Here is a 72,089-nt window from a genome sequence, read left to right on the forward strand (position 1 = left end):
GGAAGTAAATTTCGAGAGATCATATCCAGATGAAAGCACCTGTTCATATGCTCGGGGGCTACTCTGATCAGAACTATTGCATATAATTCTGATAAGATGACGTGATGATGATAAAAATATAGAGTTGATTAAATAATAGAAGCTGAGCCTACAACCAACTGCAAATACTCGGCTGTAGCCTGGAGGGCTACTCCCATCGGCAGCGCTGGTCGCGCACCCGATGAAATATAGAGGGAAAAGAAGGAGAAGCAAAATAACATGTCAATATAAAGTTGAAGTCAAAGAACTTTTTCGTACATCTTTTAGTTACATATAACTCGTCATGTACTCCCATCGGGAGTTCAGGATATTTTTTAACATGACGACTTAGAAAAATAAAAAATTCCAGCAGCCGCACAAAGGCACTCGACAATATATTCTCAGAGCGTGTCTACCGCGAAAAAAACTCTAAATGTCGTGACTCAAAAAAAGAGTACGCGAAGGTAAGACCCCAGGATCCATCCTGTGTGGCGTGGTATCGTACATGAATGTGCTCTCCCACTTTATCCACATCAGCAGATGTGAAGAAGAATCTCGACGGACGCAATGGGTACTCGATAAAGTGAGACTGGAATTCGGTTCGCGATAAGTCCTGAAGCAGCACATGTCGAATTATGCCAGTATTCCGGGTTCGAGTCCAGGGACTTGAGCTTGAAGTAGGTTTATGCGGGTTTGGCACGAGAGCAATTAACTGGTACCTGGTCCGTCAGATGAACCAGCCTCATTTTTCCCTGTACAAAAGAGACATTAAGTAAAAAAATTCAGTATGACTCGAAAGTTTTATTAAATGGACATATGGTGAAGATTTTACTCGACTCTACGATGGAGATTTTACTCGACTCTACAATTCAAGCAATATCTCGGGGGCTACTGACATAGGTATGCCTAACAGGCATGCCGAATAAAGTACCATAGATCTATAAGAAAGCATGGAGCCCATGGACCCGAAGCTTTGGAGGCCCAGAAAGTCAAGGTTCTTCGAGTTAGGAAAGTAGAGTTATAGTAGGCAACTTGTATCAATATAGGAAAGGTCGAACATGGCTCGGATAGTTTGTAACTTGTACGGCACGGAAAGCCTCGGCTTCAGCTCCTATATAAAGGAGAAGCCGAGGGAGAAAGAAGGGATCAAAATAATTGTAATCCGAGCCACCATAATTTTGAGTTGAACACCTTTGTTCGGCTGAACCTTCGAGATCTACTTTCCCTCTACTTATTACGAAACCCTAAGCCTACAATCTGTAGGCATTGACAAGTTAATCCCTCGTCACAAGGAAATCAAACTTGTTTTGTGCGAAAGAGCATTTCGGAAGATTGGCATAGAGTTTCTCATTGCGTAAGATGCATAAGACTTCTCTCACATGTTGAACATTGTCCTTGAAATTATTGCTATAAATGAGAATATCATCAAAATACACAACGACACTCTTGTCAATGAGAGGTCTCAAGATATGATTCATAAGACGCATAAAGGTGGAAGGACCATTGGAAAGACCATACGGCATGACTAGCCATTCATAGAGACCAAGCTTGGTCTTGAATGCCTTCTTCCATTCGTCACCAATGGCCATGTGAATTTGGTGACAGCCACTACGCAAATCAACTTTCGAAAATATAGTGGCACCACACAACTCATCAAGCATGTCATCTAAACAAGAAATGGGGTGGCGATAGCGGACGGTAATGGCATTGATGGGTTGACAATCCATACACATCCTTTGCATGTCGTCCGGTTTAGGCACAAGAACGACCGGTACCACACACGGGCTAACGCTCTCACGAACGTAGCCGTTAGCGAGGAGATCTTGAATTTGGCGCTGTATCTCCTTGGTGTCATCGGGGTTGGTGCGGTAGGAGGTGTGTTTTGGTAGTGGAGCGCCTTGTATGAGGTCGATGCGGTGCTTATGCCCCGAAGCAGTGGTAGACAAGGAGGAAGCTCGTCGGGGAAGACATCTTGAAACTCCTTCAAAAGAGACAACAAAGACAAAGGAATTTTTGTTAAGTCGTTAGTCTCCGAAGGTGCCCCCTTGCATATGAGCACATAGTGCAATGTTGTGGATGGGTTTTCTTGCACTTCTCTCAACTCACTTTTGGTGGCTAAGAACACACTCTTCATCTCACTCATATTTGGCTTGTGGCGCTCACTCTCCTTTTGCTGGTTCACTCCCTCACCTCTCAAGTCACCATGGTGTTTTTGTTGTTGTTCCCTCGCTAAAGCCTTTACATTATCGACGATGATTTGGCTAGGAGTCATTGGGCGAAGCTCAAACTTCTTGTCTTTGACCTTGAAGGTGTAGACATTTGAGTGACCATCATGTGTACCTCTCTTATCATATTGCCATGGTTGGCCAAGAAACATGTGGCAAACCGTCATTGAGACGACATCACACTCGATGGTGTCTTCATAGGGGCCGATCTTGAAGTTGACGACAACGGTGTGTTGTATCTTGACGTTGCCCTTGTCACTCAACCATTTGACATGGTATGGATGTGGATGCTTGCGGAGCGAGAGGTTGATCTTTTCACACAACTCGGTGCTTGCTAAGTTGTGGCAACTTCCTCCATCGATGATAAATTTGATGGACTTTCCTCTAATACCGGCACGGGTTTGGAAGATGTTGCACCGTTGGTCTTCTATAGCTTGAGGTTGAGTAGTCAACACCCTTGTGAGCACAAGTGAAGGACTTGGGTCATGCACACAAAGGAGGAGGTCTTCTCCACTTTCTTCATCGTAATCTTCTTCATTAGCTACGTTGGCTTGGACAAGAGATTCATATTCTCCTTCACTTAGTGTCTCTATGCCACCATTCTCCATGGTGATCCTGACCTTGGTGTTCTTGCACTCGAAGGACTTGTGGCCTTGTGTTCCACACTTGAAACATGTAACATTGCTTGGTCCCGTTGATGCTTTTGAAGAGGCGGTTGAAGGCACCGGTAGCTTCATGCAACTTTGGATGTTTGGTTGCTTGGATGTTGTTGAGGAAGAGTAAGGCTTGACACTTGTTGTAGGAGTGCTTGTAGTGAGCTTCGAGGCGAAGTAGAACTTTGTCTTATTGTACTTGATGTCCTCATTCACTTGTCGCTCGGCCTTGGATGCTTGGTGAAATAACTCAACCATGTTGGAATATTGTTGGAACTCCACAATCCTCTTGATTGGGTAGTTTAGGCCATTAAAGAACTGAGAAATTGTTTGATTCTCGGAGTCTTGGATGTTAGCTCGCATCATAGTCAACTCCATTTCCTTATAGAACTCCTCAACTGTCTTGGTGCCTTGTTTCAACTTTTGTAACTTGTTGAAGAGGTCGGTTATTTATTGAGAAGGAACGAAGCTAGCTTGCATCTCTTCCTTCATCTCTTCCCAGTTTTCAATTGGAGGCTCACCCTTCTCTTCTCTTAGAGTGAAAACTTTGTCCCACCAACTATTGGCATAATCTACAAACGCAATAGATGCCATGGCCACCTTGTTCGCACCGGAGTAGTTGTGGATGCGGAGGATCTTGTCAACCTTGAGTGCCCATGAGAGGTAGGCCTCAGCGTCATCTTCACCCTTGAAATTGAGCATGTTGAACTTGAGCTTGCCGTACATGTTTTCTTCATCCTCAAACTTCCTTCGGCGAGGTCGTATGCCTTCTTCTCTTGTGACTTGTGGTGGGTGAGGAGGTCTACCATGGCCAATCATAACATTGGGTTGGTGTTGCGTTTGAACACTAGGTTCACTTGGTGCGCGATGATGGTGTTGTCGATGATCTTGACGAGGTTGTGGAGGTTCTTGACGACGTCCATTGTTGGCTTCCTCATCTTGAGCATTTTCCGGGTCTCCTCTTCCATGTTGGTTGTGTCGTCGATGATTCCAGAGATCACGCCTAGGTTGTTCTTGGTGACCTTGATCATGAGCATCAATATGTGGTTCGCGATGAGGTGTTGGGTCCGTGTTGAGAATGAAGTTCTCTTGGGGTTGGTCATCACTCCCATGGTGGGCATGGCGATCATGTTGATGGCGGTCATGGGGTGGTGCTTCTTCTTGTTGAGGACGCTCATGTGGTCGAGCATGTCGATGAAATTTTCCTCGCCTTGAGTTGGAGCGTGAGGAGTCATGGAGATCATGGGAGTAGTAGTCTTCTGAATATCTTGATGATGATGTAGAGCGGTGTCAGCGACGGTGACCCAAGTTGTTGATGGCGCATTCGAGGCTCTCCATGCACCGCTCCATTTTCACATAGTTGACTGCCATTTGGCGATCCAAGTTGTCCGTGGCTTTGCGAAGGAGGGCCATGTCTTGGTTCACGACGACGAAGTTTTGTGCTACTTCCTCCTATTGCCCATCGATGCGAGTCTCCAACAAGGAGAGATGCTCCTTGAACTATTGGAGTTGAGCCCAAAGGTTGTGTTGGGTAAACTCTTGGTGTTGCGGAGAACTCCATCCTCCCTTGCTTCATCTCCGTTCCTATCCATGTTGTCAAGAAAAGAGCTCGGTTGTGGATGTTACTGGAAGAAACTACCATGAGATCTCACCTTGGAATGACTGAATTGGATCATCTAACGAAACCAAAAGAGAAACCGATTTGTATTGGGTTACACACGCAACAACATACACAAAATCTAGCAAATATGGTGGTAGGAAAGGATGGTGGAAAACCAAGCGATGAAATCCAAAATCAAGTTTATTGTTAAAAGTGGGTGAAATCCAAAAGTTAATGTCAAACTGTCGATCACCAAAACACGGAAAAATATGGAGCGCACACACGCGATGAATGGGGTTAGTGCGACCAAAGAATGAATGCAAAAAATAAGAAGGCCTACAAAGACCGGCTCGGTGTCCCACTAACACAAGGAGAGGCAAAGCTTTGGTTGCAAATTGAGAGACAACAAGATTCACACGCGACATCTCTTCTCTTCTCTCTCTTTTTTCTTAAAAGCTTTTGAATCTTTTGTATATGGTGGCACTTGCACTCTTTTGCTCTTTTTGTGTTTTCTGGCTTTTTGTCACACTATGATGGGGTTAGCCTTGCTTTTCCTATGTTTCCGCACGAGTGTTTTCTTATAAGCTTTACTCCACACTACACACACACCCTCACAATCGGGGCCACGTGGAATGTGTCGCAACACTTGACAAGCAATGCTCGATAGGATAGATCGCAAAAGGAAGAGGGGATACAAGGCAATGCAAGTTATACCTAGATGGTGCGGCGGTGATGATCACACAACTTGTGAAGATGGTGGTGGTGTCAAGCGTATGATTGCAAATTCGAGGTGACGGGGTCGCCGCGGGTTAGTTTCATGAACAAGGTACTCAAACCCAACAAACAACCACAAAAGAAAATTTGGTCAAAAAAATCGGGGCAGTCAACAGCAGTTCCGGTGGTGGTTCCGGTGGCGCCAGTCCTGGCGCCGGTTCATTCCGGTGGGATTTTCGATGTGCCGGTTCTCTCGCCGGTCCGTTCCGGTGGGGATTCCGGTTTGCCGGTTCTCTCGTTGGTTTGTTCCGGTCTGCCGATTTCACCACCAGATCTGAGTTCGTGATGAACTTGACGAAAGTCAACGTCCGTTTTCAAAGGGAAATGACCAAATTGAAGATGGGGAGGGTTAGGGATGGGTAACTCAACACAAAACACAAGTTTCTATTGGATCAAAACCACCAAAAACTCAACAAAATCTATGATCCATGCAAGGTTAATTTGGGCTATTTTTTGGGAATTTTCTAGAAACGAAATTAGGGATGGTGGGGGTCACATTCGTGGCAACCAAGACCTGCTGATACCATATGATGAGACCTAGGGTCTAGGGTTTGGCCCAATCTCACAAAATTGACCAAGATGGTGAATGAGGGGATGGGTAAAGGAGGAAGAACACAAGATCCAAAGGAAAAACACACTCACACACCCAATACAAACCGATTTAAGTCCCTTAGTTGGTTAGACTAAGCCAATAGAGACAATCCTAGGAGAGATCCATGGGTAGAATCCAAGGATTGAAAGATTGGTAAAGGAATCAACTCTAGAACATGGATCAAAGAGTGCTTGCACTAGAATCAACACATAAAGAGAGAAAGATCCTGAAGAAGTAGCCTTGATACATAGGATGTGATGGTCCTAGTAGTAGATGAGACAAAGCTAAAGCATAAACTCAAATCTTAGTCTAACCCTAGATCTGGCCGTACCAAGAGTATATATAGTACCCAGGGGCAGAAGGGTAAAGTTACAGGGCAAAGTATTTTGGACAGTAGTGATTTGACGATTTCCAGTGGTAAAACCAGCGGTGCCGGTTCCTGCGCCGGAATGGTTTGTGTGTTCCGGCGCCAGCGCCGGTGAAGGTTCCGGTCTACCGGAACTTGCTACTGGAAGTAGTTCCGGCAATTCCGGTTTGGTTCCGGCGCACCGGTTCGGTTCCGGCGCAGAGCCCGGTGCCACCGGTCCTACTGCCGGTTGCTCCAGCTTCTCTTTTTATCGTTCTTCTCCTCCCTCGATGGCTTGAATTCCTTGTGGGTCTTCGTCGGAGATGTACCAGATCACTGATAACCCACAAGTATAGGGGATCGCGGCAGTCTTCGAGGGAAGTAAAACCCAAATTTATTGATTCGACACAAGGGGAGGTAAAGAATACTTATAAGCCTTAACAACTGAGTTGTCAATTCAGCTGCACCTGGAAAAACACTAGTAACAGGGGTGATGTGAAAGCAGCAGTAATATGAGAGCAATAGTAATAGTAACACAGCAGCGGTAATAGTAAGATGAGAGAAATGGCACCAGAAAATAGTTGATACTACTTCCAATGTCATGTAGAACGAGTATATGATGATGAGAGATGAACCGGGGTTCCAAGCGATCTACACTAGTGGTAACTCTCCAATAACAAGTGACAAGTGTTGGGTGAACAAATTACAGTTGGGCAATTGATAGGATTGATAAAGCATTAAGATAGAACATCAAGATCATTAATCATGTAGGCATGTTTTCCATATATAGTCATACGTGCTCGCAATGAGAAACTTGTACAACATCTTTTGTCCTACCAGCCGGTGGCAGCCGGGCCTCAAGGGAATCTACTGGATATTAAGGTACTCCTTTTAATAGAGCACCGGAGCAAAGCATTAACACTTGGTGAAAACATGTGATCCTCACATCACCGCCATCCCCTCCGGTTGTCCCGATTTCTGTCACTTCGGGGCCTTTGGTTCCGGACAGCGACATGTGCATACAACTTGTAGATACAATCTAAGCAATAATATAGAGCTTAAATCTAAGATCATGCCACTCGGGCCGTAGTGACAAGCATTAAGCATAACAAGATTGCAGCAACAATAACTTCACAAACTTTATAGATAGACTAATCATAATGTATCATCCATCGGATCCCAACAAACACAACACCGATTACATCAGATGAATCTCAATCATGTAAGGCAGCTCATGAGATCATTGTATTGAAGTACATGGGATAGAGAGTACCAACTAGCTACTGCTAGAACCCGTAGTCCATGGGGGAACTACTCACGGATCATGGCGGAGGCGGTGGCGTCGATGGAGATGGCTTCCTAGGGCACTTCCCCGTCCCGGTAGGGTGCCGGAACAGACACTTCTGTCCCCCGAATTGGAGTTTCGCGATGGTGGCGGCGCCCCTGGAGTCTTTCTGGAGTTTCGTCAATTGGTATCGCGTTTTTAGGTCGAAAGGGCTTATATAGGCGAAGAGGCGGCGCAGGAGGGGCAACAGGGTGCCCTCCCCATAGGCCGGCGCGGCCAGGGGCTGGCCCGCGCGGCCCTATGGTGTGGGGGCCCCAGGCCTCCCCTCTGACTCCCCTTCGGTGTCCTGGTCCGTCTCGGTGAATTATGATGTTTGGTCTTCGTTTCGTCGAATTCCGAGAATATTGCCCGAACAACCTTTCTGGAACCAAAAACAGCAGAAAACAGGAACTGGCACTGTGGCATCTTGTTAATAGGTTAGTTCCGGAAAATGCATGAAATCATTATAAAGTGCAAGCAAAACATGTAAGTATTGTCATAAAACAAGCATGGAACATCAGAAATTATGGATACGTTGGAGATGTATCAGCATCCCCAAGCTTAGTTCCTACTCGTCCTCGAGTAGGTAAACGATAAAAAGAATAATTTCTGTAGTGACATGCTACTTACATAACCTTGATCATACTATTACAAAGCATATGAAATGAATGAAGTGACTCAAGGCAATGATCTATAGTTGCTAACAAATAGATAACATATAGCAAAACTTTTCATGAATAGTACTTTCAAGACAAGCATCAAAAGTCTTGCACAAGAGTTAACTCATAAAGCATTAAATTCAAAGTAAAGGCATCGAAGCAACACAAAGGAAGATTAAGTTTCAGCAGTTGCTTTCAACTTCCAACATGCATATCTCATGGATAATTGTCAACATAAAGTAATATGATGTATGCAAATAAGCAAGTATGTAAGAATCAATGTACAGTTGACACAAGTGTTTGCTTCTAAGATGGAAGGAAGTAGGTAAACTGACTCAACATAAAGTAAAAGAAAGGCCCTTCGCAGAGGGAAGCAGGGATTAAATCATGTGCTAGAGCTTTTTAAGTTTTGAAATCACATAGAGAGCATAAAAGTAAAGTTTTGAGAGGTGTTTGTTGTTGTCAACGAATGGTAATGGGTACTCCAACTACCTCGCCAACCAGACTTTCAAGAGCCGCTCCCATGAAGGACGTTATTTCTACCAGCAAGGTAGATCATCCCTCTTCTCTTTTGTTTACACATGTACTTTAGTTTTTATTTATTTAAGGGTGACACTCCTCCCAACCTTTTCTTTCACAAGCCATGGCTAACCGAATCCTCGGGTGCCTTCCAACAATCTCATACCATGGAGGAGTGTCTATTTGCAATATTAAGTTGCTTACTGTTGAATCAGAGCAAAACATGTGAAGGGAATTATTAATGAAGTTTGATTAATTGGGGCTGGGAACCCCATTGCCAGCTCTTTTTGCAAAATTGTTGGATAAGCGGATGTGCCACTAGTCCATTATGAAAGTCCGTCAAGAGTAAATGACAAGGTTGAAAGATAAACACCACATACTTCCTCATGAGCTATAAAACATTGACACAAATTGAGAAGCATTTTGAAGGTTTAAAGGTAGCACACGAAGTAATTACTTGGAATGGCAGGAAATACCACATAGTAGGTAGATATGGTGGACACACATGGCATAGGTTTTGGCTCAAGGTTTTGGATGCACGAGAAGCATTCCCTCTCAGTACAAGGCTTTGGGCTAGCAAGGTTGTTTGAAGCAAACACAAGTATGAACCGGTACAGCAAAACTTACATAAAAACATATTGCAAGCATTATAATACTCTACACTGTCTTCCTTGTTGCTCAAACACTTTTACCAGAAAATATCTAGACCTTAAGAGAGACCAATCATGCAAACCAATTTCAACAAGCTCTACGGTAGTTCTCCACTAATAGGTTTAAACTACATGAAAAAAACTTAATCATGATCTACTTGAGAGCTCAAAACAATTGTCAAGTGTCAAATATCCAAGACATTATGAGGCATATTCTGTTTCCAACCAAATAACAATAAGTATTGTAGCTTCCAACTTTTATCATTGAACATTAAAAGTAAAACGAAGAACAAGTGTTCATATGAAAAAGCGGAGCGTGTCTCTCTCCCAAACAAGGATTGCCAGGATCCGAATTTATTCAAACACAAACAAAAATAAAAGCACACAGACGCTCCAAGTAAAGCACATAAGATGTGACCGAATAAAAATATAGTTTCAATAGAAGAAACCTGATAAGTTGATGAAGAAGGGGATGCCTTGGGCATCCCCAAGCTTAGACGCTTGAGTCTTCTTGAAATATGCAGGGATGAACCACGGGGGCATCCCCAAGCTTAGACTTTTCACTCTTCTTGATCATATATCATCCTCCTCTCTTGACCCTTGAAAACTTCCTTCACACCAAACTTCTCATAAACTTCATTAGAGGGGTTAGTACTCAAAAAACTTGAATCCACCTTGGTCCTGTAGTGACACATTGCAATAACTCAATAAAACATTAGCTACAGCTCTCCACGTCTAGAAAGCCTTGCTTAAAGTCCACAAGAGACAATGCAAAAAAACAGAGACAGAATCTGCCAAAACAGAACAGCCAGTAAAGAAGAATTTTAAAGAGGTACTTCCGTTGCTCAAATCAGAAAACTCAAAACTAATGAAAGTTGCGTACATATCTGACGATCATTCACAAAAATTGGCAGAATTTTCTGAGTTACCTACAGAGAATTAGGCCCAAATTCGTGACAGCAAAGAAATCTGTTTCTGCGCAGAAATCCAAATCTAGTATCAACCTTCGATTAGAGGCTTCACTTGGCACAACAATGCAATAAAATAAAGATAAGGAGAGGTTGCTACAGTAGTAACAACTTCCAAAACACAACAAAACAGTAGCAAAATAAACACATGGGTTATCTCCCAAGAAGTTCTTTCTTTATAGCCATTAAGATGGGCTCAGCAATTTTAATGATGCACTCGCAAGAAATAAGAGTTGAAGCAAAAGAGAGCATCAAAAGAAAATAAGAAACACATTTAAGTCTAACCCACTTCCTATGCATAGGAATCTTGTACACAAATAAATTCATGAATAACAAAGTGACAAGCATAAGAAGATTAAACAAGCGTAACTTCAAAATTTTAAGCATATAGAGAGGTGTTTTAGTACCATGCAAATTTCTACAACCATATTTTCCTCTCTCATAATAATTTTCAGTAGCTTCATGAACAAACTCAACAATATAAATATCACATGCAGCATGCTTTTCATGATCCATAAGCACATAATTTTTATCAATATCAAAAATAATGGGATCAAAACTTTCAAACCCGCTTTTATCAACGATATAACATGATGATTGATCAATCTCAAGAGATATGGGACTCATAGATAAAGTCAAGAACTCTCCAATCCCATTTTCATTAGTAGTACAATTAACATTATCAAGTAACATAGGACCATCATCTAGAGCTTTATCATAAACATTTGCTAAGCAAAATTCTTTAGTACCATGCATTTCGACATCAGGCACAAACAAAGCATTATCATAAGATTTATCAAAGTAGCATGGATTATCATAGATAACAGTAGCATAATTATTCTCACAAGTTTTACTCATAGGTACTATTTCAAGAGAATCCACAGGAACATAACATTCAACCTCTTTCGGCAAGCATGGAGGACAATCAAATAGTGTAAGAGATAAAGAGTTACTCTCATTAGAAGGTTGGCATGGGTAGCTAATCCATTCTTCCTCCTTTTGTTCATCACTCTCCTCTTCTTTTTCATCCAATGAGCTTTCAGGTTCATCAATTTCCTCCTCTTTTTCATCCAATGAGCTTTCAGGTTCATCAATTTCTTCTTCCACGGGTTCCTGCAAATTGCGAGTGCATTCTTGTGCATTAATGAGTCTCTCTTTATAATCAACGATATAAGGATTATCACTGTAACTTTCATTGCAAAAATTAAGGATAGAAGAGACATAATCTTTAAGGTCCTTACAAACAACACAAGTTTCATAATTCTTAACCATGAAGGATTCTATCTCAGAGGCTCCCATAAATATGATAAATTGTTCTACCTCTTCGAACCCAAGATGAATATAGTTATTCCAATTATAGTTCTTAATTAAAACTTCTTCACTGAAGCCACATTGAAATTTCAGATGTTTAGTATCCTCTTTAGAGCAACAATTTATATCATGGTGTTTAAGCAAAATTTTAGCAATTGTATTCAATTTTTCTATCACAGCGCTCATAACTTTACCAGTTCTTGATTCTCTATAATTATTATAATATTCTATGAGCTCCAAATAGGTTATAGGTTCTCCCATAATAGCAGTTTTTAATTTTTCGATTTTTCAAATTTTTATGGATTTTCAGGTATATGAGGAAAATAAAACAAAACAAAAAGAAACTAAGCAAAGTAATACTAGACAGAAATAAACTAAGCGCAAATAAACTAGACAAAAGTAAACTAAGCAAAACAAAATAAAATAAAAGAAAAATAGAGAGAGAGGTAGAGTGTACTCCCCAGGTCAACTTATGAGTAGAGCTATGCCTCCCCGGCAACGGCGCGAGAAAACGGTCTTGAAAACCCACAAGTATAGGGGATCGCGGCAGTCTTCGAGGGAAGTAAAACCCAAATTTATTGATTCGACACAAGGGGAGGTAAAGAATACTTATAAGCCTTAACAACTGAGTTGTCAATTCAGCTGCACCTAGAAAAACACTAGTAACAGAGGTGATGTGAAAGCAGCAGTAATATGAGAGCAATAGTAATAGTAACACAGCAGCGGTAATAGTAAGATGAGAGCAATGGCACCAGAAAATAGTTGATACTACTTCCAATGTCATGTAGAATGAGTATATGATGATGAGAGATGGACCGGGGTTCCCAGCGATCTACACTAGTGGTAACTCTCCAATAACAAGTGACAAGTGTTGGGTGAACAAATTACAGTTGGGCAATTGATAGGATTGATAAAGCATTAAGATAGAACATCAAGATCATTAATCATGTAGGCATGTTTTCCATATATAGTCATACGTGCTCGCAATGAGAAACTTGTACAACATCTTTTGTCCTACCAGCCGGTGGCAAGCGGGCCTCAAGGGAATCTACTGGATATTAAGGTACTCCTTTTAATAGAGAACCGGAGCAAAGCATTAACACTTGGTGAAAACATGTGATCCTCACATCACCGCCATCCCCTCCGGTTGTCCTGATTTCTGTCACTTCGGGGCCTTTGGTTCCGGACAGCGACATGTGCATACAACTTGTAGATACAATCTAAGCAATAATATAGAGCTTAAATCTAAGATCATGCCACTCGGGCCGTAGTGACAAGCATTAAGCATAACAAGATTGCAGCAACAATAACTTCACAAACTTTATAGATAGACTAATCATAATGTATCATCCATCGGATCCCAACAAACACAACACCGATTACATCAGATGAATCTCAATCATGTAAGGCAGCTCATGAGATCATTGTATTGAAGTACATGGGATAGAGAGTACCAACTAGCTACTGCTAGAACCCGTAGTCCATGGGGGAACTACTCACGGAGCATGGCGGAGGCGGTGGCGTCGATGGAGATGGCTTCCGGGGGCACTTCCCCGTCCCGGCAGGGTGCCGGAACAGAGACTTATGTCCCCCGAATTGGAGTTTCGCGATGGTGGCGGCGCCCCTGGAGTCTTTCTGGAGTTTCGTCAATTGGTATCGCGTTTTTAGGTCGAAAGGGCTTATATAGGCGAAGAGGCGGCGCAGGAGGGGCAACAGGGTACCCTCCCTATAGGCCGGCGCGGCCAGGGGCTGGCCCGCGCGGCCCTATGGTGTGGGGCCCTGTGCCTCCCTCCACTCACCTTCGGTGTCCTGGTCCGTCTCGGTGAATTATGATGTTTGGTCTTCGTTTCGTCGAATTCCGAGAATATTGCCCGAACAACCTTTCTGGAACCAAAAACAGCAGAAAACAGGAACTGGCACTGTGGCATCTTGTTAATAGGTTAGTTCCGGAAAATGCATGAAATCATTATAAAGTGCAAGCAAAACATGTAAGTATTGTCATAAAACAAGCATGGAACATCAGAAATTATGGATACGTTGGAGACGTATCAATCACACATAAAGCATTTTGATGAGGTAGCAAGCCATTCAGAGGGAGGTTAGGATCAAGCATGGTAAGGAGCGAGTTCACCTTTTGTTGAAGTGCTTTGGTGCGTGCTCGCGTCATCTGTCCACTTGAGGGATAACTTGGTCTTGGTGTAGTCTCGTCCTTGAGCGAGGCTGCATCATCAGTATATATAGTACCTAGGGGCAGAAGGGTAAAGTTATAATGCAAAATAATTTGGACAACTGTTTTCGATGTTTTCCAGTGGTAAAACTGGCACAGCCAGCCTGTGTGCCGGAATGACATGGGCGTTCCAGCGACATGACGGGTGGAGATTCCGGTTTACCGGTCGGCGCTACTGGGAGCAGTTCCGGCTATTACGGTCTGGTTCCGGCGCAGGGCCCGGTGCCACCGGTTCTAGTGCCGGTTTGCTCCAGCTTCACTTTTCCTCGTTCTTCTCCTCCCTTGATGTTGTGGGTATACTTTATGGGTGTATCAACAGCGTGTCCTAGATCCGGCAAGCCCGGGTGGCCCATAGACGGTGATGGTGGCATATGGCCCATCGGGCGGCCCAGTTGCTGTAGATCAAGATGGAAGAAGTCCAGCCCAAGTAACAGGAGCCGGATCTTAACCACCCTATGAAGATAGTCGTATCTGAGAAGGCCCATGAAGTATCCGGATCCAATACGGCATAAGGAAAGGTGGATCCTTGACGTGCACGGCAATATAATATTTTGTAGTTAGGCATCTTGTATTCCGGCGAGGAATCTCCGTGTAAACCCTAGATCTGAGTGCCTTTATAAGCCGGATCCTGGGAGCCCTAGAGGCACAACCACAACTCATTGTAACAACGCGAAAGCGCCCAGATAATCCAGACAAGCAGCAGTAGGCCCAGTCATTGTGCATGTGTTCCGAAGCTGGGTAAATCGCATACCACCGTCCCGAGGACTCTCCGCTCGATGGCCCCTACTTTTTCTCCCCCTCGTAAGGAGCCCTCCTCCGAGGTACCGTCGAATAGGCAACGACACTTGATGTGTTGGCTTCTTCGGAGATGTACCTGATTACAGATAAATCATTTTGATGAGGTAGCAAGCCATTCAAAGGGAGGTTAGGATCAAGCATGGTAAGGAGCGAGTTCACCTCTTGTTAAAGTGCTTTGGTGCGTGCTCGCGTCATTGGTTCACTTGGGGGATCACTTGGCCCTGGTGTAGTATCATCCTTGGACGGGGCTAGATCAGGCGGACCCCAAAAAAGAAGAACAACCAACCAGTAACTCTGACATCGCTGAAGGATTTCTTAGGGCTTGTCAGAGAGAAAACTTTTAGCGATATCATTTTCTTTAGTAGTATAAAATATTTCAATACTCTCGAAAAGAGGGATTCTAGACCGTTTGATTAGTCGATCACGTGCATGGAAGCCACCATATAATCTGCCTATAGTTATAGCTTTATTCCTTTCCACGGGGTTGGTGTAGATTACATTTCAACACACACATGTCGTGGACGACACTTCCGCAGCGGTGTTCCTTATCAAACAAGGTTGGTTTACACCGAGAGAATGGTCAAATCGAGGATAGCACTCGTGCGCATTCGCAGTCAAACCATGCTAGTTGAGGTCTTCGCTGTTGTTTTTCCAACTCCGGTTTCGCAACAGTCGGTTCCGAGAACTCTTCCTCTCTCTGTGTGGTATAAACAACACATAGGAATCGACGGGTCAAAGAAAAAAAGGCTGCAGGCCCTGCTCTTCTATATAAGCCTGTTTCTGACTTGCAAAACTCTTCCAGCTGCCGCGCGCCCCCCCCCCCCCCCCCCCGCTCTCTGAACCAAACACGTACGTATGGAGCATTGTCCCATTCTCTTCGCAACACAGCCCTCTTCTTGTACCCCTAGCTCCTACCACTTCATGGACCATGGCTTGTTCTCTCTGTCCAAGCACGAGGAGCTCTCGAACTCAATGGATGGTGCCGGTGATGATGCAAGAAGTAGTCCACAAGTTGGCGGTGAGTCCTCCCCGGGTCGTGATGCAGGGGGCGGCCAGGCGGATGTTGTTGCTATGAAAACAAAAGGGAAGAAGAGGGAGCGGCGGCCTCGGTATGCATTCCAGACGCGCAGCCAGGCCGACATCCTCGATGATGGCTACCGGTGGAGGAAGTACGGGCAGAAGGCCGTCAAAGACAACAACTTTCCCAGGTTTGTTCGTGGTGATTTTTCTGAATTTAATTCCTCGTTTGCGTCCTATTGATACTCCTACTTCTTTAGTTCTTTTATCGTTTTCTTTTCGTTGGTTCGGCCTTTGGCGTGTAATTTTATGCTTCTCAGTCGGGCTCAAAGAAAGTAGTAGGTAGATAGAGTCCCGGTGAATCTTCCAAGCACTGGTACAGGCTGCTTACATGGGATAGCGACATGTCTCATCCTGATCATCTAGATGAAAAAGATAGATTAGGTCCACATGATTTTGACGGGCATCGGAAATAAATAGGGGCTCGATGGCTATCGTGTTTGACTAGGAATAATTTGCGCCGCCCACCGTTGTTTAGTATGGAATACAGTAGTACTTGGTTTAATTGTTATATCATCGTCATATCATCCTCATATCAAAATCATCATCATCAGCATATAACAAAATAGAATAATATATAATATAATATAATAATAAAGAAAATAAGGTTTTCTCCTGATTCTCGGTCGAAATTACATAATTTGCCACCGCTTAGTTAGGCTGAGAGCGTTTTGAAGTGTTTAATGAGTATTGTCTCGAAGGGCTTTGGTGAAAATGCTTGATTTAGCGGGTCTTGGCGCCAGTATTTACGTCGAATCGTGGCACCCTAAGGGGATTGGGGTAAATTTTGGATGCCAAACGGACCAAATGTGTTTTCTAGTGCTTTTTAATTAGGTTAGGCCAGAATAGCACTTAGTAAACCACTTCAATACACCTCCACCAAACGAGGCCTTCCAATGTACTACATTTCTTCTGCCCAAAACGTTTTTTTCTATGAAGAGACCACCTACCCATGACGGCATCCTCCCATCGAAACAGACAAGATGAGGGGAGGGCCAACCCACGCGCCCACATGCCCTATAGCAGACGTCGCGGGTGCGATGGATGAGGTTGATCGTCGCCCGCAGACGCCTTGGTCAAGCCGCTAGAGCATCCAACATCGTCAATTCAGCAATCAAGGTGGCGGCAGGGATGGAACAGAGGATGACTCCACCATCCCTGCCCTAATCCCTGCCAGCCTATCGGGAGGGGGGAACGGCCCCGTCCCCGCCAACACTGGGTACAGGATACCCGCAGGTTCTCCAAGGGGACCTCCACGCCGATGAGCCAGCTTGCAGATGCGGGACGGCACCAACGACGAGGTGATGTGGTGCAACCCACCATGTCAATGTTGATGCGGGGAGATTGTCCTGTCTTCCGCTACCGGCGAGCGCTCGGGCTGCTGAGAGAGACGAGCGACTCAGCGAAGAGCTTCACCTTGCCGACACGAATGAGCTTTTGTCTGCCGACAACGAGAGCTCATCGCCTTCTGTTGTCGCCTAAGCAGGAGCGAGCGACGGGCTGCTGACAGCGGATGGGAAGGAGCCACGATTTGCGGATAAGGGAGCGAAGTTGGGGAGCGGAGTCAGGAGACGAGACTCGTGGTTGTGCGTTCGTGGCGGCTGGGTCGTAGAGAGTGAAGGGATCAGTGGGGTTGGGGCGGATGTGGAGAGGTTAGGGTTTGTGATTTTATTACACTGGCATGTAGGGTCCTGGGTCCTCGTGGATTATCCGTGGGGGAATTTCCATACCCATTCCCGCCCCAGTTAAGCTACCGGGTACCCGCCCCGCCATCCCCACGTGGCGAATTTGCCCCCATCCCCGGATCTTAGTGGGTAATTACCCGAGGGTACCCGTTCCCACGGGGAAACCTGCCACTTGAGTCAGGAAGGAGCCACGGTAGGCGCAACGTCGTGAGATCCGTCCGCCCATCGTTTCCAAACTTCGCTCGTATTCTTGTTGCCCCCGCCTCGATCGTGTGCCGAGACGTGTTCCCTTCCTTTTTCCTTACGAGTCGTGAATAAAGCCCCGCGCGAGAACGAGCTGGGCAACACTTTCCTCCTCTAGCAAACTAAACACCTGAACCTAGATCATAGGCGGACCCAACCGTCCCAAAGTCCGGGCACGCGTTCAGACTTCCGGCTAGCGGGCGCAGCCTATTTTGATGAATATTTGAACGAAAGTTTGATCGGGCTTATAGTACGTCCAGACTTGATGAAAATCTTAGATCCGTCACTAACCTAGATCAAGCATGCTGATCATGGAGACCGACGGCAACGAGTCGTTCCACCATAGTTAGGCCGTCTCCGCCTTTCAGGGACTTGGACGACCTTTTCAACTCCTCCCACCGCCCACCAACTCCGCCGCTGGCACGCCGCAGCAGCAGAAACGAGGCAGGCTCGTCTTCTCCTGCAGCTAACGGGAGTCCGGCACGAGTCCGGTACTCCGATGCAGGTCTGAAATCCGATTAAATCGAACTCCTACCGCAGTCTTCCAAGTGCGGTTCTCCGGTGCAGGCACGCTCGATCACCTGGTGGAGCTTGCGAATGACCGACAGCTGCCATGGGCTGGGCAGGATGTTCGCTACGACCCCTTCCAAAGCATGAATTGGAGGTGATGGAGTAGGAAAGCCAGGAGCGCAGAACCTGCAGGCGACATGCTCCACCATGGACATGGTGTCCAGCTTAAAATTTGTTTGTGGAGAGGGACCAAGCACTTGGCCCAGCCATGCAGGTCATGCACCAGACGCTGGTGGGCATCGACCTCGATGGCCAAGTGGACGTCTCGACGTCCCACTCCGGCAACATGCTTGCCAGTTGCCAACAGCTACACGCCGTCGACCGACGCCTGCCGGGAAGACCTCTCGCGCGCGCTCTAGTTGGAAGCCACACAAACCCGCAAAAATCTGCCACCATCAACCAAAAGTAGTTTAGGTCTCAACGTTTATTGTGAACTTTCACGTAGAAAAGTTTAGTGAGGCTCTCGCTTCAGTTTGATCTTTATATTTTTCTTCTAAAAGGTTCCGTTGAATATTTTAATAAAAAAATATGTGTGCATCATTTTAGAAGTTTGATAATATCTTATTGAGGCTCGTGTATTTTAGAAGTTCGGTAGTATTTTATATTGTATCGTCTTTTTCTATATGCTCAGTCAACACATGTGTAACTTCTATCATTTCAAATACAAACATGCACACTAAATAAGGCTCTCATCACAGAAAGTCTTCGGTACAAGCATATCAAATTAGCATACACACATTACGACTGATTGCGCCAATGTTCGGTCATTCATAAGGGATCCAGAGAAGAACATAACTTTGGTCATCTAATCAATGAGGTGAAACATCTAAAAACATCAAGATTTTGAACTCCTGAAGATTGGTCGAGAGACCAAAGCAGAATAGAGCTACACACCACCTTAGCAAATTTCATTAGGATTGGTGTTAGTACTGCTTTCTGCCTACGCCCAAGTTCCGGACTGTATCTCCCAACTATTATTAGCCGATTGTAATTATTTTACTGAGTAATAAAATCACTAGTAGAAATCAGGGCTTTGCGTATCTCACAACTACTGTTAAATTTTGACTTTTTTTTTTGCAAAATGCGTCATCTATCGGTAAAACAGCTTTGCAAAAAATGTATAACTTATCAAAATGATCGTCTCAAAAAGTTACATCTGAATTCATCGAGGTTTACCCGGTTAGCCAACTTTTAGATTCTCAAGCTGCATAAGGGAAGTATGAAAATTTTCAGGTTTTAGGTTTGCAGAAAAATAAAAAAATAGAAAAGAACTATTTTTATTTATTTACTGAAGATTATTAATACTTTATTACTTTTTCATTAAAAGTAATTATTTGGAATTCAAATAATAAAGAAGTGTGACATGGTGAAGGAGAGGATAATAGAAGTTAAGCGTGCTAGTGCTGAAGTAGTGGGAGGATGGGTAACCGAGCAGGAAGTTTAACCATGAGTATGTAATTTGACTAGAGATCAAATATAGTTAGAGACTAAACTTGTCAAACAGCTGAAATACTAGAAATTCTGAACAGTGGTCAGGTCGGGGAGCTGCCACTGCCTCCAGGTACAAGACGTCTCCTTGCGAGTCCCCCTTGATTTCGGCCACCAGTGGTCGGGTCGGGTCCCCGAGGCTCGGGCATTGGGGAGACCGACATGCGGAGAGCTGTGGTTGCTAGGCATTTGTCTTTAAAGGAGGTGGGGAGATGATGAGAGCCGTGCATGCGTGGGTGACTGCTATTTCCATCCTTTTTTTCTTCTTTTTTCGTGCGGGATGGGATGGTTGGCTAAGCGACGTACCACCCACCGCCCATCGGACAACACCTCTAGCCATTTAATATATATATTATGATTATATATATATGATAGAGTTGATTGTCCGGGTTGTTTTACACCAAGGTGTGAATTAGTTGGTTCAGATTTTATGGATCTTCTCGGTCTTTTTATATTAGTGGATATTAGATTAGGTTAGATTAGAACATATTGCTTTTCAAAGATAAGTAATGCACCTACCATAACATGCTCTACATTGTACACCTAGTTTTTTTTTCTAGAACCCTCGGTAGGTGCCGTCGACAGCTCGTTGTCACTGTCCCCGACGGCGCTGTGCTATGGAGACAATGTCCCGCGCATGGATCTTCATGGTCACCAACTAACTTGCTCCACCTAGACTTCTAGGGCAACCACCTTAAGGTGTACTCCGCCGTCCTCGACAAGGACTCGGCGGGCTTTGTTGCCATCTTTATCGACATGTAGTATGATGACTGCTAACTAGCATAGCCACTATCTCGTTTGAGATCAAAGAAAACCATGTTTGAGGTTCACAAAACGAGGTTGGACCATCGGAGCAAAGGTTGGCTGAAGAGATGGAGGCGTCTGCTTGCGTCGTGATACGTGAAGAGTAGTTAGAGGGACTACGAGCTCGGGGTTAGGGAGGCTATGCTCACACATGTCATTAGCTAAGCACTGTTTTCGGTTATCGGCTACCAAGTAGGTGCAACTCTGCTCGATACGTGTGTAGATTTTATTTTCTCTCACACTGCAACGTATCGGCATATTTCCTAGTATCATCATAGTCACAAGCTCTATATGTGTCCGACTCCTTACATAACAAAAGACAAGTCTTCTGAGGAACAGGAGTTCCCAATTCCATATGGTGTGTGCCTTTTTCTATTCTCAAAGGAACCGAGTTATGAAAACATTACTATAGTAAGCATAACAAGAGCCATCATTCGCAAAAGAAAATAGATGAAGGCGGGGAAGGAAAAAAAACCACGTCGAGCGGAGGCCCCCCTTGTCCTCCCCTTCAAGGAGATCTTGGGAGAGAAATCTTAGCGCCGCCAGGGGTCTCTCCGATGCACCCTCCGCTGCTGCCAACGTCTTGGCTCCCGAGGCATGGGGATCTTCGGCCGTTTGGCTTAGCGAAGCCTGGAGTTAGGTCGACGGCCATGGTTGGGAGGGGCTAGCAGCCCTGGAGGCTGCTAGGGGTGGCATCGTTGTCTGGCCTAGGGGCATCTACTCCGTTTCCGGCGTCAGTATGACGACGCTCCCTGTTAGGGAGGCGGAAGACAATGAGCAGAGCTTACAGGTCTGACTCAAATAATTATGGAGCTTCGACCCTACAAAATTTTTGTGGTTTGTCCTTTCTCATATCAACCAAGTCGTTGATTTGCTGGATATCAGACTCTTCGACCCTGCCGCCGATGAGTTTCGGTCTTCATGTCGGAGATCATCATTGTTTGGCGCATGCCATCCCTGGCTCTCTAGATCGAAATCGATCCGGTTGTGTGCACCCTTATATTCAGAAAGTGAGGCTTCATGAGGGTGTGGCACCAAGCTTACCATTCTTGTTGGTGCTAAGTATAGATATCCATGGTACTGACAGATGTGGAGAAAGCCATGGCATCTGCGACTGGAGGTTTCGAAGTTGATAGAGAGGTGTACTGGTTGTGATGAATACTCTGCTGCACAGGCTCTTCCTAGTTGTCATGAATAATGTGCTACGCAAGCTCTTCCTGTGCCTCTACAATAGGGGGTGGCAACACAAGTAGACTACATTTTTGGTGGTACCCCATGAGTACCGAGTCATGATTTTCTGGACGAAAACTAAAGGTCTGGCCTTTATTGGTTGTACATGTCAATTGTGTTACTGAAGGTATTGTTTTGTGTACCCAGACTTTCTTGAGGGTGAAAACATAAGATATTCGTTTGGGCGACAAGAATTCTTGTGCATTGTTTCCTTCTTCTAGGCATTGCTTTTGAAGAATTTCTTTTGTAGTCTAGGTGTTGTATTCCGTGGTTGTTAGAGTGTTTCAATTGCGAGTATTTCATCACTGCGACATGGTCTTTTTTTTTGATTTTTTTAATTAAATTTTGGTTGTGTGCATTTGTTGTGTCGAGGATTTTGACACTAGGGAATGAGGCTCCCTTTTTCTGGTTTGGCGGGGAACAAACAGCGTTGCGAGTCCTTGCGACGATCCGATCGACGATCACAAACACATAGACACGCCACTGTTTCACCCATGTCCAGGATGCTATGTGCTAAGCCCTACATCCTGCAATTATCCTCTATATGGTGGTGCTTTCTTCCTTATAGTCATCCTTCCCTCCTTTCCACTACACTGGGCATCCTTTTACATGAGTAATGGGTTACCGCAGGATGTTGCATGAATATACGCGGCGAGGTGTTGTGTGCATGGGTCCAGCGTGTTGCAGCTTGCCCGCCGTTAGGCGACTGGAGCGGTGGTACCAGAGGTGCAGGCACAAGTTAGGTCCTGCCAGTTTGGTCATGTCTTGGCTAGGCGGGGTTGATCAGTCGGGTGGCCTCTTTCAGGGAAGTTGTGGTCGAGTGTTCTCGACTGGAGCCCCTCCTTCACTTCCCCGTCATCAGTTGATGAATAGAACTCCACAGATGTAGCTCAGCTCGGGTTTTGTCGGGGCATCTATGTGAGGACCTCGTTTTCCCGGGAGACGACTGCATCCCTCGTTGTGTGTCCGAACTACGGTAACAAGGGCCGGACATAGGCCATCCACCTGGAAAAGGAGCCGAAATAAAAAAAAACAGTAAAACAGAACGTCCCATGCTGTAGTAGTGGGCCTTCTTACTTTAGATTAATAAAAGCTTCAGATTTTGTTTGCCTCGTCTTCAAAGAAAGTGGCTGCTGCAGGGAGGAGAGTGGGGGATCGGACCATAGGAGCTCAACTATTTTCATATAAGGACATGTAAAGACACTTATCTTTTGCTACCGAGAGACCTCCTCCTGGGTTGCTTCTCGGGAACTGCCTAATCATCCATGTCGCTCAATCGCCTACAGGGGCCCTCCTGGTTTTGTATTCTTCTCCGCATGCGCTTGAAGCTTGGTTGCCGCCTTCCTGGGAGGTCGAAGAAGGAACAGTAGCATGGTCCGGGAGCTTCCCCGGATAACTTCCTCCAAAGAGGGCCGGTGGACCCTTGCGACAAGAGCGTCCAGGGGAAAACGAGATATATATCTATCCACGGGACTAGTCCTGGATGAACGAGAACGAAAAAGACCGTGGACCGAGTTTATCCATTAACAAAGCAAACCAGATGAATGGTAACAAAATTGAGTGCAAGAGGAACAAACTCATTCATATTCATCCATGGGGAGTGCTTCTGCATACATTGCTTGCGCTATGGGACCTAGCTGGAGCGCAAGGCTTTTTGTTAATCAGGAGATGATAACCCCGAATAGATTGCTCGCACTAGGCTTTTGCCTGAGGTGCGAGACCAACCGCGGGTAAACCTCGATACGTTGTCGTGGGGTGGCTGGGGCCACAACGCTAGGCTCTTCTTCAAGGATGTTTGTCTTTTGTCGAGACCCTAGGTATTTAAGAGGTTAAGTCCCATCTCAAAGGGTGAAGGGGAACGTTGAGCTAGATGCCAACTTTTCTGCCAGCCCCTCGCAGGCTACGACAAGTTCCCGGGAGGTGGCATTCTTAAAAAAACCCGAGAGACCACCCCTAGCAAACCACCTGGCCCCCTAAGCCCTCCTGACGCTGCATGCACGGTGGGGGCTACGGCAGTGGTTACTTTTTATCGCGAAAAAGCCTTTCCTAGAGCCACCTAGCATGGACCTGGTAGGGCGGACCGAGCTTCCCACGAGGACAACCTCATCAGGAACTATTTTGTAGATATTTTTCAATCCTTTCCCTTGACGGGGGCTAGCATGGTCGTTTTCCAGGTTCACCGGGCAGGGCGTATTTGAAGCTGCTTCTATGGGCCACAAGGCCGTCTTCCGAAGGACTTGCCTGTTGTGGTTGTGTCGTCCATAAATCAGAGAGGGGGAGGAAGAGCCGGTCGTAAGACCGAGCGTACCATTGCTCAACCTTGGTCCGTCCCTTTGTCTGGTCTTCAGGTCTAGTCGGTGGCTTGTAGTAGGAGTCATTGTGCCTGGATCTCTAGGGGGTGGGGGCCCACAACCTCCTGTCGTGGCTTCCCGCTAGCCCCCGGTTGATTACAGACGTTCGCCGTTGAGGGGGCGAGGGCCAGTGGCGCTTTCGGACATCCAGGGTTGTCATTTTGGGAGCAAGAGGCCACCCCTAGCTCAGGTTTTAAACCGGGGCCCTAAGAGATCACCAAAGTGCAATCTTCGCCACGGTCCTCGCCTCTTCGAGGTTGGGGGAAAGGCGTAATCAAGCATCTTCGTTCTTCTGGTGATGATCCGAAGCGACCCCGATCTTGGTCGGAGACCGGGGCCATCAGCAATGTCCCTAAGGCCATCTTCTACCTTATCCTTGGTGAGGCGCCAACTTCTTGTGTGTTGTTACGGGGACATCATCCATGGTCTCTTGATGCCTTCGTTGCTCAGGTTGTAGATGGGTGGGCGAGGGGGCCGCACCAGTCTTCCCACTATCTTGTCCTCGGGCGGCAACGACCGGGAGGAGGCACTTCTTGGGATCGAAGATCGTACCCCCGCTCGCGTGGTGAGAGATCCGCTCCTGGCTAGAATTTGAAACGAGGGCCCTCGGAGATGACTGGTCGTCCATCTTCCACCGTGGGCTTCACTTCGTTAAGGTTGGGGGAGAAGCACTATCATGCCTGGATACAACCCCAGCTTGGTCGAGGACCGGGGCTATCGGCGATATCCGTTGGGTCATCTTCTCCCTTTCCCTTCACATGTCGTTGTATGCTTCTACGGGTAAACCCCTTCTCCATGTCGTCAGGTTGCAACTCGGTGGTTTCCCTATTCCAAATTGTTGCAGGGCCAGGCGAAGGTGCTTTCGAGCATCCAGGTGCCTTGTGTGTCCCCAGCTCGGGTGGTCAGCACATGGCCCTGGGGCCTGTGCAATGGCTTGTCGGGCGATCTTCCTCCACAAGATCCTTTTTTGTTGGGATGGAACGGCGACGTTGTCAGTCATCTGGGAATGCCCCTCCCCCCGGGCTACCCTGAGGTCGAAGGCCTGTTCCTAGCTTGGTACATGTCATGTGCCGTCGGCGATGTCCCGAAGGTCATCTTCCTCCCCATCCCTAGCAGGTCGTGCACTTGAGCTCATCTCCTATTCTTCACTTCCCATCCTACAGCCGAGTAGTAGGTATTGCTTCTTCCATGTGTGCGCACTCATCCGCCAGGGCCAGAAGTTATGTTGTGGAGTGGAGGGTCTAAGTGATTAGCCTTTCTCTCAAGAGGTAGCTATGTACCCCTCGAAATAAAGCCAATTCCACTCTTTCTGCTGATACATCGGGCAAAAGATAAAGGACTCGGGCGAATCGTCGAGTGAAATTACGGAAGCTTTCCCACGGCCTCTGCCGGACCCCGAGGAGATCACCTTAGCGAACGAACCGCCGTCTCTTCCTTTGCCCCGTTGTGCCCCGGGGCATCCGCCTTGGGGAGACTGTGACATGTTTCGGCGAGAGTGACCCTCCAAGGGCCTATGCAACAGACTTCGTGAGCGCTGATGCATCGATATGTTGCGGGCGAGTCTAGGAGGTCCGTCGCGTCTTCGTCAGAGTCGAGGAGGCGGAAAAATCCTAGACTCCCGGGCACAATGGCCCAGGCATAGTGACGACGGACTTGGGTGACCCATTGCGCTTGTGCCGCCTACCTGGTGCGCCAGATGTCATGTCGATCATTCCGACACTGGGGAATCAGGCTCCCCTTCAGGTTCAGCAGGGGGTGAAGAGCGCATCGAGTCCTTGCAACGGTCTGGTCGAATATCACAAACACACAGGGACACTGGTTTTGGCCACGATGTTCTAAGCGATATGTCTTGCAACTATCCTCTATATGGTGGTGTTTTCTTCCTTAGAATCCATGTCCCCTCCTCTACGCAACATTGGGCCTCCTTTTATATGATTATGTCGCCACGGTATGCTGCGTGAATACACGCGGCGAGGTGTTGCGTGCATGGGTTCAACTTGTCATAGCTTGCCTGCCGTCAGGCGACTGGAGCGGTGGTACCAGAGGCACTGGTCAGGTCCTACTAGTTTGGTCATGTCTTGGCTAGGTGGGGTTGATCCGCTGGTGGGGGGGTGCAGAAGCTGGGCGTAATTGTTATCTCGACGATAATAGAAGAGACATATTGTTTTTGGGTAAATATACTCACAAGCGCCGCACAAACTCAAACATGTGCGATGGCAGTTTTTTTTTTGGTGCTTTCTTCCTCTAGGAGTTGTAACATGTACGCATGTAGTAATGTGACACCTCATGCTGACATCATCGCATTAATTGCTAATTTCAAAAATTCAAAATGATTTATCTTCTTAACCGTTAATCCGATTAGTGTTTCGTTTTCACCGACAAGTTCGTCTCGACGAGGGCTTCAGAAGTAGATCCCATATTGTTATGTTTCGATGATTTTTTTTTCATTGAGTCAGTTGCCAGATTATGTTACCGCGGTTGCCAGATTATCAACAAACAATCCACATGACAATTGTGCATATATATACTTCATATTTTTAGACATTGAAGTGATCTAAAAAAATTAGAGAGAGAACCTTAAATATGTCCAACAACTAAGAGATGATATCGTTCAACCAAAAAAATGTATCATACCATTGCATCGATGTAGAATGGCATATATGAAACTAGCAAACACGTTATTTCAGTGCCGCAATTACGTAGCAAATAAATATTCTGATAAGTACGTGACAACAATCTAGCAATTGTTGGAAACTAGTAAAGCATAACCCAACAAATATGTGACTACAATCTTGCAAATATTGATAAATAATTATTATTTTTAATCAGGCAACTAAGAATTGACAACCTGGAAAGTGTGTGATAATATTCTGGCAATTGCTGGTGAAAAAAAAAGTTGTCAAAACATACCGACATGAGATCTAGTTTCGAACATCTCGTTGCCACTAAGCCGATTGTGAAAACGGAACATCAATTGATTATACGGTTTATGAGATAAAACATTTCAAACTTTGGAACTAAGAGAATCTTGAATGATGTCATTATTTACATGCATTCGTGCATGGAGAAGTGGCATAGCTACACATGGGTACTAATTAGTTCCATGCATAGGAGAGTGTGTAGACTAATTAATTCATGCATGTGAGAGGACTAACTAATTACACGCATGCATGTGAGCAGTGGGAACCGCCGCACAGGCAACCAAATGTGCGGCGCCGCCGGGTAGTCCAGTCCATTATTTTTTGCACTAAATCACATGCATCATCCATATATTTTAGAAACAGACCAGTTAAAAGTGAAATATTTCAGACTTTTCATTAAAATAGAGTATAACGTAGATGTCTTCAACTAACATAGTTAAATTGTGGTCGCTGTCAATTTTGTAAAAGAATGTCAAAATAGGCTTTGCCGAGTTCGGAAAGTAATACACTCTTTTTTGGCTCAGTTCTTTTGGCGGCTTCTCCGAGAAGCTGCCCTCTCCCCAGCTTCCTGGAGAAGCCGCACCAAAAATTTTGGGAGGCTTCCGGACTAGTCTAGCCTTGACCATTTCGGAAGCCTTTCAAAATTTTGGGGGCGGCTTCCCCAGGAAGCTGGGGGGAGGGCAGCTTCTCGGAGAAGCCGCCAAAAGAACTTTTTTCTTGAACATGGGAAGGACCCGGAAGGGTCCAGATAGCTGCATTAAACGGTGTTACAAATTGCAGAGAGGCACTTCAAAGTCAAAAAATTACAAACCAGCCCCTACGTTTTACATAGAGAACCCACACACGAGATGAAGAAAAGCGATCGGTTCCCTCGCCACCGTCACCATTGCTGAGCTTGATCTCACGGCCATCTGCCTCCACCCCGGGGACGAAACCAACTGAAACGGAAGAAACGCTGGTCGCCGCGACCAAGCCCCTGAAGATCCTCCAAGAAAGCACCCAGGCCAGGAGAGGAAGAACAAGCTAGTATACTTCAGTTCCAGTACCCTAGTGCGGAGTGGCCCCAGCACCAACAGATAACGGCGACCTGAGTTCGTCGCCATTGATGACCTCCGCGGAACGCAGCTCGAAGAACTTCCCGCGAGGCTTCAGATCGACACTTTCCACACAACCTGTTGCTACCGAGGCAACCAGATCGAGCAGGAAAAGAAAGGACCTGAGCATCGCCGCGCTTATTGAAGGGAGCCTCGCCAGTTACCGCCGCCGGCCACCGTCCCCACCTCGGGGAGTCGCCAGCAACGAGCCCTGGCCGCGAAAAACCGCCGCGCGCCGGCGTGGGAGCAACTCCAAACGGCATAGCGCCAAATAGCCACACGGGCAAACACAACAGTCCTATAGCTACTATGTACAGGAGGGCTGGACACCCTCTCTCCCATCTACTCCGGCCGGTAGAGCCGCCGGTGAGAGAGAGAGGAGAGGGTCCGGAGAGCAGGTGGAGACACTCAAGGGGAAAGCGGAGGGAGAGAGAAAAGAGAGGCGTCAGCTCTCCCTTGAAAATAATACACTCGGCAAACAAATAACAAGACACGGCGAAAATTCGTTTTCTGGTAGTGCACGTCTTCAAGGGTTGTTTCTCTTTGTGTACTTGAAACATGATTCTTAATGCACTAGGCCTCTCCCACTAAGTGAAAAGAGTCTCCTGTGATTCCGGAAAATTTGTCATTACCATGTATCTAGCTCTTTGCCGTGTGTATTTAGCAAAATTAACTCGGCAAACAGACAACAATCGGCAAAATTCAAAAAAACAGGCGGCAAAATTCAAAAAAAACAGGCGGCAAAAAAAATGATACTCGGCAATGTCTTCAAAAAAACACTTGGAAAATACGGTACTCGGAGGAAACATGTAAAATACACATGGCAAAGATAAAGTACACGGCAAATATCTAGACAGGTGGCTACCACAATAGCTGTAAAATACACATGGAAGGTCGGCCGCTCCATCGGTCCCTCCTCTCCTGACGACCACCTCTTCCTCCTCCGCCCTCTCCTGTCCCGACGGCGTCTCCGATGATCGGGAGGCACTCGATCTTGCTAGGAGGATGGCGGAGCACCCCGGCGAGTAGGTCACCGTGGTGCACATCCTTGACAGCAGGGCCAGCCACAAGGAGTACGTCGTGGTCACCCTGCACCTATCCGAGGCCAAACACGAGGGACTCTCCCGTGGCTGCTTCTCGCCGACGAGATTGACGTGTACTGCGGTGCTCGTGGAAAGACGAAGATGTGGCCCTGGATGACGGTAGCTCGGCATGGTGGCCTCGAGCGTCGACTCAACGATGGAGAATGGCCTGAATGACGGCTCCGTCGATGTGGCCGCGTTTCTGACATTAGTTTTTTTTTGTTGCAATTAGACTTTGCCGATGGTGTTAGAAAACACAGCCTTCGCCAGTCCACATGAAACCGTTTAGTGCTTTTGTATGCCGAGCTAACAACAAATACACATGCTAAATATATTTGATATATTAAAAACACACGGCAAAAGCCCTTTGCCGTGCCAATATGTGCAATGTATGATTTGTGTGTCAACACATCGCAAATGCATTGGCGTGTTCCGAACGGCCTTTGCCCTGTATTTTTCTCACACGGCAAAGACTTTATTTCCGATAGTGATACGCAGGGAAAGGGTGATGCTTACAACATGGAGACTTCCGATTGAAAGGAACTTACAAGTCTTCCACTGTTCCTGCACTTAACCTACCACCGCATCACCAAGATAATATCCGAGAACGCTAGTTGCAGTATAGCAGAATGAAGAATTTGAGTTCATTCAAGAAAAAATCTAGTCACTGGCGCCGCACCAAACATTCGTCGCGTGTGATGCTATAAGATTCGCGAAAATACAAACAACTCCTATATGGCCGTGCGACAGTTGCTCGTGTGGGCTTGTCAGATCGTTTTTTACGCACTTGCACAGGAAAGCAACAAGAATCTGTCCATTGCATAATTGATTGGTTCTTTTTAGCACGCGCTTGAGTGCTTGACATGGAGCCATCCAGTAATACTAGTACTACTACAGTTCATGGCCTATGGCCTAGTATGATGTGATTGCACGAGTAGATTTCCTTGCAAGTTACAACCAATTCATTTGTTGGATAGTGCTGGACAGTACCATAGGATCTAGTAACTTCTAGGAGCATACGTACGATTATGTATTTAATCTCTACAAAATTAACATAACTTTTGGCGGTAGAAAATTTTCTTGCATGTGATTGCTTAGGTGATACCAACGAAGATATTTTTACTTTCGCTATTACAAGAATACTACAATTTTTGATCGGTTGAATAAAAATTCGGGAATTTGTTATTGAGCAACTTGACAGCTGTATTAGAACTACTCGGTAGCTTTATTCGATAGATTTCATAGTTGCTTGAGAAATATCTAATAGCTATATGTAAATAATATGGTAGTTATTTTTAAATTATTCATCATATATATAGAAAAACCAAGTAACTATTTTAAAATAACCGCGTAGTTATTACTAAATAACATGATAGCTATTGCTAAATAACCTACTAGTAGCTATTACTAAATAAGCTAATGCCTACATTTATTGAAATGCTGACAACTATTGATCTGGTAGTTGCTGCTAAATAATGTGGTGGCTACTGGTAAATAACCCGGTGGCAAAAAACACACTGCGTATTCCCATGCCAATTGCGTTTCACAAGATTATCTTTGGTTAGGATTACTTCTCGACGCAAATACCAGCAAAAAATCTCAATTTTGAGCGGTATCTTCATCTTCCAAATCTTCTTGTTTTTATCAACTGGTATTTCCGGTTGGATAATGACATTGTACAATGAACTTACAGAGAACTTTCCATTCGATTGTAAGTTCCAACAAAATTCATCTTGCCCTTAAGACAACTGGATGGATTCCAAACGCAACAGTAAGGCATTCCATGCAAGAAGTCTCGGACCGCTTAAATGCAATGGGATCACTTTTAGGCTTGCCTAATGCTAAGGTCTCATCCAAGCCCATCACAAAATTTACTTCTTGTTTTCATGTGCGTGCTAATTTACTACCGTTAGGAATTAGTTTTCAGTTGATCAGTTAGCTAATTTTTGGTGCTGGCCAAAACAAAATTTTAAAAGTCCATTAAAGAGGATGATTTTTTACTTCCGTCTAGACCTGAGGTGGAGGGTTCCTACATACGACCAGTCACTAAAGTACTCAACTAATATGATGCCCTTTTTTTAGGCAAATCAGTGGGTTTCCCCATGGTGTATATTTATATAATTTTCAAAAGTTATATGTACAAAAAGAGAAGCTTATTGCTAGAGATAAGCAATAGCTGACTAACTAGCAGGCCCTAAGCCCAAAGGAAAAAAAGAAAAAAAGAACCAACTTATCTGAGATTATTGAAATCTCTCAACCCAAGACTTGAGGCCAGCATAAGACTTTCTAGGAGCCTTATATAGAAGTAGCAAGACTTCCTCCTTGAACTTTCTTTGACATCTATATAGACTTGGTGGAGTATTTTTGAAGATAAAGTCGTTTCGAGTAGTCCAGATGGCCAAAGTTATCAGCATAATCAGCTCCATAAAAAATGGGACGTTGAGGGAAAGCTTCAAGCTTATAATAAAGCTTTGAATATCTGTCTGCTGATCTAGTCTGGGCATATGTATCGCCAACACATCTGGGAAAATGGGTATTGGAAGATGGTTCCTTGTTTCTAACTCATCTTGTCCACACATAATATGATGCCCTATCATCACTAAATTTATACAAAGTGACAAATAAGGTTACATAGGGCAGAAAAGCATTTTGAGAGAAATGGGTGACTGTGAACTTTTGAAATAATGGCATTCGTTATTATTTATTTGTCATCACATTACATTTAATAGGTAAATATCATCTTTTCGCAGGCATCTTTAATTGAGCATGTGTAGTCGTAAGAAATTATGGTAATATTTTCAAAAAGTAATATGTTAAATTAGTTTTATAGTACTAAAAATGTGGTTCCGTAGCGAAGCACGGGCAATCCGCTAGTAATATATAGGTTGGAACAGATATTAAAACTCATACTAAATTAGTTATATAAAACCAATTCATATAAATTTTGGAGCCTCATTCTTATGCTCCAAAGGGCAGAAATTGAGATAATGCTCAATGGCTGACATCGCAATATCCTATAAATTTTATACAATCCCTCGACAGGAAAATGGGAGTTTGTACTAGATGTTCACAACTAAGTGACTTAGAGGTTTACGGGCACACATAGTGTAGTAAACGGACAACCTTCTTGAGATCAACCGACAGAAGTTGCACACAACCATTTTGTCATAAATTTACAATGTCTCAAAAGAAGAAGAGAAAAAAAGGCATACATAATGCTTGCATGACTCTTGCCTTGGAACATAATTATTTTGGACGATCGGCAGGCGCTACAAAACAAAAGTGAAATTTAGCCAAATAGTGGTGTTGTCTTTTCTACACGATCATGAGCATGTAAAAGCAAGAATGGTACCTGAGGGGATCATATACCGCTCCGTCTGATCACAAAATTAGTGTAGATAGACAACATTTAGCAATCCTATAATGCTCCGTCTCATCTCATAATTAGTGTAGATACACGATAGCACTTAGGTATCATATACTCATATATGGCCCAATACAAGATTTATTAACTGGATCGGAAGCTTACTTCCTACGTGTGGTACATGAGAGGGTTGGGATGCTCCTTTCCTTCTTCGGCATCGGACTCAACTTTCTCATGGCCCGGCTGAGTTCATTTTTATGTAGTTGGCCCTATCTCGATCTTGGGGCTGTCCCTAAAGGCCACATATCGAAGCAGAAGCCTTGAGGGATCGTGTGTCGCAGGTGATTCTATCTGGATCGGGTGGTGTTTATCAACGATTAGCATGGAGTGCTAACCATGATGTTATACTAGAAAGCATGTGGTGGTGGAATGATTCTTCCGGTGGTGGTGTCCTCTTGGTGACATGGACGGTTCTGAACGACGCTAGGACCCGGTCCATTAACACTAACATATGTCATCGCACTCCTCCAGTAGTACAGGAGGTAGTTGCAGGGATTACATACATGGACCTAGTTTTGGATGAAGTGCCAACATGATAGGGCTAAGGTATCCGATCTTTCAATTAGATGGAGATAAATTAATTTTTGTTGGAGCTTGGGCTTGACGATCCGACTATGCGTGTGAAGTAAGTGCGCCAATGCAATCGCTTGGCCAATCTCCCGGAGTTACTGATCTTGCGGATGCACAATCAGCCTGACCAAAAAGGGTCTTAATTCCTACCTGAAATCGAGAACAAGTAAGAACTAATATTGCAATCAAGATATTATGGATCAAGATGAAAGCTTTATTAAAAAGGTGGGATTCCGAATTAATAGTTGGTCTTGTTCTGGGTGCTGACCTCAAAAGAAGTATACATGAGTTGCAGCAATGGCAAACTTTTAGTCTAAACAAAATTCGAGTGTTAATGATGGCTACGAAGGGGTATATAAGGGGGAAATCCAGGGTTTTCGACTAGCCAAGGGGTGGGGTGGCCGAAATCCATCCTAGATGGGGTTTCCTCCTTAGATACAAACCCTAATCCACATCAAAAAACTGAGCAGTCAATGGAGAGGTGGCAACACAACATGTAGCTGATGATGAAGAGATGTTGAGTGACGCAACACCTCCATAACGGCGTGAAAGTTATTGTTGATGGAGATAAAGCAGTCAACAACCCGACACAATGGTTGCCAACATGTGGGGATGCGAACTATGATGAGTAGTGGAGTGGTTGGCCAGATGCATCGGGACGGTGACAGTGACGTGGCTGACAAGGCGTGATCGAGATAAGTAAGGCTAGCATGAAAAGGAAAATAAGTGAGTAACAAATTTGGCCCGACGAAGACAGTTCTTGGTGTTGCACCAACTCAAGAGAGACCGTACCTTGGTTGGAAATTGCTGAAGCATTTTGTTTGCACACTTGCCACTCTTCTCACTCTCACTTTTGCTTATAAGATTAGTATTTCTCTAGTATTGGGTGGACTAGGGAACACACACACTTTGTAGGGTCAAGTGAACACTGAGAAAGCCACTTTTGGTAGGACAAGGTATGAGAAAGGAAGATAGGTCTCAAAGGGGAAATACCTTCGGTGTTAGTGTAGGGCATCATACAATCGTGCGTGTATATTCTATCAAAGGAATCACTCGAGTTTGTGGTATCATTGTTATTGTTGATGTGTTACACAAGCTTGATTTCAGACGAGGAGCAACGAAACAAAAACATAAAACACATAGAAATTAGCCAAACCAAAAATGAGGTAAACTAGTCAAAATATGTTGGAGATTTGCCACTAGTAAGCTAGAGATTCGAAATAGGCCAAAGACTTTTGTGCTGCAGGCCAGCGATTCTAGCTCGGGGCTTTCCTGTTCTTCGAGTTAGTCGATTTGTGCAGCAATTTGAGCCTCAACATATCAAATTAGTCTGTCAAAAATTGGAAAAATTAGTTAAAAGTGGTGCAAACAAAGTTAGGTCGACATCTGAAACATGAAATCAATGGACCAAAACCACAAATAACTTAATGATTCAAGAGACCAATCCAAAAGTAATTCGAGGCTACTATTTTTTTGTATCTTCGAATTTTGTAAAAAAAAACAATTTGGAGGGATGTCGTCCAACCTCTTCATTCTGTTCCGGTCTTCAAGGATCGAAAAGCAGGGAAGGAAGACCATGATAAACGTGAAGTGCAAATCGAGTTATAAATGCACACAACACATCCACATCTTTTGCCCTTGTTGGTCCGATTAACCAACTCAATAGAATCCACAAGAAAGAGACACAAAGCTAGAGTTTCTAATGGAAATATTTCCAAGGTGCCTTTTGATACAACTCAATCAATCAAAGGTCTAAGGAGAGGTCTTTGGTGTCCCAAATGGAAGCCATGGATCATTATCTAAAGTCTAATCTCAATCTCATTCTAGGGTTCACAAATGTGACTGGGGGCATATATCTAGTGAGCCACGAAATGTGGGTATTATAGGCACGAAAGGGGGTGACCTGAGGTTAAATGAGTTATGTCCCAACTCTCTTGCGTGCCAAAAGTCCAAAGATTCCATTGTTCCAATTATGCTCGAGATTCCAGTCCTGGGGCGGAGACTCTGGGTAGTCTCTATGAGTCACGCCATCTTCTCTGAGAGATTGGAAAATACTATAGATTTCATGCTCATGTTTTTTTGCAGAGACTCCATTCTTAATAGGGTGGAGATTCCAATGTAAAGGACATGACACTCCGGTGAAGCTACGGTAGCTTATTTTTTGCACTTGGTTCCTTACCATGGTCCCGCTGCCTTGGTCCCATGGATGTATTTATCGTGGCTTTTACCTAGCTACACACAAAGTTTTAGCATGAAGTAGTGTACGATTCAAAGGGGTATTATAGTGACATGTGGAGAGGAGAAAATCCGCCGCAAGTTGGACAGATTTGGCTCTAGCTTGGGTCATGAATCTAACTGTAGACTTGGAAGTCTTGAGAAGGTGATGCACGAACGCCACCCCGTATCAGCGCATAATAATAGTTTATTGTCACAAATTTGCATCATTGGCTAATCAGTGTAGAGTAACATAGTAACATAGTCGATGTTACTACCCCCATAGTGCAAATTATCCGAGTTATTTATTTGGCTGTAGGCCTATTTTCTTGGAGTATGTGATCTTATGGTACTCCATCTGTCCAGGTTTATAGATCATGTGTGTATCACTAGACCGATAATTTGACCAAAATCATATAAATTGTACAACGAAAAAATTATACCATTAGAAAAAATAACATTTTAAATTTCTAATTGTACATGTACAATATTATATACCTTGTATTACGCTAGTCAAACTGATGATCTGAGAATACGCACAAGACCTACAAATCTGGACGGAGTGAGTAACATAATATTGTACCACAAGTCTCTCATTTCGGAGTTAATGACCTAGTTGGCATTACATGTAGTTGTAAACTGTAACTAATTTATAGCTAATATGTATAATAGTTAGCTATATAAATGTTGTAATTTACAACCATGACCCACCTCCCACAGAGACCAAAACGCCACATAAGACTAATCATATTGGGGAGTAACATAGAATACTGTCATGCATATAACACTAGTCTATGCTACTACATTCATAGTGCATACTACCACTATTTTAAAGAATAAGACACACATGTATTCCAAGACAAATTTTGACCATAAAAGTTGATCAAGAATATATTATATGTAAATAGTATCATTGGATTGAAAAGCATTTTCTAATGATATTAATTTCATACAAACAATCTTTATATATTTGAAGTAATTCTTGGTCAAACAAAAAATACGAAAAACGAGGGAGCCTTATTCTTTGAAACGGAGGGAATAGTAACTTAGATTTAGTATCATGCATGGGTGTATTAATTATCTTATAGACTCAATGTACCTTGAAAAGTGTGATGTTACGGTAATATAGCTAGTTACCACAACTAGTTCTTTCTTCATTTAATTCCATGCCATGTTATCAAAATGCCTAGTTAGCAATGCATGTAGTTCTATGTTAGTATCTTAGTTACTTGTATTATTAGTAGTCTAAGGCTGGTCATAGTGCATAGTATCATATTGTAGTATCATGCATATGATACTTATCTATGATACTATCACTATAGTGGGTGGTATTATAGAGTAGTATCATAATCTTCTAAATTTATTGTTTTGTAGAATCCCAATAGAAAATGTGTGTACAAGATCTATTTGGCGTTAGCTTTTCTCGTAACGTGCGCTATGATACAGTATCCACCTATGTTACTCTAATCTTATCTCTTCTCATTAATTAGATGCCACATCAACATTTTTGTGGGCCTAAGATGCATGATACTACCTAAGATACTAGCACTATGGCCAGCCTAAGTTAGCTCGTAAATGAGAATCCAGTCTCCTGACCTTTTACTTTCTCTGGCTGACAAACTAGTATATACTAATTTCGTGTTACATACAGGAGTTACTACCGGTGCACACACCAAGGGTGCAATGTGAAGAAGCAGGTTCAGCGGTTGTCGCGGGACGAAGGCGTGGTGGTGACGACGTATGAGGGAACCCACACGCACCCCATCGAGAAGTCCAATGAGAACTTCGAGCACATACTCACCCAGATGCAGGTCTACTCGACGGTCAACAACAGATCCTCGACCTTTACTCACCATATGTTTCAGTGAACGTTGCATGCATGCTTGAAACGCAAACTGGGGAAGGGGGTTGTTGTTTTGTCCATTTACCGTAGACATGTATGTAAGCAAACATATACATAATAAGCGCTATTTGGTAGCTAGATACAGGCTAATGCATGCAAGTTTCTTTCATTATTGTGTTGTTGTTAGTAGTTGTTGTTGTTGTTGTTGTTGTTGTTGTTGTTTTTCTTCGATTGGTTGTTGTTGTTGTTGTTGTTGTTGTTGTTGTTCTTGTTCTTGTGTTTTCTTCGATTGTAGGTGAACTCCAAACTGATCGATCAATATAGATCATGCACATTCATGATGGGATCCCTCAGGGTATATATATCTTCGGCGCCATGCGAGGATAGAACGTGTGGTGGATGACCTTTCAGCGGGACCACGTGGACGTGCATCTCCTCTCGTCCACTCATTCCTCATCCCCACCCGCATATCTGCATCATCTCCCCCATGTTCTCGAACAAGACCGGCGGAAGGAGAGTGACTGACCCCCAATCGAGTTGATCATGTGGTCGGTGAAGGAGAAACGAGAGGTGTTGGTGATGCGGACCGATGGATCACGCGCTCCCAAGGTGAAGGTCGGCGACCATGGCCTTGGCATAGCTGTGTGGTGGAGAGGCAAGAGAAGATCCGGTGCTCTAGAGGCGAAGGGAGCATGGGAAGATGTGGTGGTGCGGGTAGGGGGCGATCGCACACCCATGCTCACGAGGCGGCGGCCATGGAGCCGGTGGGAGGTAGCGGATGTTTTGGTGGTGTAGGGCGGCACACATCTGTGGGGGAGCCGAGTGACTCAATCCTGAGCATCCCGACCCTGCCATACAACGTGATCCGATGGTTTGCTACATCATGCTGTTCACCTATTATCTGTAAGAATTCGTTGGAAATTTTTTTCTTCTCTATTTAATTACTTCTTCTCTTTTTGTCTCGTGTACCCGTGATACTCGTTCTAGATTGTAGCTTTGCCTCGTGTACCCTTGATGCTCGTTCTAGATTGGAAGATCTCACACATAATCAGTGAGCCTTTCCCCTAATCTCCTTGTTTCCCTACTTTTACATGATTGACTTTGCTTATAGATTAGCAACATGATACTGGTGGATGTAGGATAATATCAATTTTCTTGTGTTCGGTGTTTTTTAAGGATCCAACATGTATTTTTTATTCGTGCATTTATTTTAGCCAAGTGTATGAAATCAAATCTACAATAAATGTTCATCCAGATTAATGGATGAATGTAAAAAATAATAACTTTGTCCAATTCTGGATGCAACTTTTGAAGCTAGATGTACTTTATATCCTTTTTACATGTACCAAATGATGGGACGTGCTTCCCCTGAACTGATGAAATTTATCATATTACAAAGCTATAGTGCCCTATTGGGATGTAGTTTATCAATACCGAGATGTAATTTTCATTGTGACAACTACATGCAAATTACAAACCTAGCTAGTATTTATATTTTTTTGTGAGGTGTAATTTTTGAGTTCTGGATGTAATTATGTGAGTTATAGATGTAGTTTGAGGTCACGAACTTCTTGTTTTTTTTACTTTATGTACTTTACTTAACTACATCGTTGTAATCTTTATGTATCTAGTTTAAAAAAGTGCCAGAGTGGCACTCGGGACAAGGGGATGGAGGGAAAATGAGCAGAAATAAATCTCGCGCCCTGATGAGACCTAGGGTCTAGGATTTGGCCCAATCTCACGAAATTGACCAAGATGGTGAACGAGGGGATGGGAAAAGGAGGAAGAACACAAGATCCAAAGGCAAAACACACCCACAGACCCAATACAAACCAATTTAACTCCCTTAGTTGGTTAGACTAAGCCAATAGAGACAATCCTAGGAGAGACCCATGGGGTAGAATCCAAGGATTGAAAGATTGGTAAAGGAATAAACTCTAGAACATGGATGAAAGAGTGCTTGCACTAGAATCAACACACGAAGAGAGAAATATCCTCAAGAGTAGCCTTGATACATAGGATGTGATAGTCGTAGTAGTAGATGAGACAAAGCTGAAGCATAAACTCAAATCTCAGTCTAACCCTAGATCTGGCCGTACCAAGAGTATATATAGTACCCAAGGGCAGAAGGGTAAAGTTACAAGGAAAATAGTTTGGGACTGCTGTGATTCGACGGTTTCCGGCGGTAAAACCAGCGGTGCCGGTCCGTGCGCTGGAATGGACTTGGCGTTCCGGAGCCAGCGCCGGTGAAGGTTCTGGTCTACCGGAACTAGCTACTGGAAGCAGTTCCGGCTATTCCGGTTTGGTTCCGGCGAACCAGTTGGGTTCCGGCGCAGGGCCCGGTGCCGACGGTCCTGGCGTCGATTTGCTCTAGCTTCTTTTTTACTCGTTCTTCTCCTCCCTTGATGGCTTGGCTTCCTTGTGGGTCTTCCTCAACGATGTACCTGATTATACATAAAGCATTTTGGTGAGGTAGCAAGCCATTCAAAGGGATGTTAGGATCAAGCATGGTGAGGAGCGAGTTCACCTCTTGTTGACGAGCTTTGGTGCGTGCTCGCATCATCGGTCCACGTGGGGGATCACTTGGTCTTGGTGTAGTGTCTTCCTTGGGCGGGGCTACATCATCTCCCCTCTCCTTGGGAAAGATTCGTCCTCGACTCTAGTTCCTCCTCATCTCCATGATATGGTGTGAGATCCGAGATGTTGAATGTGTCGCTCACCAAGTACTTGGATGTTGGTATGTCGATGATGTAGGCGTTGTTGTTGATGAGCTTGAGCACCTTGAGGGGATCATCTCCTCTTGCCTTTATCTTGGAGTTGCGTTCATGTGGTAACCTTTCCTTCCGGAGGTGTATCCAAACGAGGTCTCCTTCTTCAAATATTCTTTCCTTCTTCTTGGCATTGAGGTGGGTAGCTTAGGGAAGTACATGTTCTTGGGTGGTGGCTCTTGTGTCTTCATGTAGTTTCTTCATGGTGATGGCGCGCTTGTCGAACTCCATGTTGGTTCTCTCATGAAGAGGTACTGGAAGGTTTGAAACCATAGGCGATCATGAATGGACTCCTTGATGTTTTCGAGTGCTTTTCTCGGTTGTAAGCAAACTCCGCATGGGGGAGGAACTCTTCCCATGACTTTAAGTTTTTCTTCACGAGTGCTCGGAGTAGAGTGGATAGGCTACGGTTCACCACTTCTGTTTGACCGTCTGTTTGCGGGTGCGATGACGAAGAAAACAAGATCTTGAATCCAAACTTTGCCATGAGCGATTTCCATAGATAGCTCATAAACTTGAAGTCTCTATCCGACACAGTGCTTGCGGGTATCCCATGTAGACGAACGAATTCCCTGAAAAACTACGTGGTAACGTGTGAAGCATCGTCGGTCTTATTGCATGGTACAAAAAATGAGCCATATTAGAGAACCTATCAACTACCACAAAAATTGAGTCATGACCATGTCTAGTTCATGGTAAGCCTAGCGCAAAGTCCATGCTTATGTCGAACAAAGGAGCATATGGAAATGGGTAAATGTGGTAAAGACCATAAGGGTTGGTGGTAGACTTAACATGTAGGCATCTGGTGGACCGATTGCATAGGCGCTCCACGTCTCGCTTCATTTTGGGCCAATAGTAATGGTTGGAGAGCATTGCGAGGATCTTGTCGCATCCAAAGTGTCCCATGAGTCCACCTTCATGTGACTCTTGAAAAAGCAACTTTCGAATAGAAGACTCGGGTATGCAAATTTTGTTAGCTTTAAACAAGTAGCCATCATGCAAATATAAATCATCAAATCCTCTTTCAATGGAACACTTTGCAAGAATGGGACCAAAGAAAACGTCGGTGTGGTAAAGGTCCTTGATCTCCTCAAGACCCAAAACATGAAAATCCAAGCGAGTGAGAATAAGATTGTTCTTGCGGGAAAGAGCATCCACGCCCACATTGTCCTTTCCCTTTTTGTATTTGATGAGATAAGGGAAGGACTCAATAAACTCAACCCACTTAGCATGCCTTTTGTTCAAATTGGTTTGGCTCTTCAAATATTTCAAAGGCTCATGATCGGAGTGAATAAAAAATACTTTTGGCCAAAGATAATGTTGCCAAACTTCAAGGACCCGAACTAAAGCATAAACCTCCTTGTCATATATAGGGTAGTTTAGACTAGCACCATCTAACTTTTCGCTATAATATGCCACGGGTTTGCCATCTTGCATAAGAACACAACCAATACCCAGTCCACTTGCATCACACTCAATCTCAAAGGTTTTTGCAAAATTTGGAAGAACAAGGAGTGTTGCCTCTGTGATTATCTTTTTCAATTCATCAGAAGCTTCTTGTTGGGCCTTGCCATAAACAAACGGAACATTCTTTTTTGTAAGTTCATTCAAAGGGCAAGCAAGGGTGCTAAAGTCTTTCAGAAAGCGGCGGTAGCAACCGGCAAGGCTATGAAAACATCAACTTGGGCAATGGTGGTAGGCGTAGGCCAATTATGAATAGCCTCAACTTTCGAAGAATTTATTTCAATGCCACTAGAGGAAACAACAAATCCAAGGAAAACCAACTTGTTTTGTGCGAAAGAGCATTTTGAAAGATTGGCATAGAGTTTCTCATTGCGTAGGATGCATAAGACTTCTCTCACATGTTGTACATGGTCCTCGAGATTCTTGCTATAAATGAGAATATCATCAAAATAAACAACAACACTCTTGATAAGGGCTAAGCCCAAGGATGTGCCCGATCTTCACGGATTTGGGTGGAATTCGTGGGGGAGGTGGATGAACGCGATGAACACGAAGAACACGTAGGGGAATCGTGGGGATACAACACACACACGCACACAAATCGGTTTTCCCTCGTTGGCCCGAACCACCAACTCGATAGAGGTTGCGAGAAAAGACCTTCCGGTAGAAGTCCCGCAAAGAGATCGACAAATCGAAGCTCGCAAGATCTAGAAGGGTGAAAAGACCGGAAGGTTGATAGAAGTGCAAGCAAAAGACCAAATAGGTAGAAGTGCAAGCAAAAGATCAAACAAACGGTAGAAGTCACCAAAGAGATCTTCACGAGTCGATAAGGAGCCCGGGTGGGTACAAGATCAAAGATCTAGGTAGGGTTCCCACAAGGGTGAGCTAAGCTCAGGTTTAATTTCACATCAAGTCTAATCTCAGATCTGAGCCAACAAGGCTATAAATCGGTGGGGGCGAAGAGGTAAGTTACACGCTGAAAAGTGCTGTCTCGCTGAAGTTCGGTGGGGCGGAAGTTCCGGTCGTTCTGGGCGGAAGTTCCGGTCATGGGCGGAAGTTCCGGTCTTGCGGGCCGGAAGTTCTGGTCGGGGAGGAAGTTCCGGCCAAGTTCCGGCCTTGTTCCGAAATTCGGCCATTGTCTCGCAGTAACATCCAGTATGGTTTTGACGGACTTTCGGAACTTGGGCGGAACTTGGGCGGAAGTTCTGGCGGGCGGAAGTTCCAGGCCTCTGGGGCAGAAGTTCCGGCTAGATCCTTTTCCCTGGGCGCTGGAAGGCATCTTGAGGGCATCTGGCCGGAAGTTCCGGTCCTGGGGGGCGGAAGTTCCGGCCTGGGCGCTGTAGTTCCATCTTCATCATTTCCAGCTCTCTCTCCATTGGCTTGGCCTCCATGGCTCGCGTCTTGGTCGATGTACCTGATTGAACATAGGGTATTGGCATGAAGTAGCAAGCCATCCAAAGGGGTATCAAAATCATACGTGGAGAGGAGCGAATTCACCTCTTGGTGTAGGGCTAGGGCTCGAGCTCGTGTCAATGGACCACGAGGAGGGCTTGTCGGTCTTGATGTAGTGTCGACCTTGGGTAGGGCTGCATCATCTCCCCCCACTTGAAAAAGAGTCGTCCTCGACGATAAATCTTCATGAGTGTGTAGAGGAGGTAGATGACACCAACGCTTGAATGTCGCTTAGCATAATGTCGGTGTGGTCTCCTTGAGAGATCGTGTGTAGTAGATGTGTAGGGTTGAACCCATTTGTTGACGCTCATCCACAAGTCACTTGTACCTTCACACAACAAAGACCAAGCAACGTATATGTATGTGTGATAGAGGAGCATATCATCAATGACATGTCCATTCATGTTCACAACACCGTTAGCACAACACAAATTTATCAAGAATAATGCATGTGCAAGGTCAATGTGTAAGAACTCCATATGAACATCTTCCAAATGCGGAAACACAAAAACTCCAAATTGTGAGACGACCATGGTGTCCATCTCATGTAGAAACTCATATTCATTGTTGCACTCAAGGCATCGGAAAGAAAAATTATTCAACATCCTTGAAGCAACAAGTGGAGAATTTGGCAAAAACACATACGGAAGAGTGTCCAAAGTATCATCAACACGTGTGCACACAAACCATTGGAAAGAGAAATTGGTCCTCATATTTGGTGCAACACACAACATACCTTCCAAAACGTTCACCAAGTAGAAATTTGCACAACCGTGCGTGCCAACAAACCAAATAAAAGAGGAATTGGTCAACTTGTTTGAGGCAACACCCACGGTAAGAATCACATCATCATGCTTGCAAAAGAACCAAGAGAAAGAGAAATTGTTCGACATGTTCAATGCAAAGCATGGGACAGGTATTAGAGCCGGGTTCGATCTTGAACTCACTTGTATTATGCTCTCTAGAGCTCTCTTTGTCAACTCGTGCTCAATCGAGGTTGACATTGGCATTCTTGTACCTACACACACAATAGGTAAAGCAAAGAACGTGTGTGCATGGTATATGAACACATCATCCATCATGATGGTCCATGTCTTTTGCACATCACCATTATCGTTAAGCGAAGCATCATAATAGATATGGTGAATATGCGGAGTAAACATGGGAACATGGTCAACATGGATATATGCAAAGTCTCCAAAATTTGAGAGAGCTATGGGGGCAATCTCATTTACAAGCATATTAACATCATTGCAAACCAAGCATTGGAAAGAGCAAGTATTCAACATTTTGGTTGCATTAATGGGAGAGTATTGCAAGCATCTAGCACAAAACATGTTTAACATTTCATCATTGTTGTCGACAAACCTAGGGAAAGAGCAATTGTTCATCAAGGTTGTCACAACACAAGCGTTAGCATTCTCATTATCGTCATTGCAAGCAACACATGGGAAAGAGAAATTGTTCGACAAGTTGCATGCAATGGGAGATATATTGAAACACTCAGGGCATGGCATGATCATATTGTCACAAGCAAGTAATTCCACATGATCAACAATGTTATCAAGCAAAGCATCACATGGAGGAATGAACGAAGCATATGACATAGCAATTGTATCATCATCATCATGCAGGAACTCACAAATCATCATGTCCACTAGTGGGATCATGGCATCATCAACACCCATATAGTTCTCTTTGTAGTCCGACTCATTTGAAGTGGGTGTTGTGGAAGAGGTAGGATCCATGTGGCCTCCATGTTCATCTTCAATCAAGCATGGTGTGATAGCATCATCTTCATGCACCATGTACATCTTCTCCATGATCGGGAACTCGTCATCCATGGTACCTAATGAGACACAAGGAAACACACTAGAGGTAGAGGGTAAGTTGTTAGAATTCGAAATGGCCTCACATGACCTATGAACTACCACTCTCATCTCACTCAGTGTATCACTCATATCCTCAAGGTGGAGGCACTCAAGCTCATGTATAGTGGATTCACTCATCTCACATATAGTGGAGTTGCTCATCTCACATATAGTGGAGTCGCTCATCTCACATATAGTGGAGTCGCTTATCTCACATATAGTGGAGTCGCTCATCTCACATATAGTGGAGTCCCTAATCTTCATGGCAATGGCGTCGTCGATGTCCGAGCAACCTAGCAAAGAGGAAGACAACACAAGAGAAGTAGAGGTTAATGTGTTAGAAATCAAAACGTCCTCACTCAACTCATGTGGTGTGTCACTCTTGATGTCAAAGTATTTGAAGTAGGATTTGCACTCGGCTTTGTTTTTGGGGGTCATATTGGCTTCAAGAACTTCTAGCTCAGCAAATTTGAGGCACTCAAACTCACCTATGGGGTGGGAGTCACTCAACTCACTATCACTCACTCAAGTGGGCTAAGTGGCTCTCATTCTCACATGGGATTGGTACCATCTCCTTATTCAACCATATTGGAGTAGGCTCGATATTCTCATTTCCATGCGCCTCCATTGGTGAAGGGATCATCCCATGCTCACCATTCTCAACTCCATTCGCCTCCTTGGTTGAAGGGAGAATCCCATGCTCAACCGTCTCAACTCCATCGCCTCCCATGTTGACACCGTTTAATGGCGCTATGGTGTCGTTGAGAGCTAGGCTCGAATCAACGTCACCCTTGACTTGGCCTTCTTGTGCTTCATCTTGAAGTGTGGACTTCATAGTCGTCCTCTTGGCCATTTCCTTGCACCATTCTTTGAAGACAATGGTATCTTGAAGTGTCTTGTTGGCAATTTCGGCATCCAATTGGGCGAAGTAGAGCTTGTGGGCTTGTGGTTTGTTGCACTCCCATGTCATATGCTTGTTGGATGTGCACACATCACAATGGAGATTGGGGCATTCCCAAAGATGATCTTCTAGTTTGCAACGAAAGCATTGGGAGCTACTTGATCTTGGTGGACAACACATTGTCATGTTGGCATAAGGATGGGTAGATCGTCCTTCATCTTGAAGTGTAGACTCCATGGTCTTCATCTTGGGGCTTGAGCTTCTTGTAGGCGCCATTATGGTGGTGGCGGTAGGAGGGGAAGCACCATGATATGTGGTTCCTCTTTCTTTGCACTTGGCGCCATCTTGCTTGTTGGTGTAGCGCCTTGTTTTGCATCATTGGAGATCTTCTCATGTGTAGGTGGTCTTGGAGATTTCATTGTGGTGGTGGCGGTAGGAGAGGGAAGCACCATAAGATGTGGTTCCTCTTTCTTTGCACTTGGGACCATCTTCCTTGTTGATGTAGTATCTTGTCTCGCACCATTGGAGATCTTCTCATGTGTAGGCGGTCTTGGAGATGCCATTTTTGTGGTGGCGCTAGGCTTTGTGGACACCATATGGTTGGTGTTGTTGTTCTTTGTAGCCTTGGCGCTTCATGTCGAGGATCTCGTCTTCTTGCATCATCACCATGTCTTGGGGGTGTCGTCGAAGATCCTTGGTAGGTGTTGGTCGATGGCGAACATGAGGTGACTTGTGTCGGTGACGGTCATGTGGTGATGTATGTCGATGGTGGTCATGAGGTGGTGATTGTCGACGACGATCATGAGGTGACTTGTGTCGGTGATGGTCATGTGGTGATGCATGTCGATGGTGGTCATGAGGTGGTGATGGTCGACGACGATCATGAGGCGACGTGTGTCGGTGACGATCCTCGGCATGCCTAGATGATGGTTCATGAGGCTTGGCACTTTGCTTGTGGTGCCTTCTTGAGTTCGGAGGAGAGTGTCGATGGCGATCATGGTGGTGGCTCTCTTGATGTTCCCTAGGACGAGCTCGGTGTAGATGATCATGTGCATAAGCACTCTCTTGGTTGCGCCGTCTTGGAGGTCCTCTATCTTCATATGTAGTTCCATTGGCCAAGATGGGGAACTTGTAGGCACCGGTCTTGTTCAAGGTGGAGTCGAAGCTAGATTCCACCATGTTGTCGATGTTATGCTCGAGGTAGTGCTCGGTGCGGTCCTCCATCATGGTGTCGTAGTCGTAGTCGAGGTAGTGCTCAACTATGTCGTCGTGGTCATAGTCGTGGTCGAGGTAGTGCTCAACCATGTCGTCATGGTCGTAGTCGTGGTCGAGGTAGTGCTCGGTGTGGTGCTCCATCATGGTGTCGTAGTCGTGCTCGGAGTGGTGGTCCACCATGTTTTCCATGCTTGGCGAGTCATGGTCGGTGTAGAGATGCTCGATGTCGTGGACGTCGCCAATGCTTGCGGAGCCATAGTCGGGGTCGGGCTCCCCATGGTCCTCCATATCCGCGGTGCTTGCGGAGCTATCACCCTCATCGGACTCCATGTCGTCCTCCGTAGGTTCATCATCACTATCCATGTTAGTCTATGGGATTGGTGTATATATGGTGGAAGGAAAACTACCAAAAGGGTCAAAACTTGCAAACCAAAATCGAAAAGGTGTTTCAAAGCGGAGGGCAACCGATATGTATGCACACACACAAAAACAAAAACTCTATATGGTGTTAGGTATGGATGTGGAAAGCCAAATGGAAGAACCAAACGAAAAGTCTATTGTCAAAAGCGGGTAAGATCCAAAAGTCACAAGTCAAAGGCGGTGATCACAAAAGGCATACACAAGGAGGAACACACGCGTGGGACAAAATGGGGTTAGCGCGACTTGGAAAATGAGCAAGAACAAAATGGTCCTAACGAAGACTACTAGCTCGGTGTCACGCTAACGCAAGAGAGACCGTGGATTGGTTGCAAAATTGAGAAGCAACAAGATTTGCGCAAGACGCCTCTCTTCTCTTTTCTCTCTTTTGCTTATAAGCTTTGGACTCTTTTGTGTATAGGTGTCACTCACACACTTTTTCTTTTTCTTTTTGTATTTTTCTTTCTTTTTCTCACTATGCAAGGATACTACTATCTATGTAAGTATGTCACACTTCTTTTGCTTATCTTTTCACACGAGCTTGCTTCGTAGCTTTGCTCAACACACGCACACCCTCACGGTCGGGACGCTTGCGCAATGCTTCGCAACACTAGAAAGCCACTCTCGATAGGAAAGGTACGCAAAAGAGGCTAGGGCTACAAGTTAGGAGCAAGTTATACCACTTGATGATGGTGGCCGACGATCTTGAACTTGCTATGGTGGAGGTGCCAAATGAACCGCTTGGATCCTCGGGGTGCCGTCGTCGTTGTCGATGTTGCGGAAGCTTTGTGGTAGCTGAAATGGCACTCAAACCGAAGTCCAAACACAAGGGGGTTAGTACCAAAACGAAAAACGAAGGTTGCTGTCAAAATTTCGGCCAGCCGGAACTTCCGGTCCTGAGGGGCGGTACTTCCGGTCCAGGGCGGAACTTCCGATTCTGCCGGGCGGAACTTCCGGTCGCAATCAGATCTGCGGGCTGTTCGTCGATTTGGGCGGAAATCCGTACCGAAATCCTTCGAATTCGAGGAAAATTTGGCACTAAAAGCTGTGGGAAGGTGGGGGAATTGCAGATCAACACCAAAGACAAGTTTCTATTGGAGCAAAACCACCAAAAACTCAACAAATCGCGAGATCGATCCAAGGCCAATTTGGGGCTATTTTTTGGGAAAAAAATTTGGAATTTTTTTTTGGGCGAAATTGGTGGAATTGGGGGTTGTGGGGGTCAAATCCGTGGCAACCAAAGAGCTTCTGATACCATATGATAAGGGCTAAGCCCAAGGATGTGCCCGATCTTCACGGATTTGGGTGGAATTCGTGGGGGAGGTGGATGAACGCGATGAACACGAAGAACACGTAGGGGAATCGTGGGGATACAACACACACACACGCACACAAATCGGTTTTCCCTCGTTGGCCCGAACCACCAACTCGATAGAGGTTGCGAGGAAAGACCTTCCGGTAGAAGTCCCGCAAAGAGATCGACAAATCGAAGCTCGCACGATCTAGAAGGGTGAAAGACCGGAAGGTTGATAGAAGTGCAAGCAAAAGACCAAATAGGTAGAAGTGCAAGCAAAAGATCAAACAAATGGTAGAAGTCACCAAAGAGATCTTCACGAGTCGATAAGGAGCCCGGGTGGGTACAAGATCAAAGATCTAGGTAGGGTTCCCACAAGGGTGAGCTAAGCTCAGGTTTAATTTCACATCAAGTCTAATCTCAGATCTGAGCCAACAAGGCTATTTATAGGTGGGGGCGAAGAGGTAAGTTACACGCTGAAAAGTGCTGTCTCGCTGAAGTTCGATGGGGCGGAAGTTCCGGTCGTTCTGGGCGGAAGTTCCGGTCATGGGCGGAAGTTCCGGTCTTGCGGGCCGGAAGTTCCGGTCGGGGCGGAAGTTCCGGCCAAGTTCCGGCCTTGTTCCGTAATTCGGCCATTGTCTCGCAGTAACATCCAGTATGGTTTTGACGGACTTTCGGAACTTGGGCGGAAGTTCCGGCGGGCGGAAGTTCCGGTCCTCTGGGGCGGAAGATCCGGCTGGATCCTTTTCCCTGGGCGCTGGAAGGCATCTTGAGGGCATCTGGCCGGAAGTTCCGATCCTGGGGGGCGGAAGTTCCGGCCTGGGCGCTGTAGCTCCATCTTCATCATTTCCAGCTCTCTCTCCATTGGCTTGGTCTCCATGGCTCGCGTCTTGGTCGATGTACCTGATTGAACATAGGGTATTGGCATGAAGTAGCAAGCCATCCAAAGGGGTATCAAAAGCATACGTGGAGAGGAGCGAATTCACCTCTTGGTGTAGGGCTAGGGCTCAAGGTCGTGTCAATGGACCACGAGGAGGGCTTGTCGGTCTTGATGTAGTGTCGACCTTGGGTAGGGCTGCATCATCTCTTGCCAATGAGAGGTCTCAAGATATGATTCAGAAGACGCATAAAGGTGGAAGGAGCATTAGAAATACTAAACGGCATGACTAGCCATTCATAGAGACCAAGCTTAGTCTTGAATGCCGTCTTCCATTCGTCACCAATGGCCATGCGAATTTGGAACTTTCGAAAATATAGTGGCACCACATCACTTATCAAGCATGTCGTCTAAATGAGGAATGGGGTGGCCATAGCAGACGGTAATGTCATTGATTGGTCGACAATCCATACACATCATTTGCGTGTTGTCTGATTTAGGCACAAGAATGACCGGTACCGCACATGGGCTAAGGCTCTCCCGAACATACCCTTTAGCGAGGAGATCTTAAATTTGGCGTTGTATCACCTTGGTGTCATCAGGGTTGGTGCAGTAGGCGGCATGGTTTGGTAGTGGAGCGCCTTGCATGAGGTTGATGCGATGCTCTATGCCTCGAAGCGTTGGAAGATCGGGAGGAAGCTCGCCGCGGAAGAAATCCTGAAACTCCTTCAAAAGAGATAACAAAGACGAAGGAATTTTTTAAGTCGTTAGTCTCTGATGTTGGCCCCTTGCAAATGAGCATATAGTGCAATGTTGTTGATGGGTTTTCTTGCACTTCTCTCAACTCACTTTTGGTGGCTAAGAGGATACTCTTCATCTCACTCATATTTGGCTTGTGGCGCTCACACTCCTTTCGAAAATCATTGTAACCCGAGCCACCATAATCTTGAGTTGAGCACCTTTGTTCGGCTGAACCTTCGAGATCTAATTTCCCTCTACTTATTACGAAACCCTAAGCCTACAATCTGTAGGCATAGACGAGTTAATCCCTCGTCACAAGGAAGACAAAATTGTTTTGTGCGAAAGAGCATTTCGGAAGATTTGCATAGAGTTTCTCATAGCGTAAGATGCATAAGACTTCTCTCACATGTTGAAAATGGTCCTTGAAATTCTTGCTATAAATGAGAATATCATCAAAATACACAATGACACTCTTGTCAATGAGAGGTCTCAAGATATGATTCATAAGACACATAAAGGTGGAAGGACCATTGGAAAGACCATACGGCATGACTAGCCATTCATAGAGACCAAGCTTGGTCTTGAATGTCGTCTTCCATTCGTCACCAATGGCCATGTGAATTTTGTGACAGCCACTATGCAAATCAACTTTCGAAAATATAGTGGCACCACACAACTCATCAAGCATGTCGTCTTAACGAGGAATGGGGTGGCGATAGCGGACGGTAATGGCATTGATGGGTTGACAATCCATACACATCCTTTGCGTGTCGTCTGGTTTAGGCACAAGAATGACCGGTACCACACACGAGCTAACGCTCTCACGAACATACCCTTTAGCGAGGAGATCTTGAATTTGGTGTTGTATCTCCTTGGTGTCATCGGGGTTGGTGCGGTAGGAGGTGCGGTTTGGTAGTGGAGCGCCTTGTATGAGGTCGATGCGGTGCTTATGCCCCGAAGTAGTGGTAGACCAGGAGGAAGCTCGTCGGGGAAGATATCTTGAAACTCCTTCAAAAGAGACAACAAAGACAAAGGAATTTTTTTAAGTCGTTAGTCTCCGAAGGTGGCCCCTTGCATATGAGCACATAGTGCAATGTTGTGGATGGATTTTCTTGCACTTCTCTCAACTCACTGTTGGTGGCTAAGAGGACACTCTTCATCTCACTCATATTTGGCTTGTGGCGTTCACTCTCCTTTTGCTGGATCACTCCCTCACCTCTCAAGTCACCATGGTGTTTTTGTTGTTGTGCCCTCACTAAAGCCTTCGCATTATCGGCGATGATTTGGCTAAGAGTCATTGGGCGAAGCTCGAACTTCTTGTCTTTGACCTTGAAGGTGTATACATTTGAGTGACTGTCATGTGTAGCTCTCTTATCATATTGCCATGGCCGGCCAAGAAACATGTGGAAAACTGTCATTGAGACTACATCACACTCGATGGTGTTTTCATAGGGGCCGATCTTGAAGTTGATGGTGACGGTGTGTTGTATCTTGACGTTGTCCTTGTCACTCAACCATTTGATGATATGGATGTGGGTTCTTGTGGAGCGAGAGGTTGAGCTTCTCACATAACTAGGTGCTTGCTAAGTTGTGGCAACTTCCTCCGTTGATGATAACATTGATGGAATTTCCTCCAATACCGGCACGGGTTTGGAAGATGTTGCACCGTTGGTCTTTGTTGACACGTAAAGCACACGCCCGTTGGGAACCCCAAGTGGAAGGTGTGATGCGTACAGCAGCAAGTTTCCCTCAGTAAGAAACCAAGGTTTATCGAACCATTAGGAGATGAAGGCCACGTGAAGGTTGTTGGCGGAGGAGTGTAGTGCGGCGCAACACCAGGGATTCCGGCGCCAACGTGGAACCTGCACAACACAATCAAAATACTTTGCCCCAACGTAACAGTGAGGTTGTCAATCTCACCGGCTTGCTGTAAACAAAGGATTAAATGTATGGTGTGGAAAATGATGTTTGGTTCCAAAGAACAATAGAGAATAATGATTGCAGTAGATTGTATTCAGATGTAAAAGAATGGACCGGGGTCCACAGTTCAGTAGTGGTGTCTCTCCAATAAGAAATAGCATGTTGGGTGAACAAATTACAGTTGGGAAATTGAAAAATAGAGAGGGCATAACAATGCACATACATATCATGATGACTAATATGAGATTTACTTAGGGCATTACGACAAATTACATAGACCGCTATCCAGCATGCATCTATGCCTAAAAAGTCCACCTTCGGGTTAGCATCCGCACCCCTTCCAGTATTAAGTTGCAAAAAACAGACAATTGCATTAAGTATGGTGCGTAATGTAATCAACACAAATATCCTTAGACAAAGCATTGATGTTTTATCCCTAGTGGCAACAACACATCCACAACCTTAGAACTTTCTGTCACTGTCCCAGATTCAATGGAGGCATGAACCCACTACCGAGCATAAATACTCCCTCTTGGAGTTACAAGTATCAACTTGGTCAGAGCCTCTACTAGGAACGGAGAGCATGCAAGATCATAAACAACACATATATGATAGATCAATAATCAACTTGACATAGTATTCCATATTCATCGGATCCCAACAAACACAACATGTAGCATTACAAATAGATGATCTTGATCATGATAGGCAGCTCACAAGATCTAACATGATAGCACAATGAGGAGAAGACAACCATCTATCTACTGCTATGGACCCATAGTCTAAGGATGAACTACTCACACATCAGTCCGGAGGCGATCATGATGATGTAGAGTCCTCCGGGTGATGATTCCCCTCTCCGTCAGGGTGCCGGAGGCGATCTCCTGAATCCCCCGAGATGGGATTGGCGGCGGCGGTGTCTCTGGAACTTTCTCCGTATCGTGGCTCTCGGTAATAGGGTTTTCACGACGGAGAGTTTAAGTAGGCGGAAGGGCAAAGTCGGAGGAGGCACGGGGGCCCCACACCATTGGCCTGCGTGGGCCCCTCCTTGGCCGTGCTGCCCTATGGTTAGGGCACCTCGTGGCCCCACTTCGTATCCTCTTCGGTCTTCTGGAAGCTCCGTGGAAAAATAAGACCCTGGGTGTTTTTTTCGTCCGATTCCGAGAATATTTCCTGTGTAGGATTTCTGAAACCACAAACAACACAAAACATGAACTGGCGCTTCGGCATCTCGTTAATAGGTTAGTGCCGGAAAATGCATATAAATGATGTAATGTGTGTATAAAACATGTGAGTATTGTCATAAAACTAGCATGGAACATAAGAAATAATAGATACGTTTGAGACGTATCAAGCATCCCCAAGCTTAGTTCCTACTCGCCCTCGAGTAGGTAAACGATAACAAGGATAATTTCTGAAGTGACATGCTATCATAATCTTGATCAATACTATTGTAAAGCATATGAGTTGAATGAAGTGATTCGAGGCAATGGTAAAGACAATGATTAAACAACTGAATCATATAGCAAAGACTTTTCATGAATAGTATTTTCAAGAAAAGCATCAATAAGACTTGCATAGGATTTAACTCATAAAGCAATAAATTCTTAGTAGAAAGTTTTGAAGCAACACAAAGGAAGATATAAGTTTCAGCGGTTGCTTTCAACTTCAACATGTATATCTCATGGATAATTCTCAACACAAAGTAATATGATGAATGCAAATAAGCAAGTATGTAGGAATCAATGCACACAGTTGACACAAGTGTTTGCTTCTAAGATAGAAAGAAGTAGGTAAACTGACTCAACATAAAGTAGAAGAATGGCCCTTCGCAGAGGGAAGCATGGATTACTATTTTTGTGCTAGAGCTTTTCATTTTGAAAACATAGAAACAATTTTGTCAACGGTAGTAATAATTCATATGTGTTATGCATAAGACATCCTATAAGTTGCAACCTCATGCATAGAATACCAATAGTGCTCGCACCTTGTCCTAATTAGCTTGAATTTACATGGATTATCATTGCATAACATATGTTTCAACCAAGTGTCACAAAGGGGTACCTCTATGCCGCATGTACAAAGGTCAAAGGATATAGATCGCATTTGATTTCTCGTTTTTGATAGATCTGAACTAAGGACATCCATACCGGGACAACATAGAAAACAGATAATGGACTCCTCTTTAATGCATAAGCATTCAACAACAGATAATATTCTCATAAGAGATTGAGGATTAATGTCTAAACTGAAACTTCCACCATGATACATGGCTTTAGTTAGCGGCCCAATGTTCTTCTCTAAGAATATGCATACTCAAACCATTTGATCATGATAAATCACCCTTACTTCAGACAAGACGAACATGCATAGCAACTCACATGATATTCAACAAAGGTGTAATAGTTGATGGCGTCCCCAGAAACATGGTTACCGCTCAACAAGCAACTTATAAGAAATAAGATACATAAGCTACATATTCTTTACCACAATAGTTTTTAAGCTATTTTCCCATGAGCTATATATTGCAAAGACAAGGAATGAAATTTTAAAGGTAGCACTCAAGTAATTTACTTTGGAATGGCAGAAAAATACCACATAGTAGGTAGGTATGGTGGACACAAATGGCATAGTTTTTGGCTCAAGGATTTGGATGCACGAGAAGTATTCCCTCTCAGTACAAGGCTTTGGCTAGCAAGGTTGTTTGAAGCAAACACAAGTATGAACCGATACAGCAAAACTTACATAAGAACATATTGCAAGCATTATAAGACTCTACACTGTCTTCCTTGTTGTTCAAACACCTCACCAGAAAATATCTAGACTTTAGAGAGACCAATCATGCAAACCAAATTCTAACAAGCTCTATGGTAGTTCTTCATTAATGGGTGCAAAGTACATGATGCAAGAGTTTAAACATGATCTATTTGAGAAAAACAATTGCCAAGTATCAAATTATTCAAGACAATATACCAATTACCACATGAAGCATTTTCTTTTTCCAACCAAATAACAATGAAATAAGCAGTTTCAACCTTCGCCGTGAACATTGAAAGTAAAACTAAGAACACCAGTGTTCATATGAAACAGCGGAGCGTGTCTCTCTCCCGAACAAAGAATGCTAGGATCCGATTTTATTCAAACACAAACAAAAATAAAAACATACAGACGCTCCAAGTAAAGCGCATAAGATGTGACAGAATAAAAATATAGTTTCACTAGAGGTGACCTGATAAGTTGTCGATGAAGAAGGGGATGCCTTGGGCATCCCCAAGCTTAGATTCTTGAGTGTTCTTGAAATATGCAGGGATGAACCACGGGGGAATCCCCAAGCTTAGACTTTTCACTCTTCTTGATCATACTGTATCATCCTCCTCTCTTGACCCTTGAAAACTTCCTCCACACCAAACTCAAAACAAACTCATTAGAGGGTTAGTGCATAATCAAAAATTCACATGTTCAGAGGTGACACAATCATTCTTAACACTTCTGGACATTATCCAAAGCTACTGAAAGTTAATGGAACAAAGAAATCTATTCAACATAGCAAAAGAGGCAATGTGAAATAAAAGGCAGAATCTGTCAAAACAGAACAGTCCGTAAAGACGAATTTTTTAGTGGCACTTAACATGCTCAGATGAAAAATCTCAAATTGAATGAAAGTTTCGTATATATCTGAGGATCACACACGAAAATTGGCAGATTTTTCTGAGTTACCTACAGAGAGGCCTACTCAAATTCGTGACAGCAAGAAATCTGTTTCTGCGCAGTAATCCAAATCTAGTATCAACCTTACCATCAAAGACTTTACTTGGCACAACAATGCAATAAAATAAAGATAAGAAGAGGTTGCTACAGTAGTAACAACTTCCAAGACTCAAATATAAAACAAAATTGCTGAATTAAAATAATGGGTTGTCTCCCATAAGCGCTTTTCTTTAACGCCTTTCAGCTAGGCGCAGAAAGTGTGAATCAAGTATTATCAAGAGATGAAGCATTAACATTCTTACCAGGGGCTTTGCGCCTACCCTTCTTACTCTTATTCTTACTCTTTTGTTTAGCGAATATATGACTGCATCCGGGTGTAGAGGTAAAATTCAGAATGCCTTTCCCCACATCTATGATTGCTCCCACGAGTTTCAGAGGGGATCTTCCAAGTGTGATTTGTCCTTGTAACATCCCAAATTTCAATAAAAGAAAGTTAGAAGAATTCCCGAGAGCAAAATTTCAAAGCAACAAAAACTTTTTAAATTGCATATAGTGCCATGCATAGGACTTGTGCATTTGATTGATATGCCATGGTGATGATTATTATGTGTATAAGCTAAACCCTAAAACCCTAAAGTGATCATGAGAAGATCACAAACCAAATAAATCAAAAAGAGGAAGAAAATCAAATAAATGCAAAACCCTAAAAAACCTCACATATGCTCTATGGCATTTTTATAAATTTTGACCCTAGACCAATTTGGTCTTCACCATTAGTTGAATAATGTTACTAAACACTTATTACAACTTTTGGAATCAAAGAATCACAAATCAAATGGATTTCAAATACAAAACTTGCTCACATATGATTATGGTCAAAACTGCCAATTATAGTCTGATCACTACTTTGAGCCATTGCCATTCAATTTTCTCAAACTAAATCTTGCTAACTCTTTCCACCACATCCAAGTCAACATCAAGGTGAACACTTTTTGTAAAGATCACCATGCCAAATTCTTTCTTGATCAATAGCTATGCTCAACCAAAGTTGCAACATTTTAACATGTGCAACAATCTCACACTTGCCCACCTTGCCAAACGACGCCACCACACCCTACTAAGCCTGCTAGGGCAAGCCCTTGTCGAGGAGGAGCTCGACACTGGCCGGAACGCACGCGCCCAGCACGGCGACGCCATGCCGATGACGTCGCACGTCGCACGCCCGCAGACGCCGCTGGACACGCGCCGTCTCACGCCCTCACGCAAGCCCTGGACCCCCTGCGAGCACATTGAGCATCACCGTGACACCGCGACGCCGCCAGACACGCGCGCAGCCCAGACCCGTGACCGCCGGCGCCGGAGACGACGACATGCCCCCGCGAACGCCGCGGCAGACATGGAAGCAACGCGACCAAACTAGCCACCGCCCGACCGTGCTGTCGCCGCCAAACGCTTCGCCAGGAACCGCAGAACAGCGCCACGCCCTCTCCTAGCTTGCTAGCTCACCGAAGAAGCCGCGAGCATGTCGACTTCCTCACTGCCCCGCAGCACCCTCGAGCGCCTATAAAAGGAGACCTTCCCTCGTCGATCTGAGCACACCAGCACCTTCCCCTCTTCTCACTCGACCACCTGAGCCACCCCACTGCCTCGATTAGCCATCGCCGCCGCCCAATTGAAGCCTCACTGCCGCCAGACGCCGCGGAAGCTCGCCGTCGATTGGAGTTGTTCCAGGAGGAGCCGCCGGTACCAGGAGCTTCGCCGTCGTCCACAACGTCATCGAGCATACTGCCAAACCTTGCTGGAGCCACGGTGAGCTCTCCGACCCCCTAGGCTCGCCGCTAGACCCTCGGCATCTCACCGGAGAAGACGATGGCCATGTGCCGTCCGATTCACTTCTAATCCAACGCGCCAGATTAAAACATACCGCTTCGGGTTTTATGAGCCGCTGACACCTGGACCCCACCCTGTCAGCGCGCCGCACGTCTCTGGACCGTGGTGGGCTGGACTGGGCCGCCTTAATTCGAATTTGGCCCAGTTTCATTTCCTGCCGGCCCTTTTAATTCAAATCTCATTTAAACAATTCCAAATGATTTCAATACTGCCCAAACTTTGAAATTGAATAGATTCAAATTGGCTTAACCAAATTCAATGAATTTTATATGGTTGGAAAGCTAGTAAAAAGATCTACAAAATGCCACTGGCCCCATGACCAGATTAGTTGGAGAATTAATCTGATAAAAAGAAGAAGGCAGGGACTTTTTCATATTCAAATAATTATTAAAAATCAACCAAAATAGATATTAAGTTAATTCCAACTCTAATAGCTTACATTTGACTTACACTAATTGTTTATGCAATAAAATGGTGTGGTCACTTTGCATGATCATGCTCTAGTTTAATTAATGGACAATATGGCTAGTTTATGTAGTTGATATTGTCCAAAACTATTAAGTAAACTATATGAAGTCTTATACTTCATTTAAACCTTGTCTCAAATGAATTCATGTGATGTTTGGACCCCTGGCCCAAACTCTCTTATATGAATTACTTGGAGATTTAAATCATATGTAGTATTATTAAATGATATGAGGTGATCTACCTCATTTAAATCATTTTCTCAAATGATGATCATGAAGGTTTGACTTAGGTCAATATAAGTTCATGTATGATTGTTGAGAAATTAAATTTTAAGAAGATTTCAATGAGAGGAAATTATTTCTCAAGAACCCTATGGAAACTATCATTTACATATAAAATAAGAAGAAGTAAATTCTCCTCAAGCAACACAACCCATGCACCCTAATTAGATTATTTGTGTGCATAGAATAGTTTGTGTGATTATATGTGATGTATGGAATAGCTATTGAATTAGTGAGTAATTATACTCGTATTCAAATTTAGACGCTAGCACCGGAGAGTACATAGAAGAAGAAGGTTGCTACCAGGAGGAGGAGGAGGAGAATTTTGAGAACTTCCAAGGCAAGCTAATATTCTTGCAAAGTGCAAAGCCCCTTGGGGCAAGGCACCATGAATCTTACCTTTTCTTACATAAGCCTATCCCAAGTTTATACCTTATAAGTTTTACTTGTTTTCTCAAGAAGTTACTTTTGTAGTTAACTTTGGTCAAAGTAAAGAGGTTTACTAGAGTAGTAAAGTTAGTCTCCATCAAGCAAAGCAAGATAGCACCCCTCATGATGTAGAGCTAGTGCTAATGAATAAAAATTGACTACTCTAGATGGGAACAATGTGACTTGAAATGAATTTGAAACCTTGGAATGGTGAAGCATTCCATTGAATGATGTTTGAAGGTGAATATGACAAAGAGAAGATGGTGATTGTTGATAAACATGATATTGGTTTGAATGCGATACCTTTCCAATATTAAGTACCCCCACAATACCTGATTATGGGTAGGGCTTAACTGGAAGTTTATGCATCTTAGTATGGGTTCCCTCTGAACACACGTCATAGGGGTTACGCTTGAGGCTGCCTCCGTTGTTGAGAAATGATGTGAAAATGGAGGTGAATTGTACGGCCAAGCCCTGTGCAGTTCCCAGGTTGACAGTTGGTCTTCACTGGGAGGCCAAGCTCATGGGGAGAGGTGCTCATACTAGGATTTGTAAGTGAAAGGTTATGGTTGATGATCCGCGTACTGTGTTACGATGATTCGGGGTAATCCCGACGGATGAAATCAAATGTTGTGGCACAAGTGTGCAACCTCTGCAGAGTGTCAATCTATTCGAATAGCCGCGTCCACGGTTACGGACGGTTGGAAAGGCCATATAGTTTCCGATGTCATATCTTTGAAAATGATGTTGAAAAGAGATGGTGAAATGACTTGTGGTGAATTGAATTGAAATCACCACTTGAATGGTTGGAATGAAACTAATGTTCCCACTTGAGTTAGTTAGTATATGAATAAGCTTTTACTCAAATACTTGTGAACTAAAATTGGCTTTATGCAAAGAAACTAGAGTTTAGCAAACCTTACTAGAATGTCTAGCACTTACATTAGTATTAGTTTGCAAGTACTTGAAGTACTCACGGCTTTGTCACTGGCTATTCAAATGGCCAGAGTATGAAGATGAACAAGGAGATGACCAGCAGGATGCCTACGACAACTAGGAGTCTTCCGACGTCAAGCGTTGGCCTGTGGACTAAAGAGTCCTTGTATCTTACGCTTCCGCTATGAACTTGTGTTTGTTCGTTGATCAATAGATCAACTATTCGTGTAATATGGATCATGTGATTCCAGTTTGTAAGACCTTATGGTTTGTAATGAATGATGACTGTGATACTTAACTATTATGCCTCGCAACAACAATATTCCTGGGATTGCGATGTATGACATAATAGGCATCCGGACTTAAAAATCCGGGTGTTGACAAGTTGGTATCAGAGCCATTGTTTGACCTTAGAAGACCTTAGTTAGAATGGGCGTTCTGAAAAACTTAACCTTGAAATCAAATGAAGAAAATATTTGTGAAAATTTACTTACACTCTTGTCTTTGAGACTTTGCCAAATTTTGATGAATCATGCTCTATCTTATTTGAATCTACCTAAAATTTTGCCACACTTTACACTCTCTAACTTACTCATCCAATTCTCTTTCAGATGGAGCCGAATGAACCCATCAACACCAAGTTTTATCAGCTTGGGAACGGAGGGAGCTTGATCTTCGAGCACGACCTCAACGCCGTCTCTGACTTCCTTGGGCGCCCACACCCCGAGTTCCACGGGGTTCAGCTGGACGACACGCCCGGAGGAGAGTTGCAGTGGGTGATCACTGCCGACTTGAGGGGCAAGATGGAGCCTCCCACCTCGAAGAGGATCCTCTTCTCCTTTCGCGAGAGCAACTGGCTCGACGGACTCGCACGTGGCCTTCAGGAGGCACTTGCGCGCCTCTGTGGACAGAACGTGGTGCGCATCCTCGCTTCGTGCTTCGCGCATCTCGTGAGGCGTGATGCCATGGGAGTGCCCATGGAGCTGCAGCCGCACCCGGAGTTGAGGCACCATGCTGAGCACCTGGACTTCATGCTCTACCAGACTCAGAAGGACCTCGACGCCACTCGCGCTTACGCGAACCAGACCCATGCTCACATCATCGAGCAGGGTGAGGCGATCAAGCTACTCAACAACGACCGCAAGAGCCTTCGCCAGTAGCGTGCCAAGAAGGACGCTACAATTGTGCGCCTTCGCGCCAAGATCGCGTCACTTGAGGCCACTGTCAAGGCCCAGGAGGATCATATTCGGGAACTGGAGGATGACGACGGAGGCATCGACCTTCAGGGAGGAGGAGCCTTCCTGAGCGACGACGACGACTTTGAGGAGGACGAGTTCACCGAGGAGGAGGACTACGAGTTCCTGGAGGCAGGACCGGATGACTACGTCTCGATCGACGTCGAGGATGAGGAGTAGTTGCACTAGTTTCACTTATGTAGGTGTGAGTTGTATCCCGTCCTTTGTATCGTAGTATGAGAATGGTTCTTAAAACCATTGGAGTATGAGTGTGTTAGTTTGTACTATGTGATGAATGAATGAATGTTATGTTTGTCATGAAAAGATTATAAGTTTTCAAATGTTTTCAAACTTAACCAAAATGAACCATAGAATGTTCCCTCTCATCTCATGATCTTCTATATCTTCATATGGCCCCTCCCAATCGCACCAACGACGCGATGATGCAACTGCTGCAAACCCTGCTTGCCGACAGGGAAACCGAAAGAGCTGAACGCCAAGCCAACATCGCAGCCTTGCAGAACATTGCCAATCAAAGTCCTGGAAATCATGACCACCCCGGATCCAAGCTCAAGAACTTCTAGAACACCAACCCTCCGGTGTTTAGCAAGACCGAGGAACCCCTCGACGCCGATGACTAGCTCCAGACTATGGAGAACAACCTGGAAGTAGCCGGAGTGGAAGCCAACGAGAAGGACTTGTTTGCAACCCACTATCTCGCTGGACCAGCCCGCGCTTGGTGGACAAGCACCCGTGCCATGAACGGAGGTCAGTTCATGACTTGGGAGGATTTCAAGCTAAAGTTCAGCAAGTACCATGTACCCCCGGGTCTTATCAAAAAGATGAGGGATGAGTTCCGTGAACTAAAACAAGGTCGCATGACGGTGGTTGAATACCGCGACAAGTTTCTTACACTGTCGAGGTACGCCCCTGATGAGACCGACACCGTTGAGAAGAGGAAGGAGAGATTCATGAATGGACTGCATGATGAGATGCAGAATGTCCTCGTCAACATACCCTTCGCCGACCTTGAAGCCCTTGTTGACTCCGCCATCCAGATGGAGGGAAAGCTGAACCAAGCCAATGAGAACCGCAAGCGCCGCATGGTGAATCAAAGTGGGTCTAGCCATACCCAGAAGTTTCGCCCCAGCTCAAGCGGAGGTTTCACTCCGAGGAACAACAAACCCCGATGCAGAACTCACGCCCCGGTTACCAGAACCGGAGTGGAGGAAACTCCAAGCCAGGAGGTTACAACAACAACAACAACTACAACAACAAGTACAACCGCGCTCCGCCCAGAGCCCCCAACAACAACAACAACAACACCAACACCGGCTGCTCCCAGAACCGGAAGCAACGCGATCCCCGTTGCGAACAAGCAGGACAAGACCACCATCACTTGTTATGAGTGTGGTGTAGTGGGGCACTACTCCAACGAGTGTCCCAAGCGTCTCGCCAAGCTCGCCGGCAACACCGCTGCACCTGCTCAGCAGCAACACCGTGTCTCCACCGGCAAGAAGTTCGCCCCCAACAACCCCAATAACCGCAACGGCCGCCTCTACCACATGAACGCCGAAGAAGCCCAGGAAGCACCAGATGTTGTACTGGGTATGTTTTCTGTCAACCACATCCCTGCCAGAGTGTTGTTTGATTCCGGAGCATCTCATTCTTTTGTCACCGAAGACTTTGCATCAACAAGTAAAATTCAACCCCTCAGTTTGAAGCATGTTATGATAGTTCAAATCCCCGGATCAACCACCAAAGCCAGAAAATTTTGCAAAAATGTACCAACCAAAATCCATGATGTAGATTTCTATGCCAATCTAATCATTCTGGGAACCAAAGGTTTGGAAGTCGTACTAGGAATGGACTGGATGTCCAAGCACAATGGACTGATAGACTGTGCCAAGAAAGCCATAACCATGACCAGCAGCACCGGTATCGTAGTAGAGCATATCTCTGAAAAACTACCCAGAAAATTTACCTGCAACCAAAGTGTATCCAAGCCAACTCTGGATCAAATCAGGGTCGTCTGTCGCTACCCTGATGTGTTTCCGGATGATCTACCCGGTATGCCCCCGGATCGGGATATCGAGTTTATCATCGAGTTAATCCCCGGAACTGGACCCATAGCCCAGAGATCCTACAGCATGAATGCAACCGAGCTTGTGGAGCTGAAGAAACAGATAGATGATATGTTAGCCAAAGGTTTGATTAGACCAAGTGCATCCCCCTGGAGATCCCCCATCTTGTTTGTGGACAAGAAGGATGGTGCAAATCGTTTATGTACGGATTATCGTAAGCTTAACGATGTCACCATCAAAAACAAATACCCCCTACCCAAGATACAAGACTTGTTTGATCAACTAACCGGAGCCAAAGTTTTCTCCAAGATCGACCTTAGAACTGGATACCATCAGCTGAAGATCCGAGCCACCGACATTCCAAAAACTGCCTTTACCACCAGATATGGGTTGTATGAGTACAACGTCATGTCATTTGGACTGACCAATGCCCCCGCTTATTTCATGAATCTCATGAATAAGATCTTCATGAACTTTTTGGACAAGTTTGTCGTTGTCTTCATCGACGACATTCTCGTCTACTCCAAGTCCGAAGAGGAACATGAACAACATTTGGAAACTGTCCTAGAAACCCTTAGACATCACAAGTTGTATGCTAAGTTCAGCAAGTGTGAGTTTTGGTTGGAAGAAGTTGGATTCCTGGGACACATCTTGTCTGCAGGAGGAATTGCCGTAGATCCCGCCAAGATCAAGACCGTTATGGAATGGAAAGCCCCAACCACCCAAACCGAAGTCCGCGCTTTTCTTGGATTAGCCGGATACTACCGCAGATTTGTAGAGGGTTTTTCGAGCATCGCTCGACCAATGACCCAACTGCTGAAGAAGGATAGGAAGTTTGAGTGGACCGACAAATGTGAAGAGAGCTTTCAACAGCTCAAGAGTAGACTAACAACCTGATACGTCTCCGACGTATCGATAATTTCTTATGTTCCATGCCACATTATTGATGATATCTACATGTTTTATGCATACTTTATGTCATTATTATGCGTTTTCCGGAACTAACCTATTGACGAGATGCCGAAGGGCCAGTTGCTGTTTTCTGCTGTTTTTGGTTTCAGAAATCCTAGTAAGGAAATATTCTCGGAATCGGACGAAATCAACGCCCAGCATCTTAGAAATACACGAAGCTTCCAGAACACCCGGGAAGGACCAGAGTTGGGCCACAGGGGCCCCAGGAGGGTGGCCGGTGCGGCCTGGGGGTGGCCCACGCCCCCCTATCTCCTCGCCGCCTCTTCGACCCTCTGACGCTGCCTCTTCGCCTATATAAAGGTCCTCGACCTAAAACCACGATACGGAAAAACCACGGTACGAGAAACCTTCCAGAGCCGCCGCCATCGTGAAGCCAAGATCTGGGGGACAGGAGTCTCTGTTTCGGCACGCCGCCGGGACAGGGAAGTGCCCCCGAAAGGCTCCTCCATCGACACCACCGCCATCTCCATCAACGCTGCTGTCTCCCATGAGGAGGGAGTAGTTCTCCATCGAGGCTCGGGGCTGTACCGGTAGCTATGTGGTTAATCTCTCTCCTATGTGCTTCAATACAATAATCTCATGAGCTGCCTTACATGATTGAGATTCATATGATGATGCTTGTAATCTAGATGTCATTATGCTAGTCAAGTGGATTTTACTTATGTGATCTCCGGAAACTCCTTGTCCCACGTGTGTAAAGGTGACAGTGTGTGCACCGTGTGGGTCTCTTAGGCTATATTTCACAGAATACTTATTCACTGTTATGAATGGCATAATGAAGTGCTTATTTATATCTCTTTATGATTGCAATGTGTTTTGTATCACAATTTATCTGTGTGCTACTCTAGTGATGTTATTAAAGTAGTTTATTCCTCCTGCACGGTGTAATGGTGACAGTGTGTGCATCGTGTTAGTACTTGGCGTAGGCTATGATTGTGATCTCTTGTAGATTATGAAGTTAACTATTGCTATGATAGTATTGATGTGATCTATGCCTCCTTTCATAGCGTGAAGGTGACAGTGTGCATGCTATGTTAGTACTTGGTTTGGTTATGTTGATCTGTTGTGCACTCTAAGGTTATTTAAATATGAACATCGAATATTGTGGAGCTTGTTAACTCCGGCATTGAGGGTTCGTGTAATCCTACACATTTAGTGGTGTTCATCATCCAACAAGAGGGTGTAGAGTCTAGCATCTATCTATTTATTCTGTTATGTGAGCAATGTTGAGAGTGTCCACTAGTGAAAGTATAATCCCTAGGCCTTGTTGCTAAATACTGCTATCGCTGCTTGTTTACTGTTTTACTGCGTTTCTACTGCCTGCAATATTACCACCATCATCTACACGCCAGCAAGCACTTTTCTGGCACTGTTGCTACTGCTCATATATATTCCTACCACCTGTATTTCACTATCTCTTCGCCGAACTAGTGCACCTATTAGGTGTGTTGGGGACACAAGAGACTTCTTGCTTTGTGGTTGCAGGGTTGCATGAGAGGGATATCTTTGACCTCTTCCTCCCTGAGATCGATAAACCTTGGGTGATCCACTTAAGGGAAACTTGCTGCTGTTCTACAAACCTCTGCTCTTGGAGGCCCAACACTGTCTACAAGAATAGAAGCTCCCGTAGACATCAAGCACTTTTCTGGCGCCGTTGCCGGGGAGGAAAGGTAAAAGGCACTCATACTCCGGTTCCAGGTAACAGTACTTTTCTGGCGCCATTGTGTGAGTGTTCGAAGCTATTTCCTTTAGATCCTGCAATTGCATCTTTTTGTTTCTTGTTTACACTAGTTAGGCATAATGGAAAACAACAAAAATATGAGAGATCTTTATGAACTTTATCTTGAATTAGGACATGATGTGTTTGAAGAGAGAATTAAAAAAACCCATGGAACTTTATATGCATGCTAATGGGAATGTTATTAATATGAATGCTTTGAACACTATTGTTGCTAATGCTATGGAAAATTCTAAGCTTGGGGAGGTCGGTTTTGATGAAAATGATCTTTTTAGTCCCCCAAGCATTGAGGAGAAAATTTACTTTGATGATACTTTGCCTCCTATTTATGATGATTATAATGATAGTAGTCTTTTGTTGCCACCTGTTATGGAGGATAAATTTGATTATGATTACAATATGCCTCCTATATTTGATGATAGCTACTTTGTTGAATTTGCTCCCACTATTACTAATAAAATTGATTATGCTTATGTGGAGAGTAATAATTTTATGCATGAGACTCATGATAAGAATGCCTTATGTGATAGTTATATTGTTGAGTTTGCTCATGATGCTACTGGACATTATTATGAGAGAGGAAAATATGGTTGTAGAAATTTTCATGTTACTAAAACACCTCTCTATGTGCTTAAAATCTTGAAGTTGAGCTTGTCTAGTTTTCCTATGCTTATTGCATTATGCCTACATAACTTGTTTATTTACAAGATTCCTTTTCATAGGAAGCATGTTAGACTTAAAGTTGTTTTGAATTTGCTTCTTGATGCTCTCTTTTGCCTCAAATACTATTTTTTGCGAGTGCATCATTAAAACTGCTGAGCCCATCTTAATGGCTATAAAGAAAGAACTTCTTGGGAGATAACCCATGTGTTATTTTGCTACAGTACTTTGTTTTATATTTGTGTCTTGGAAGTTGTTTACTACTGTAGAAACCTCTCCTTATCTTAGTTTTGTGTTTTGTTGTGCCAAGTAAAGTCGTTGATAGTAAGGTTCATACTAGATTTGGACTACTGCGCAGAAACAGATTTCTTTGCTGTCACGAATCTGGGCAAAATTCTCTGTAGGTAACTCAGAAAATTATGCCAATTTACGTGAGTGATCCTCAGATATGTACGCAACTTTCATTCAATTTGGGAATTTTCATTTGAGCAAGTCTGGTGCCTCAATAAAATTCGTCTTTACGGACTGTTCTGTCTTGACAGATTCTGCCTTTTATTTCGCATTGCCTCTTTTGCTATGTGGGATGGATTTCTTTGTTCCATTGACTTCCAGTAGCTTTGAGCAATGTCAAGAAGTGTTAAGAATGATTGTGTCACCTCTGAACATGTGAATTTTTGATTATGCACTAACCCTCTAATGAGTTGTTTTGAGTTTGGTGTGAAGGAAGTTTTCAAGGGTCAAGAGAGGAGGATGATACAATGTGATCAAGAAGAGTGAAAAGTCTAAGCTTGGGGACGCCCCGGTGGTTCATCCCTGCATATTTAAAGATGACTCAAGCATCTAAGCTTGGGGATGCCATCCCCAAGGCATCCCCTTCTTCATCGACAAATTATCAGGTTCCTTCTCTTGAAACTATATTTTTATTCGGTCGCATCTTATGTACTTTACTTGGAGCGTCTGTATGTTTCTTGTTTTTGTTTTTGTTTGAATAAATGCTTGTGTGGGAGAGAGACACGCTCCGCTGGTTCATAGGAACACATGTGTTCTTAGCTTTTAATTTTCATGGCGAAGGTTGAAACTGCTTCGTTAATTGTTATATGGTTGGAAACGGGAAATGCTACATGTAGTAATTTGTAAAATGTCTTGGATAATGTGATACTTGGCAATTGTTGTGCTCATGTTTAAGCTCTTGCATCATATACTTTGCACCTATTAGTGAAGAAATACATAGAGCTTGTTAAAATTTGGTTTGCATGATTGGTCTCTCTAAGGTCTAGATAATTTCTAGTAAAGAGTTTGAACAACAAGGAAGATGGTGTAGAGTCTTATAATGTTTACAATATGTCTTTTATGTGAGTTTTGCTGCACCGCTTCATCCTTGTGTTTGTTTCAAATAACCTTGCTAGCCTAAACCTTGTATCGAGAGGGATTACTTCTCATGCATCCAAAATCCTTGAGCCAACCACTATGCCACTTGTGTCCACCATACCTACCTACTACATGGTATTTCTCCGCCATTCCAAAGTAAATTGCTTGAGTGCTACCTTTAAATTTCTATCCTCCACCTTTACAATATATAGCTCATGGGACAAATAGCCTAAAAACTATTGTGGTATTGAATATGTACTTATGCACTTTATCTCTTATTAAGTTGCTTGTTGTGCGATAACCATGTTCCTGGGGACGCCATCAACTACTCTTTGTTGAATATCATGTGAGTTGCTATGCATGTTCGTCTTGTCTGAAGTAAGGGAGATTTACCACCTTTAATGGTTAGAGCATGCATATTGTTAGAGAAGAACATTGGGCCGCTAACTAAAGCCATGATCCATGGTGGAAGTTTCAGTTTTGGACATATATCCTCAATCTCATATGAGAAAATTAATTGTTGCTACATGCTTATGCATAAAAGAGGAGTCCATTATCTGTTGTCTATGTTGTCCCGGTATGGATGTCTAAGTTGAGAATAATCAATAGCGAGAAATCCAATGCGAGCTTTCTCCTTAGACCTTTGTACAGGCGGCATAGAGGTACCCCTTTGTGACACTTGGTTAAAACATGTGCATTGCAATAATCCCGGTAATCCAAGCTAATTAGGACAAGGTGCGGGCACTATTAGTATACTATGCATGAGGCTTGCAACTTGTAAGATATAATTTACATAACACATATGCTTTATTACTACCGTTGACAAAATTGTATTTTGTTTTCAAAATCAAAGCTCTAGCACAAATATAGCAATCGATGCTTTCCTCTTTGAAGGACCATTCTTTTACTTTTATGTTGAGTCAGTTCACCTATTTCTCTCCACCTCAAGAAGCAAACACTTGTGTGAACTGTGCATTGATTCTTACATACTTGCTTATTGCACTTGTTATATTACTTTGCATTGACAACTATCCATGAGATATACATGTTACAAGTTGAAAGCAACCGCTGAAACTTAATCTTCCTTTGTGTTGCTTCAATGCTTTTACTATGAATTTATTGCTTTATGAGTTAACTCTTATGCAAGACTTATTGATGCTTGTCTTGAAGTACTATTCATGAAAAGTCTTCTCTATATGATTCAGTTGTTTACTCATGTCATTACCATTGTTTGGATTGCTGCATTCATTACATATGCTTACAATAGTATGATCAAGGTTATGATGCCATGTCACTCCAGAAATTATCTTTGTTATCGTTTACCTGCTCGGGACGAGCAGAAACTAAGCTTGGGGATGCTGATACGTCTCCGACGTATCGATAATTTCTTATGTTCCATGCCACATTATTGATGATATCTACATGTTTTATGCATACTTTATGTCATTATTATGCGTTTTCCGGAACTAACCTATTGACGAGATGCCGAAGGGCCGATTCTTTGTTTTCTGCTGTTTTTGGTTTCAGAAATCCTAGTAAGGAAATATTCTCGGAATCGGACGAAATCAACGCCCAGCATCTTAGAAATACACGAAGCTTCCAGAACACCCGGGAAGGACCAGAGTTGGGCCACAGGGGCCCCAGGAGGGTGGCCGGCGCGGCCTGGGGGTGGCCCGCGCCCCCCTATCTCCTCGCCGCCTCTTCGACCCTCTGACGCTACCTCTTCGCCTATATAAAGGTCCTCGACCTAAAACCACGAGATGGAAAAATCACGGTACGAGAAACCTTCTAGAGCCGCCGCCATCGCGAAGCCAAGATCTGGGGGGCAGGAGTCTCTGTTTCGGCACGCCGCCGGGACAGGGAAGTGCCCCCGGAAGGCTCCTCCATCGACACCACCGCCATCTCCATCAACGCTGCTGTCTCCCATGAGGAGGGAGTAGTTCTCCATCGAGGCTCGGGGCTGTACCGGTAGCTATGTGGTTAATCTCTCTCCTATGTGCTTCAATACAATAATCTCATGAGCTGCCTTACATGAATGAGATTCATATGATGATGCTTGTAATCTAGATGTCATTATGCTAGTCAAGTGGATTTTACTTATGTGATCTCCGGAGACTCCTTGTCCCACGTGTGTAAAGGTGACAGTGTGTGCACCGTGTGGGTCTCTTAGGCTATATTTCACAGAATACTTATTCACTGTTATGAATGGCATAGTGAAGTGCTTATTTATATCTCTTTATGATTGCAAGGTGTTTTGTATCACAATTTATCTGTGTGCTACTCTAGTGATGTTATTAAAGTAGTTTATTCCTCCTGCACGGTGTAATGGTGACAGTGTGTGCATCGTGTTAGTACTTGGCGTAGGCTATGATTGTGATCTCTTGTAGATTATGAAGTTAACTATTGCTATGATAGTATTGATGTGATCTATGCCTCCTTTCATAGCGTGAAGGTGACAGTGTGCATGCTATGTTAGTACTTGGTTTGGTTATGTTGATCTGTTGTGCACTCTAAGGTTATTTAAATATGAACATCGAATATTGTGGAGCTTGTTAACTCCGGCATTGAGGGTTCGTGTAATCCTACACATTTAGTGGTGTTCATCATCCAACAAGAGGGTGTAGAGTCTAGCATCTATCTATTTATTCTGTTATGTGATCAATGTTGAGAGTGTCCACTAGTGAAAGTATAATCCCTAGGCCTTGTTCCTAAATACTGCTATCGCTGCTTGTTTACTGTTTTACTGAGTTTCTACTGCCTGCAATATTACCACCATCATCTACACGCCAGCAAGCACTTTTCTGGCGCTGTTGCTACTGCTCATATATATTCATACCACATGTATTTCACTATCTCTTCGCCGAACTAGTGCACCTATTAGGTGTGTTGGGGACACAAGAGACTTCTTGCTTTGTGGTTGCAGCGTTGCATGAGAGGGATATCTTTGACCTCTTCCTCCCTGAGATCGATAAACCTTGGGTGATCCACTTAAGGGAAACTTGCTGCTGTTCTACAAACCTCTGCTCTTGGAGGCCCAACACTGTCTACAAGAATAGAAGCTCCCGTAGACATCACAACCGCCCCAATCCTGATCATGCCCGATATCGCAAAGCCCTTTGACGTATATTGCGACTCCTCCAAGACTGGTCTTGGATGTGTACTTATGCAAGAAGGCAAGGTTGTATCCTACCTTTCAAGACAGCTAAAGCAACATGAACAGAACTACCCAACCCATGACCTCGAGCTTGCAGCCGTGGTCCTAGCCTTGAAAGTTTGGCGTCATTACCTCATGGGTAATCGATGCGAGATCTACTCCAACCACAAGAGCCTCAAATACATATTCACCCAGAAGGAGCTGAACATGAGACAACGCCGATGGATCGAATTGATCAAGGATTACGACATGGAGATTCACTACCACCCCGGCAAGGCCAATGTGGTAGCGGATGCTTTGAGTCGACTGCCGTGCCAGTTGAACTCCATGCTCGCCACCGAACAGCCCAGCTTACATCAAGAGTTCGAACAGTTTCGCCTAGAACTTTTTAGTGAAGGATTCCTAGCCAGCATAGAACTGCAACCCACCTTGGTGAGCCAAATCAAGGAAGCCCAGAAGGACAACGCTAGCATTGACGGAATCAAGAAACAGATAGCCGCAGGAAAAGCCCCCGGATTCACCGTAGACGAAGCCGAAGTTCTTTGGTACAAAGAACGTCTCTGCGTACCATCGGACTCAGACTTGAAGCAAGTCATCCTGCAAGAAGACCATGACACTCTTTACTCAATCCACCCCGGAGGTACCAAGATGTACCAAGACCTGAAGGAGCATTTCTGGTGGCACGGAATGAAGAGAGAAATCAGCAGCTACATCGCCAACTGTGACATCTTTCAGAGAGTCAAGGCAGAACATCAATGACCCGCCGGACTGTTACAACCACTCCAGATTCCAGAATGGAAATGGGACTCCGTAGGAATGGACTTTATCACCGGACTGCCCAAATCCAGCAAAGGCAATGATTCAATATGGGTAGTTGTCGATAGATTGACCAAAGTCGCCCATTTCATCGCCGTAAAGACCACCTACCAAGGCCCGAAACTAGCCGAACTATACATCTCCAGAATAGTCGCCCTGCACGGAACCCC

The 72,089-nt window shown here is 44.5% G+C and overlaps 1 protein-coding gene across 1 annotated transcript; it reads left to right on the top strand.

Annotated features, from left to right (window-relative positions):
- The first annotated feature begins 15,493 nt into the window (after positions 1–15,493).
- LOC127295033 (probable WRKY transcription factor 75) lies at positions 15,494–37,429 on the top strand. Its single transcript, XM_051324936.2, has 2 exons — positions 15,494–15,872; positions 37,069–37,429. The coding sequence occupies exons 1-2, from the start codon at positions 15,520–15,522 to the stop codon at positions 37,283–37,285; spliced, it is 570 nt and encodes a 189-aa protein (XP_051180896.1). The 5' UTR covers positions 15,494–15,519; the 3' UTR covers positions 37,286–37,429.
- Positions 37,430–72,089: the final 34,660 nt, after the last annotated feature.

Source organism: Lolium perenne, chromosome 4 (assembly GCF_019359855.2).
Source record: "Lolium perenne isolate Kyuss_39 chromosome 4, Kyuss_2.0, whole genome shotgun sequence".
In the NCBI taxonomy this organism is placed as follows: Eukaryota; Viridiplantae; Streptophyta; class Magnoliopsida; order Poales; family Poaceae; genus Lolium; species Lolium perenne.

Coding starts and splice junctions, on each gene's coding strand:
- LOC127295033 (XM_051324936.2), top strand. CDS start 15,520: ATGGAGCATTGTCCCATTCTCTTCGCAACACAGCCCTCTTCTTGTACC. Junction 15,873..37,068: donor AAAGACAACAACTTTCCCAG/GTTTGTTCGTGG, acceptor TGTTACATACAG/GAGTTACTACCGGTGCACAC.